Genomic DNA, 55,127 nt, shown 5'->3' on the forward strand with positions numbered 1-55,127 from the left:
CAAATGAGCAGGAGATAGCAACCATTTTAGACTTGTTGGTAATACATATGCACATCAGAGGATGGGAAATAAACACAACCAAATGTCTAGGGCCCTCTACCTCAGTGAAATTCTTAGGAGTCCAGGGGTGTGGGGCATGCAGAGATATTCCTTCTAAGGTGAAGGATAAGTTATTGCCTCTGGCCCCTCCCACCACCAAGAAAGAAGCACAGCAATTAGTGGGCCTGTTTGGATCCTGGAGACAGCACAGCACATTCCTCACTTGGGTGTGTGACTTCGGCCCATATACCATGCGACTTGGAAAGCTGCTGGCTTTGTGTGGGGCCTGGAACAAGAGAGACTCTTCAACAGGTCCAGGCTGCTGTGAAGGCTGTGCTACCACTTGGACCATATAATCCTGCAGACCCGATGGTGTTTGAGGTGTCACTGGCAGACAGGGATGTGGTTTTTAGCCTTTGGCAGGCCCCTGTAGGTGAACCGCAGAAGAGACCTCTGGGATTTTGGAGCAAGGTTCTATCATAATTGCTGACTATTCTCCCTTTGAGAGACAGCTCTTGGCCTGCTGTTGGGCCTTAGTGGAAACTGAATGTTTGACAATGGACCGCCAAGTTACCATGTGACCTAAGCTGCCCATCAGGAGCTGGGTGTTATCTGACCCACCAAGCCATAAAGTAGGATGTGCACAGCAGCAATCTATTATCTATTATTGAATAGAAGTGGTATATATGGGATCGGGTCTGAGCAGGTCCTGAAGAAACAAACAAGGTACACATAGAAGTTGCCCGGGTGCCTATGGTTTCTAGTCCTGGTACAACACTGTCTGCTGCCCAGTGTGCACCCATAGCCTCATGGGGTGTACCTTGTGGTTGGTTGACTGAGGAAGAGAAGACTAGAGCCTGGTTTACTGCTAGTTCTGCATGTATGTAGGCACCACCCAGAAGTGGACAGCTGCAGCATTACAACCCCTTTCTAGGAGAACCCTGAAAGATACCAGAGTAGGGAAATCTTCACGATGGGCAGAGCTTCGGACAGTACACATGGTCATACATTTTGTTTGGAAGGAGAAATGGCTAGAGATGTGATTGTTCACTGGTCCATGGGCTGTAGCCCATGGATTGACTGGATGGTCAAGGACTTGGAAAGAGCATGATTAGGAAATTGGTGAAAAAGACATCTGGGGAAAAGTATGTTAATGGATCTCTCCAAATGGACAAAGGATGCGAAGATACTTGTGTCCGGAGTAAATCCTCATCCAAAGGTGACTTCAGCTGAGGAAGAGTCTGATAATCAAGTAGATAGAATGACCCAGTCTGTGTACTGTCAATCTCTTTCCCCAGCCATCCCTGGCATTGCCCAAGGGGCCCATGAACAATGTGGTCAGAGCAGCAGAGGTGGGGGTTATGAATGGGCTTGATAACTTCAACTTCCACTCACCAAGGCTGACCTGACTACAGCTGTTGCTGAGTGCCATATCTGCCAACAGCATAAACCAACCCTGAGTCCCAGATGTGGCACCATTCCCCGGGGTGATCAGCCTGGTGGCAGATTGACTCTACTGAACCACTTCCTCCCTGGAAAGGACAACACTTTGTCCTTACTGGAGTAGATCCTTATTCTGGTTAGGGATTTGCCTTTCCTGAATGTAATCCTTCTGCCAAAACCACCATCCGTGGACTTACAGAATGTGTTATCCATCATCATGGTATTCCACGTGGTATTGCTTCTGACCAAGGAACTCACTTCACAGCCAGAGAAATGTGGCAGTGTACCCACAACCGTGGAATCCACTGGTCTTACCATGTTTCCCATCATCCTGAAGCAGCTGGCATGTTAGAAAAGTGGAATAGCCTTTGAAGACAAACTTACAGCACCAATAGCAGCAGCCTGGAGGGCTGGGGCAGAGTTCTCCACTAGGCAGCGTAGGCTTTGAATCAGCGTCCAATATTATGATACGGTTTCTCTCATAGCCAGGATCCATGGGTCCAGGAATCAAGGGGTGGAAAAGGGAATGGTTCTACTCACAATTGTAATGTGAATTCTAATTGGTCTTAATAATAAAAACCCAAAGCCAGATATAGGGGTAAATGCTCAAAGATCAGAGAGACAAGTGAGCAAACCACAGCTACTTCTTACCTCACCAGCTCCTCAGCCTGAAAGGGGGGCTGTAGCTGGAAGTTTCTTCGGTCCCACGCCCGCGGTCCTGCAGGTCCAGATGAATCTCTCCCACCCACGGTCCTGCAGCTACTTATAAAATAATTACTCAGAGGCTTAATATTAATTACAAATTGTATGGCCTATGGCTCAGGCTTCTTGCTAGCTAGCTCATAACTTAATTCAGCCTATTTCTATTAATATACATATTGCCATGTGTTCTATGGCTTTACCTGTGTCCTATTACATGTTGCTCCTTGGATGACATCCAATGGGAGCCACATATATTAACAGCATACAGAAAGACATCCCACAGCAGGGGGCCAAGCTCCTGTCTCTGCCCGCCTTATTTATCACTTCCTGTTTCCTCCTTCCTAGTGCTGGAATTAAAAGCATGTGCCTCCCAAGTACTGGGATCAAAAGCATGAGATCCCAAGTGCTGGGATTAAAGTGCCCTGCCTCTATGGTTAACTAGGGGCTAGCTCTGATCTCCAGGCAAGCTTTATTTATTAGAGCACAATCAAAATATCACCACATACTATCACTCCTAGTGACTCACGAGAGAAATTTTTGCTTTCTGTTCCAGTGACCTTAAGTTCTGCTGGCCTAGAAGTTTTGGTTCCAAAGTAGGGAGTGGTCTTGTCAGGAGACACAACACTCCATTAAACTGGAAGCTCATATGTCCCCATGGCCACTCTGGGCTTCTGATGCCCTTAAACCAAGAGGCTGAGAAAAGAAATGAAGCATTAGAAGGTGTGATTGATCCAGATTACCAAGGGGAAATTGGACTGCCTTTTCATAATGGAGGTAAGAGCGATTATGTCTAGAATGCAGGAGATCCTTTAGGGTGTCTCTTGTGTGCTACCGTGTCCTGTGATTGAAGTCAATGGGAAACTTCAACAGCCTAATCCAGGCAGGAAGACAAAGAGCACAGACTTTTTAGGAATGAAAGTATGGGTCACTCTTCCAAGAAAAGAGCCAAGACCTGATGAAGTGCATGCTGAGGGTCGAGGATATGCAGAATGGGTAATAGAGGATGATAGTTATAAATACCAGCTAAAGCCATGTGACCAGGCTGCAGAAATAAGGATTATAATTGACATGAGTTTTCTGTCTTATTTTGTTAAGAATATGCTTGTACAGATATTGGTTTTCTTTCCTCCATTTATCATGTAGTGTAACATCAACTAAGAGAATATCAGTGGTTATCATATTTAAGTTTTGAAATAACAAAAGAATGTCCCTCAAGGGATGTTGTCATCTATTCTAAAAAGTTTAATGTATTTTCAGTTATACAAGGAATAGTTATATCATGTTAGGCATAATTATGACCTGCTTATTGTTTTATTTGGAAATTAAGCATGACATAAGGAGATCTGATTGTCAGGTTGACAAGGTATAGACTTGTGATGGCTATTCTTAGTTGTCAACTTGACTACATCTGGAATTAACTAAAACCCAAGCAGCTGGGTACACCTGTGAGGGATTATTTCTTAATTAAATCATTTGAAGTGGGAAGACCCTCTTTTAATCCAGATCTTTTGAAGTGGGAAGATCCACCTTTAATCTGGGCCACACCTTTTGCTGGTACCTCTATTAAAAGACATGGAGGAAGGAAGCTTGTTCCCTTTGCCTGCTTGTTCTCATTTTCACTGGCAAGTCCATTCCTTTACCAGCATTAGGACCTACTTCAGGATTCCAGCACATACTGGCTACTGGACTCTTGGACCTTCCATTGGAAGACAGCTTCCATTGGACTAGCTGGATCATAGCCTGTAAGCCATTATAATAAATCATACACACACACACACACACACACACACACACACACACACACACACACACATTCATTCATTCATTCATTCAATCAATTCTGTTCCTCTAGAGAACCTTGACTAATACATATATACACTAATAATAGAAAAAGAACACATACTGTAGGGAATGGAGGAAGCCCTGAGTAAGTGAAATTCTGAGTGAGGGTGTATTTTGGTATGAGCAAGTCCTGTTGGCCATGGGAAATTGGTAAAGCCATTGTCTATGGACCAGGCTTAGAGGGATGGCAGAGTTTTCTTCAGGAGACTGGGTATGAGTGTTTATGAATGACTGACCAGTATGTGCAAAGACTAGCAACTGCAGCTTCCTCCTCCAGGATGCCGACCGCCTTAGACTGCTCGCCTACAGAGACCTCCTAGGAAGACTAAACTAGCCCTTCCCCCTGTGCTGTACCTAATAAACATGCTAAGGTTTCAGGTTGCAGTGATAGCAGTAGCGTTAAAAAAAAAATCATTGGGTGGTGCTGGCGCTCACCTCTAATTCCAGCACTTGGGAGGCAGAGACAGGTGGATCTCTGTGAGTTCAAGGCCAGCCTGGTCTACAGAGTGAGTTCCAGGACATCCAGGGCTACACAGAGAAACCCTGTCTCAAAAAACAAACAAACAACAACAACATCAAAAAAAACTCCAACCTGTTGTACAATATTTTAAGGTGTGTTACTTTTTTTATGTTGCATTTGTTTAATTCTGTGAAGCTGTGTTACTTTGCCTGTCTAAAACACTTGATGGTCCAATAAAGAGCTGAATGGCCAATAGCAAGGCAGGAGAAAGGATAGGTGGAGCTGGCAGGCAGAAAGGATTAATAGAAGGAGAAATCTGGAAGAGGAGAGATGAAGGAACGAGAGAACAAGGAGAGGAGGACATCAGGGACCAACCACCCAGCCACCCAGCCAGCCATGGAGTAAGAGTGAAAGTAAGATCACAGAAGTAAGAAAAGCAAAAAGCCCAGAGGCAAAAGGTAGACAGAGATAATTTAAAGTTAGGAAAAGCTGGCAAGAAACAAGCCAAGCTAAGGTCAGGCATTTATAATTAAGAATAAGCCTCTGTGTGTAATTTATTTGGGAGCTGGGTGATGGGCCCCCCCAAAGAGCAGAAACAAACAACACCACCAAACAAACAAACAAACAAACAAAAACCCCATCATCCAGCTTCATTGTATGTGTGTTTGTCTACTTCATTCCCTTGCTACCCTGAGCCGAGGTTCAAGGCCCAAGCTGTGAGGGACAGGGTACCATACAATATTGCGATCCCTCTTCCTCCCACATTACCCCTCTACCCTGATGCTTCTTTTATCTAAAGTGCTAAAGGTTTTCTATGTATGTTTTAGTTTTTAGCCCTTTCTTCTCCCACAGGAATATAAATTCAATACATTTATTTTTATTTTTTACTATATTAAAAACTCTTTAAATAGTCTCATATTAGGCACTCAACAGTCTGATGAGCAAATATTGTGAGCATCTTAAATATCCATGAATAACGCCTTTGAGCTTATTGTAGGAAAAAGGAGGAGTAGGGATCCTAGAGTGAGTCCCCAACACTTTCAAATGCTCAGCTGAGATTCAGTGTGATTTGTCCATGTCTTCCAGTCTCCTAGTTGTTAGAAGTGCCACCTGGAAATAACTGTGCTCTTTTTAAAACATCAGAAATACGTAGTGGACTGAAAAGAAAGTGACAGATTACACTCCGTTGGCTAAAATCAACATCATCTCATATCAGAGTCTAGCATGGACACGTAGTAGAAGTCACCAGAAGACTTTTTTAAAAGTAAACATTAATTGAGTGTTTAGTATATGGAAAGAGGACACAAAGATGATCAGATGCAGGCTTTCCTTGGAGATGCTCCCAGCCTAATGGGCAAAGCAGTCATGGAAGTGGACAACTATACAAAGTTACTGTCAGCTCAACTGTTTGTGCTAATAAGACCCATCACGGGCCTCAAGGCTCCCACAGGATAGGGGTAAGGAGGCAGAAGGGCCAGGACACTTGCCTGGAACACCTCTGTCGTCCTGTATCCCACCTCTGCGGGCAAACTGGTCTGCTCCTGAAGTGAGAGGCTATCTCGACGGCACAGAAAGACAGCCTACTCTGAAATCTGAGTGCCTGGGTTTCAAATCTTACTGTGTACCTTGTACTCAGTTTCGGGTGTGCTAGCTGCAGCCTACAGAGTGTTGTGGCACATGCAGCCTTTCCCCAGCTGACCCCTGAAGACTCCTCCAGGCTCACCCGCCCCACCCTCCCCTTATGCTGGGTGCCTTCACTGTCACAGCTCCCCTATGCTGACACTTTTGCTCAGCCTTCCCAACTTTGACAGTCCCTTTCCTGTTCCAATACTGGACTCTGCTGTCACCATCTCTGGGCCTTAAAGCGCCCGTTACCTTTCCTCCAGCGTCTGCTCTTGCCACGAGAAGCCGGAGGAATTTGTCTGCAATATGCAGGACTCACCATGATGCTTAAGCTAGCAGAAACAAAAAATAAAACTTCATTTCTGGATTTAAAGCCTGTAAATTTTTTTTTTTATTTTTTTTTTTTTACAGCTGGCCTGGAGCTATAGAGACCAGGTTGACTTCTAACTCAGAGATCTGCCTGCCTCTGTCCCCCAAATGCTGGGACTAAAGTCATTGGCTACCATGCCCAGCAAACCCATAAACTTTACTGTGGCCCACCAAGCTATGTGACACCCCCCACTCACCCCTACCCCATCGCCACCCCCTGGGTATTCTCTCCACTCCAGCCAAACCAGCCTTTCTTGCCCAGTGTATCATGTTTTGCTCTCCCTGGCGACCTTCGCACATGCTTCCTGCTTTTACTTCATATTGTCTACTCATTCGTCAGAGGTCATCAGTTCAAACCTCCTGTCGCTCCCCCACCCCACCCTCAGCTTTGCCATAACAGACGGTAGTTTTGAGTTAACTGTGAACTACTTAGTGCCCTATCTCCCTCTGAATAGGGACCACACATCTTGTTCATCACCATGGCACAAAAGGCGCCTAGAGCTGAACGTGGCACAGAACAGGTCCTCCAAGCGTATGTTAACTCATACTTAGTCACCAACAGATGTTCAGCCCTTCGTGGTTGTCATAGAGGTTTTCTGAGCCTGGGAAACACTGTAGTGTGCTGTCCAGTGTTTAGTCAACACTAAAGAGTTGAGATTCCGGCTGCTAGCCATGTTAGTGTTCACAAAAAGCCTTTAGCTGTCAGCTGCTCCAGATAAGGAGCCTTCTTGGCTCCTGTTGCGCCTCCTGCCAGGAGACACTATTCCAGTGATTGACAGGCGACAGTGTAAAAGGTCTGCTATCTTGGAGTCTGCTGGGTGAACCAATAGACTATCCCCAAACCTCCTGCCCTGCAGGAATCCCAACCGCTGCAGACTCAGGCTCCTTTGTCTTCTCTGACCTCTCCAACTGGGTAAAACACTACATTCGTTAACCTAAAGCTCGCACACATCGTCCGGCTATCACAGTGTTTTCCACCATTTTCCTGTTACAGTCCGGTACTCCCAATTCTATCCTGTGTATTCCCGTGAAGCAACTGAGGCTCAGAGTGGTAGAGCGATCCCCCCAAGGCCAAGCACTATCTAGAAGCTAATCTCACACACAGATTTTCTCCTCTCTTTCCCCATTAAGTCGCTGCATCCTGAGCATGAGCGAGCAAATTCATAGAAGCGAATTTTAGTCTCAGACTCAAGAAAACAGGATCCTTGGATGTTGAGCTGACCGGCGCAGAACAGCTAGGGAAACTGAGGTCCAGAGGCAGGACTCCGTGCCTGCAGAGGCGACCGCGAAGGGGGCGCGTCCTGCCCAGTGGGCCGCCTCCTTCCGCCCCCAACGCCGGGTCTCCCCTCCCGGTCTTTTCTCTCGCCAAGCCGCCACCTCGGAAGCGAGCCATGGTTGCAGCCGTGGCGGCGGCGTGGCTGCTCCTATGGGCCGCGGCCTGCGTGCAATCCGAGCAGGACTTCTACGACTTCAAGGCGGTCAACATCCGGGGCAAGCTGGTGTCGCTGGAGAAGTACCGCGGCTCGGTGAGTGACGGTCCCCTGCGGGCCTGGCTGGGCTGGGGGCAGGGCTTGATGGGGGCACCCGGGCCGGGGCTCTTCCGGGGATGCTCCCCTCGGGTGTGTCACAGCTCGGACACCACCCTGGGGATCCCAGCCCCGCGATCCATCCATTTGGCGCCCCCAGGCCCTTGCCTATTCAGGCCCGCGGCTACGTGGCACAGCTCAGGAGCCACATGAGCTGTCTGCGCGCTCTGGGGCTCATGATCTCGCCCAGAAGGTTAATGCCCTCCGCCCGGGCTTTGCCTCTCCTAAGAGTAAAAGTAACCTTAGCCTTTTGCCTCTCCAGTCCGGCTTTTGCGCCTAAAACAGTGGGTCCAATGAGAACAGGGAGAGACAGATGTGCAGCGGAGGGAGTGACCATCTAAGATGGACCCTTGCTTGAGTCTCAGAATGCACACTTAAGGCCCTGAGAACGAAGACGTGGGCAAAGGACCACACAACAGTAAAAAGCAGCCCATGCTGGAAGAGAACCCTACCTACACACTTCCCATCCTTGGTCCTCTCAGGGCCTAACCCTTAGAGGGCAGTTGTGATGGAATTGCTAGCCATCCAGGCGGACAGGCTCCTCCTTGCTAGACTGAATCACAGTAAGGAAGTGTATCAGGATTGGGTCTTTAAAAAAAAAAAGACTTGACCGAGACAAATCGGGACAAAGAGAGCTGGCCAAGTCCAGAAACAAGCAAAACTGTAAGAAGGGTGGGGAGGACCAGGGATTTCAACAGTGGTCCCTGAAGGATACAAACCCCTGCGCTAAATGGTGGTAGATGAGGCTGATGGGGCCCAGGAGAGCCCAGAGGGTCTCTGAACTTTAGTTCAGAGGTGCTAACATTGTTCGTGATGAAGAATCCTCTCAAGAGCGGGGTCTGGTGTTTCAGGCCTTTAATCCCAGCTCTGCCCTAGGGAGGAAGAGACAAGCTGATCCCTGTGGGCTCGAGGCCCTATCTCGAAAAAAAAAAAAAATTAATAATTAATTAAATTTAAAAAGTCTTTCAAAGAATCTTCTGCCTCTTGAGATGAAGACCCTGGTGTGAAGATGTGTGTGGCGTTGGACATAAATGGACCCGTGAGCCCATCATCCAGATTTGGATGAATCACGAAGGAATGGCTATCAGCATGCTTTTCTTGGGTGCAGGGCCATCTCTGGGATGAAACTAATTTTGATCGCCTTGAAATTCTCAGTTATGCTGGGAGTCCTTGCTCTGTCCAGTGCAGAGTTTCAAAGAGAGAGGTCCATATGGAAGTACTTGGTAAGCTTTACGCTGCTGTGTGTACTGTAGGTCTCGGTCAGTGACCTCATCCAAACTCCAGACAAAGAGTAGCAAAGAGCAGGGCCCGTTCCTCCCCTCTGCTATGGCTGGACAGAGACCCCAGATACACCCTGAGCAGCTCCTCCAGTCACTGAGTCATTGTTTATTACTCAGCACCTACTCGTTAGAAACCCAAGCTCTGAAGAGAATAGTAATGAGCAGAACAAGTTTATGCTTTAATCAAGCTTATGGGAGAAAAGACAATAAACGAGGCACTGAAAACTGAACCAGGTAATCTCAATTAATTAATTAATTATCAGCAATAAGAGATTTTTAAAAAAAAAGACAAGATATTTTTCAACTACTAAAGGGAATAGTGTATAGAGTTAGCCTGGAACAGTGATGCACTTTTTTTTTTTTTTTTTTTTTTTTTTGGTTTTTCGAGACAGGGTTTCTCTGTGTAGCTTTGGTGCCTGTCCTGGATCTCGCTCTGTAGACCAGGCTGTCCTCGAACTCACAGAGATCCGCCTGGCTCTGCCTCCTGAGTGCTGGGATTAAAGGCATGGGCCACCGCTGCCCGGCGAGTGATGCACACCTTTAATCCCAGCACTTGGGTAGCAGAAGCAGGCAGATCTCTGTGAGTTCAAAGCCAGTCTGGTCAATATAGGAAGTTCCAGGCCAGCCAAGGCTACAATTAGGTCATGAGATCCCGTCCCAAAAAAATTAAAATAAGGCTGGGCAGTGGTGCACAAGCCTTTAATCCCAGCACTCGGGAGGCAGAGCCAGGTGGATCTCTGTGAGTTCGAGGACAGCCTGGGCTACAGAGTGAGTTCCAGGACAGGCTCCAAAGCTACACAGAGAAACCCTGTCTCGAAAAACCAAAAAACAAAAAAGAACGGAAAAAAAAGAAAGAAAAAAAGAATAAAGAAAGAAAGAAAACCTTTTTTTATTATTACAGAGTGTGTGTGTGTGTGTGTGTGTGTGTGTGTGTGTGTGTGTGTGTGTGTGTGTGTATGCTTGCCTTTTAGGGTACCAGAGAACAACTCGGGGGAGTCATTTCTTTCCTTCTACTTTGTGGGGCCCTGGGATTAAACTCAGATTGTCAGGCGGGCCAGCAAAGTGCTCTCTCTCCAGTTTGTTTTGTTTTGAGACACAGTGTCTCGCTGTGCAGTAGCTAGCCTGGAAATTGCTATGTAGATCAGGTTGGCCTTGAACTCATAAAGATTCTCCTGCCTCTGTCTCTGCCTCCTAAGAGCAGAGATTAAAGGTATGCAGCATTATTTTTTATATTTTTTCATTTTATTTATTTATTTATGTGTTTATTTATTTATTTATTTTTAGCTAAGAGATGGTCTTACTATGAGGTTTAGGTTGGCCTCCAATTTGCAATTCTACTGCCTCAGTCTCCTTAGAGCTGGGATTACAAGTGTGTGGTAATATATTGTGTACCCTAATAAAATTTGCCTGAAGATCAGAGACAGAACAAGCCACTAGATTAAACATAGACGCCAGGCAGTGGTGGCACATACCTTTAATCCTAGCACGTGAGAGGCAGAGATCCGTCTGGATCTCTGTGAGTTCAAAGCTACCCTGGACTACATGGGATTGATTCAGTTTAGGAGAGAAACAGAGCCAGGCAGTGGTGGCACATACCTTTAATCCCAATACTTGGAGTCACATGCCTTTAATCCCAGTACTTGAGATCTCACACCTTTAATCCCAGCACTAGGAAGGAAGTGATATGGCTGGGCAGAGAAAGGTATATAAGGCGTGAGGAGACAGGAACTGAACCTTTTCAGGCTGAGGAGTCCTAGAGGTAAGAGGTGGCAGTGGCTTGTTCCTTTGTCTCTCTGATCTTTCAGCATTTACCCCAATATCTGGTTCTGGGTTTTTTATTATAAGATCATTTAGGGCTGGGTGGTGGTGGTGGTGGTGGTGGTGGTGGTGGTGGTGGTGGTGGTGCACGCCTTTAATCACAGCACTCGGGAGGCAGGCAGATCTCTGTGAGTTCAAGGCCAGCCTGGTCTGCAGAGCTAGTTCCAGGCTACACAGAGAAACCTTGTCTTGAAAAACCAACCCCCACCCCCACCCCCAAAAAAAAGACCATTTAGGAATTTGTGCAACAGGTCTGTGCCACAGAACCCATGGGGAAACGTTTTTTTTTGGTGGTCAAGCCTAGACATCTAGTGGGTACAGGCTAGGATGATGCCAAATAGTCTACAATAAACAGGACAGCTCCCCACAATGAAGACCTGTAATTTTAGTAGTGCTGAATTTGAGAATCCCATCTAGCTTCAGCAATCTGTGCCCAGTGTTCCAGACTGACCCTGGGAAATGGTCTTCTTTAGGTAGCCGGATGATATTATCCCAGCTTGTCTCAAAAGCAGTCATGGAGCTAGGGCGAGGGTGCCCAGGCAAAGGATTGTAATCTTTCAGTAATACATAGCTAGAAGCTGGAAATGTGGCATTATTGGTGCCAAAATTCGAATTACATTATAACTCAGTTCCATCAGCTAGCTTTGTATTTACTGTCTAAAGCCTTTAATAAAATTAGGGCTTAGCGATCAAAGTTTTTGTTTGCTGGAAGGGAGGAGATGAAAAGGATTGTCCTAGGGGTCATTCTGTCTATGTGCCCATGTACTGGCAGCCCCATCCAGGGGAAGGCACAGGGAGGCACACTGTTCTTCTGCTTCCTTTTTCTTTAGAGACTTCTGGGAAGGAGCTCGCCTGAATTCCTGGAAGTACCCAGCTGACTGAACCAAACTGAACCCAAGTGTGCCTTTCTCCTCCCTAGCATCACCTGCTGATATGTGCTCTCTGTGTGCATGCCTCTCTGGGAATGGGCTATATGCATTTGTGGATTCGTATCCTAGTAGCTAATGTAGGTTTGCATCTAGAGCATGTGCATATTAATTTAGGTGAATTGTGTGCCTACCGTCACAGATATTCCTGTATGTGTGTACATGTGTATAGGACCCTACATGCTTGATTTCATATGTGGGTATATTATGTGAGAGCATTATACACGTATTTACATATGTACGTAGCATTCTTGCATGTGAGATGGAATCACCTATGTGGACATATCAGAGCAGATACAAGTGCGTGCCTCTGTGCTGGGCTGTATATGGTTCTGAGCTTTCTTCTGTTTGTTTGTTTTGGTCATGCAGGTTTCCCTGGTGGTAAACGTAGCTAGCGAATGTGGCTTCACAGACCAGAACTACCGAGCCCTGCAGCAGCTGCAGCGGGACCTGGGTCCCTACCATTTTAACGTGCTTGCCTTCCCTTGCAACCAGTTTGGCCAGCAGGAACCAGACACCAACAGGGAGATCGAGAACTTTGCCCGCCACACCTACAGTGTCTCTTTTCCCATGTTCAGCAAGACCGCAGTCACCGGCTCTGGTGCCCACCCTATCTTCAAATACCTAACCCGTGAGTCCTGTCCCTTCTCCTCTTCCCTCCCTGGCTGTGGCCATGACTCCCTGGGCAGCAGAAGCTGCTAGCTGGCTGTGTCACCTTTCTCTTCCTAACCCTTGGAGGAAAGTGAAGGCAGGCGTGAGCAGAGGAGGAATCCTGCCCAAGTCTCTCCACGCCTGCTGTCTCACCCGAGGACTTCCCTGAAATCTTGTCTCTGGGTCATCACGCTTTTGTCAACATTCCTTAGCTGAGCTTGTAGACTGAGGAGAGAGAAACAAGACACAGCCATGAGACGCCACATGCCTGGAGAAGGGTGACCAGATGACGGAAAGTCACTGAGAGGGAAACCTTCTCTCTGAAAGATTAGCTTAATTGCCATGCCTGGAATACCAGTGACAGGCACGATGTGTGGGCTGTGAATGAAATCACCAAGGACAGAAAGGCAGTAGAGTTTGTTGGGTATCCTGTGGTCTAGCTGCAACAGACAAGGCAGTAGAGAAGCTGCAGAGATGGTGTAAGGGGGTGCTTTCATGTGTGTGGGGCGGGGGGGCTCTGTGGGCAGTCAGGCAGTGTTTTGATGGAACTGCGCTCTGATGGTTTAGGTCTTATCAGGTGGGACATCTACACAGTGTTGTCTCTCTGGAAGGTTGGGCAGGTATCGGATTATTTTGTGAGGAATAAGTTTTACGACGTAGGTTATCTCTTTGTGGGACTGGCTATCTGTGAAAGAGGCAGGCTTGCTTCTCCAAGGGTCAAACATTGGATGGTTTGAGTCTGCTCATTAAAAAGTGGGATTCTGGGATTAGAGAGATGGCTCAGAGGCTAAGAGTATTGGCTGCTTGTCCAGATTTGATTCCTAGTGCCCACATGGCAGCTCACAACCGTCTATAATTTCAGTCCCAGGGAATCCAATACCCTCTTCTGGCCTCCTCAGACACTGTACACATACGGTGTACAGACATACATGCAAGCAAAACACCTCTACTTATTCAAAAGAAAGAATGAGAAGTCATTCAGAATGCCCCAGTCTCAGTGGCAGAGCTTGTGAACTTTGGAATCTTGTGAGCTTTGTGTTTTTGTTAAGTCATACCTTCCCCCTTCCTATGTGTTTTGTTAGTTTTCTTCCAGTTCCTGCTGTAGATCAATCTGGGCCTTGCTTTGGAAGCACCTGGAAAGATCTTATAATTGTACAAGCCTGAACCTTACTCTAGCAGGGCCCAAGAATTTCTTTCAAGTCCCCACTCCCTGACAGTGATTTTGATTCAGCCAGTACATGGACTAAGCTCTAGAAGCCGCTAAGATTTCATGGGAAGCAGGGAATTGTACAGGCTTGCACTCGGGAGTTAGAAATGAGGATAAGGCCTTCTGGGACTTCCTCAGCTAGATAGCAAGACTAAGTAAGGTAGCCTGGGTTACACAGAATCCTGACTCAAAACAAAACAGACTTAGCGAACAGGGCTCGGCCATTTGGGGTGATTAGGGAAGATGATTGATAGTGTTCTATCGTGGACTTCCCAGCAGCCTAAAGTTGGCTCTCTCAATCGGGATCCCACATTGGAATCTCCTGGAGAGCTCTGGAAAAGTGTTGGGAGTTGGGTCTTGTTCTCAGTAGCTCTAATCTTAGTAGTCTGAGTGGGGCCTGGGTGTGAGAGTTACACCAACAGTGGGATCTCAGGAGGGCACAGAGAGGCACACCGTTCTACTGCTTCCTTTTTCTTTAGAGACTTCTGGGAAGGAGCCTACCTGGAACTTCTGGAAGTACCTCGTGGCCCCAGATGGAAAAGTGGTGGGGGCTTGGGATCCAACTGTGCCCATGCAGGAGATCAAACCCCGGATCACAGAGCTGGTGGCAAAGCTCATCCTTCAGAGACGGGAAGAGTTATGACCGGATTCCCGCTTCCCCTACCACTCCCATCCCCTCAGCAAACTCAAGTGGTGCTTCACAGGCAGAGAGCCTGGGCTTCTCGTCTCTTCACTCACAGAGAGGAAAAAGTCTGAGACTTGGATGATTTGAATCCAAGAGCAAGGAATAGGAACTCCTGGCCAATGAGAGTTCTGAACAGCCAGTCATCGGTCAGTAGGCCGCCAGCCAAAGGAAACACGGCCAGGCTGTGAGAAGCCCTGGAGAAGGGGATGAAGCAACCATCTCCTAGCCAGGTTCTGTAAAGGGGAGCCAAGTCTTCCCTCACAGGAAGGTTGTGAGGATTAGCATCTAATACCTGTGAACGTGCCTGGGGCAGTGCTGGCCAAAGAGGAAGCGTTCAGCACATGTTCTCTGTCTATAAACAAAGCATTACTTGTGATAATAAAACTTGAACTCAACACAAATTTCTAGCCAATGGAATTCTAGGCCAAATGTGTGTATTGTGTTTGTTCTCTGTTCCTGTGTGTATTATTATCTAATTACAAAAGATGCAAGTTCTTGGAGTGGAGTGGGAGAAGGGTAGAGTTCAGACACTTGCAAGACTCTGGGTTCCGTTGTTCCCAGAGAGGCAAAAAGAAAGGCACAGAAAGAGAGAGTGTACTAATAAAAACCCAAACAAGGGCTGAAGAGATGGCTCAGCACTTAGGAGCACTGGCTGCTCTTCCAGAAGATCCAGGTTCAATTCTCAGCACCCACAGGACAGCTCACCAGCGTCTATAATGCAGTTGCAAGAGACCAGATACCATCCGTCACACAGGCATCCATGCAGGCAAAACACCAATGCACACAAGATGAAAATAAATAAACCATTTTTTAAAAAACTCAAACAATACAGATTAATATAAAATAAAAGTAAACGTTAAAAGCTTCCAGCCCTTTTAATTTTTTTCACTCAAGCTAACATGAATGCTCATAAAAATGTTCTGACCAAACATACACTACAATAAAAAAATAAGTAAAAGGTATTATAATTTAAATGTGAGCTGTCCCCCACAGGCTATGTACCTGAACACTTGGCGCTCAGATAGTGACACTGTTTTGATTGAGGGTGGGCAGGTTGTGGAGCCAATTATATATGGGGCAGATGTGTGGCCACAGGGGCAGGACTTCCAGCAGGATTCCGGCTGGACCTCAGGCTCTTCTTCCAGACTGCTCTGGTCATATGATCCCAGCCACCCCACACACAGGAATCAATCCTACCACTATGCCTTCTTGGTTATGGTGGGCTGATTTTCCCTGAAACTGTGAGCCAGGAGAAATCTTTTCTCCCTTGAACTGCATTAGCCAGATCACGGCCGAGAGAAACGTAAACAATGCAGATATGAATTTGCAGACTACAGGTGATCGATCAGTAAGGATTCACATGGCAGCTCCTTTGGGCGGTATGTTCTCAGGGAAGGCATCTGGGGTCCCTGCCCACCCAACTGGGGCCAGACTAGACCAGGCCGTATTTCCTTGTCAAGCTGCACCTAGAGTTTTCAGAATTTTATTTTATTTTATTATTTTTTTTTAGACAGGGTGTCTATGTAGCCCTGACTATCCTGGAATTTTCTACGTAGACCAAGCTGGCTTCAAACTCACAGAGCTCCACCTGTCTTCCTTCCAAGCGTTGGGATTAAAGGGGTGTGCCACCACACTTGTCTCTAAGAACATTTAATAAGCAAGCTGGAGCCATGACTCAAGGTTTGCTTTTCTTCTCGTATCCCTGAGGCAGGAAAAAGTTGAATTGTTTAATCTACAAGTTTGTGGACTTTGCAATACTTACAGAACACAAAAATCTCTTATAGAAATCCGGGGCTTGTTGATTAAGCCAGGCTGGCCAGTGAGTGACCCTGGGGATCCTCCTGCCTCTGTCTTCCACGACTCATGCCTGACTTCCTATGTGTATGCTGGGGACCAAACTCAAGTCTTCATGTGTTTTATCAACTGAGCCATTTCCCTGGCCTCATCTTGTTCCAGTTAGAAATATGATCTCCTTATGGAGCCCTAGCTGGCCTTGAATTTAAAACTCCCTACCTCAGAGTCCCTGGGGCTAACTTCCCGAATTCCATACAAAATGCCTGCAGCGTTGAAAAACCAAGTTTTTAATTTTTTTTTTTCAAAATGTAGACTGTCAGAGGGATAACACAAATTTTCCTTTTGTCTTTTGAGGAGGCTTGTATTAGGGGTGTGATATGTTGAAGGCTGTTACGCTGTAGTGCCGAGTCGGTGTGAGGAATGGAGCAGACCTTGTCTCAGTAGCCTCACGGTGGGTCAAAGTTTATTCCGACGGTTTGAGTTCTGTTGCTTGTTTTTTTTTTGTTTTCGTTTTGGGGGTTTTTGTTTTGTTTTGTTTTTTTGTTTTGTTTGTTTGTTTTGCCTTTTCAAAGCAGAGACAGTCTGCACTAAGGAAAGTCTGTGGGCATGGATTTGACTCCAAAGGGCTAGTGCTCAAATTGAACCACTCTAGTGGGAGCGAAGATGTTCTAAAGAAAGACATCACGACTTTTGCCTACCAGACTCCTGAAACAATGGACTCCAAGAAATTGGAAGTCCCCGCAGTCGCATGCTAGTAGAAAGATAAGATGGGGACCCTCAGCTAGAGGGGAGTTTGTGCCTCAGAAAGAGATTTCACGTAGTATGACAACTTGTCAGACCACCTTTCAGGAGAGACTAGCGGCCAGGCAATGATGGATGGGTGATGGGTGGGACCACCCCGAGACTGGAACTGTTTAGTTATACCTACATCTTGCTTTCTATTTAAACCTAAATCTTGCATCAGGACCTTGAATGTGAACTTAGGGAAGGGTCACTGGACTTTGTTCCTTTTCCCAATGTGGCCATATTGAATATACATGGTCACCAAAGGAAAAAAAAAATTTCCTCAAAAGTTATGAGTCCCACTGACAACTCTATACTTCTCATTAGACACGTATTCCTATAGACTTTACTAGCTTCCGGCTGGCTCCAGTTCCTTCCAACATACATGAAACTCTTCTTAGGAAAATGCCATTTTAAATCTTTATTAACTCTCACCTTAGCCATTAATTAGCCATTATCTGCCAACATCGTGGTTTTCAATTAATCCCTTGCTTATCAATTAACACTAGAGTAGTTGATATATGATTATCTGCTAACAGTTTAATTATCTCCTAACACTGGCTTATCATCTAGATACTTATTCATTAGGCTGTATTACATGACAGTTCAGTTACATGCTAAGCCCTAATTATTAATCAATACTTTAGTAACTTGCTTTGAACATGTTACTGATACTTTAGCTGTCTGCCGTTAATTTAGAGTACAGTAGTCCTCCCCTATTACAGGAGCTTGGTAAGGCAGAACAGAAACACCAGGACAGCTGTGGAAACATGGGGAGAGGGAGAGAGTCCTCTCCTTCCAGCCTTGGCTGAAGCCTCTAGGCAGCTGACAATCTAGGACTCCAGCACAATCACACTTGATTAAGGTTTTACTTCTTCCCAGCTAGAAACCTGCAATGTTCTGGGAATCTCACCAGAAACTTTGTAGCAAAAGGGGATGACCCAACCCTTGTGCAATCCCAGTGGCTCCTGCTTTTACTTTATCAGATTGTAATCCATCCAAGCCACCTCCAGAGCCACCCTATAAATTCCATTTATCAAATCGAGAAAGGCTGGGAGATGGCAAAGTGGATAAAGGAACTTGGTACCAAGCCAGGCAGCCTTCGTTCAATCCCAGAAGGTGGAAAGAGAGAAATGACTTCCACAAGTAGTCCTTTGACTGCTACCCATGCGCTATGACACACATTTGAGTGAGTGCCTGCACATATCGACAGACACAGATACAGAGGGATCACTTTTCTTTTCTTTTTTTATGAGACAAGGTCTCACTATACGGTCCTAGCTGGCATGGAACTCAGTGTTTAGACAGACTGGTCTCAAACTCACAGAGATTCCCTCCTGAATGCTGGATTAAAGAGGTGTGCAATTTGCCATGCAGTGATGGCACACACGTTTAGTCCCAAAACTCGAGAGACAGAGGTAGGCAGATCTCTGAGTTTGAGGCCAGCCTGGTCTACAGAGAAAACTCCAGGAAAGTCAGGGCTACACAGAGAAACCCTGTCTTGGACACACACACACACACACACACACACACACACACACACACACACACAGAGAGAGAGAGAGAGAGAGAGAGAGAGAGAGAGAGAGAGAAAGATTGATTGATTTATGTACCACCATGCTCAGTTAGAGTTTCTTAGCAATCTTTGAGACGCCATGAAGATGGTATATGTAGCTGATGCCAGGACACCTAATTGCAACTCTCCCTTGAGAATGCCATGCCCGTGTGGGTAGATCTTATTCTTCTTCCATGCACCTCTTTCTCTTAACCCTTACTCTTAAAACCTATACTTAAATATCTTTAATAAACCTGGCTCCATACAGGCTAGTCCTGGAATTCCTTTCTGGGTCAAAGCCAAGGATCCGGTTTTACCCGAGTCAAGGTCTCCAAAAGGTTATGGGAATTTCTCAGGCTGCTTCTAGTAACAGTGTGGAGCTGTGTCTCCAGGTTCCTGTCACCACTGTCACTAATGACCACAGTGGATGCCTGAAATTACAGATAGTACCAACCCCTACATACTCCATGTTTTTCCTATATATACACACACCTAGATAAAGTTTAATTATAAGTTAAACACAGTAAGAGATTAACCTCAATAGCTACTAATAAGCCATCATAATATGCTGGAATAGAAGAGTTTTCTCCTTCTGTCTCCATCTCTCCCCGCCCCCCCTCTCTGCACCCCCCCTCTCCTATCACTAGACAAATAGAATGTATCATATTGATGCACTAGTCACAAGTTGGTTTCACTGTGGAGAGAATGGACCAGGATTTCATCATGTAATCACAACAGGAATTTAAAAATTATGAATCAGAGTTTAGCATGGTGGCATACGACTTTAATTCCAGTACTCAGAAGGTAGATGCAGGTGGATCTATGTGAGTTTGAGGCCAACATGGTCTACCATAACAAGTTCCAGGACAGCCAGAGTTCCATAGTGAGACTGTTCCAGAAAAAAAAAAAATTAAGAATTGGTTATTCCTGGAATTTTTCATTAACAATTTCAGACCACAGTTCACCATAGATCACTGAAGTTTTGGAACATGCAGCTATAGATAAGAGCACTACTGTAGATTACCAGCCATGGACTCTGGTTAGTAGTTTTTTTGAGTGAGGGGGTCATTGATGGCTGCAGCTATGATGAAGGCCTTTGTCTTTTGTTGAATTCTTCCAACGGTAGATAGTTTTCTTGCCACATCAACGCATCCTGTGTTCCATGCTCATTACTACCCGTGATTTTTGTCCTCAAGTTGGACAGATGGATGATGAAGGGAGTAAGAGTGGACAGTCAGGGGACTCCCTGGAGTGTTATAGTTAGGGGAGATACTCACTCGTCAACAAATATTTTTTGAGCTCTGCTTAGGTGTCAGGCTCTTGCTCTGTTCTTAGGGCACATCAGTGAACAAAACAGGCACATTTCCAGCTGCGCAGAACTTAGAGAACAGTGGTAAAGACAAACAATTACACCGATTATTTCACATTTTACAACTAGGATAAGCACCAAGAGCAGGGAGTCATGTGTATGTATACAAGTGTCACTTGACCTATTCTGGAGTTCAGAGAACACCTCTCTGAAAAATGACATTAAATCTGAGAACTCTAATTTACGAAAGAATTAGAGATTAAAGTATGGAAGTCCTAAGTGGATGGAGTAGCTTGGGCAAAAGCCCTTGGGAAGAAAGGTGTTGGCTTTGATGGAGCCAGTACTGCCCGCAGCTGAGTGATAAGAGCCTGGAAAGGTAGTCTGCCAGTTCAGGAAGGTCTCTGTGATCTAAGTGAGAACTGATAGTGAGCTGAGTCAGCATGGCGGAGCCTGTCTTCCACAAGAGTCCTAATCTAAACACAGGAAGTCAACTCTGGGACTCTGGGACGGAGGAAGATATCACTGGGGGAAGTAGAGCTACTCTGGGGGCCTCTTGGAGCGCAGGTAATCCTGGAAACACTGGAAGGAAGAACATCCAGCAGGACCAACCTAGGGATTGCTAGAGGAGACTGCTAACGCCTGAATCCTACAAATCACCTCCTTTCACAATTCTGGGTCCCACTGAAGTGATTCTTATATTAGACATGGTCCAAAGGCCACATTTTAAGAAAAACTGTCTAGGGTATAACGAAACAAACAAAAACAGTAGACCAGCTTCCGCTCTTCCCGTAGCTCCACAAGCTCCTGTGTTTTGGCTTCATTTATAGTTTCTATTACTTTGTGACAACACAGATTTACCTGCTCTAAGAGTTATTTCATCCTTTGTAAGAGCCAGACCTTTGCTCTGCTATGACTTCATCAAGGGTCCAGGCTGACTGACTCTGCCATCCCTAGGATATTGCCATCAACAGCATGGCCCAAGATGGCTGCCCATCTCCGCCATATTCCTCCCATGCTGTGTCTTATCATTTAAAATTCAGTCACCTAGCCACACCCAGCTCACTAGAATATCAAATGTTTATCCTGTGTGGTCATCGTGGCACAGACCTGTAGTTCCCAGCACTTGGGAGGTGTAGGTAGGAGGATCAGGGATCCCCTCAGCCTGGGATACATCAGAATGAAGGAACAGAAAATGGAAGGAAGGAAGGAGAGAGAGCCAGAACAAGTAAAAGAAAAACGCAAGGGTTTTATTAACGCAGAAGGTGAGAACAGACTTTGAGGAGGCAGGGACAAGAGTCATCTGTACTCCAAACCTTAACACCCTTCAGATCTCCTCCCCTTTTCTTCCTGAGCTGCCTGGTTTTAGTTGAGACTCTTTACTGCTCTCACAGCAGCTAAATCTGCATCCCAACCAAAGATAGAAGCCACAGAAGAGGCTGAAGGGGGAGGGACTAAGGGAGATGTGGGCATTCACCACCCCTGGGGCTCATCTCCTTGGTCTCTACTGCTCCTCCAACCTATCTTTCCTACCGCAAGGCGAATGATGTTCTAGAAAGCACAAGCATAGCCCCATCTCCTCCACTGGACTGTGACCCAGAATGCCTGCTGGGCTCTTTCCCAACTTCTTTCCATTGCTCAAGAGGAAATTCTCCTTCTTGCCTTAACATAGCTCTGTGTCTTATCTCTAAGGTACTCCAAGAACAGCAAACATCTGACTCATAGCAGGTATTCAAAACACACTGGGGGTTGGGGGAACGAGAGGGATCAGCAGGTAAACGTGCTTACCACCAAACACGATGACTGGATTCCATCTGGGACCCACACAGTGGAAGCACAGAGCCAACTCTAAACACGCACCATGGCATGTATGTTTCTTCCTCACACAATACATATAAATAAATGTAATTTTAAAGTTTATAAATGCCATCCCCCCCCCACACATGTGGGGTATGGAGGCTCATGCCAGTAGTCCTAGCATTCAGGAGGCTGAGGCAAAATAATTGCTTTGAGTTCAAGGCCTCCAGGGTTACATAAACCCTAGGCCAGCCTAGGCCATAGAATGAGACTGTCTCAAAACCAAAAAGCAAAGAGTATTTGTTTGGCCAACTGTCCTTGTTGTTATCCATGTTTCCAAACGTCCTTGTACCAGCCAGGTTTCCCTAAGACTTGAATCCTCCCACAGAAGGGTTGAGGGCTCTTGGTCAGAGGCCCTTTCCTCTTAGTACCTTAGACCCCAAGTATTCTCTGGGTTGGGGGTGTAGTTCAATGGTAGAGCAACTGCCTAGCATGTGCAGGCCCTGGGTTCGATCCTCATCATCACTAGAATACAAACAAAAGAGAACCTGAGTAGTCTCCTCTTATCCATGAGCAGTTGAGCCGGCTCACTGTTCTCTAGAGGGAGTCTCAGAAACACAAAAGACCTAGTATTAGTGTGCCGTTAAATTGCATGTGACATTAAAATGCATTCATAGGAGCCAGGTGGTGGTAGCACACGCCTTTAATCCCAGCACTGGGGAAGCAGAGCCAGGAGGATCTCTGTGAGTTCAAGACCAGCCTGGTCTACAGAGCAAGTTCCAGAGCAGCCAGGGCTACACAGAGAAACCTTGTCTCGAAGGGGAAAAAAGTATTCATAGGTTAATACTAGTTCTCAGGAGGCAGAGACAGGTGGATTGCTGAGTCTGAGGCCAGCCTGGTCTACAGAGTGAGCGCCAGCATATTTGCAAAGCAAACTAACTAACACTGAATCATCCCTCCAGCCCCAGAAGCCATTTTCCCAGAGTATTCACACTCGCCTGTGTCTCACCCTTAGGAAAAGTCCAAGATCACAGGAAGTCAGGTGCCAAGCAGCAATTAGAATCTGCACCGGTGTGATCCCAAATCCTTGCTTGTCCTCCTGTCTCCTGCTTTCTAGGTACTGGTGACATGGACAGAGTCAGAGGGGGCTGAGGACCAGAGACACTGATCCTAAGGGTCAGATGATCACCTTGGGGCCCAGAAGTCTTGGAGTAAGTTACAGAAGTGACTGCACTCAGGCTGAGAAAGAATCAAACTGCTTTGTAACCTGTAAAGTGCATCACTCAAGTCTAGACCAGGAAAGGAGAGAGAAACATACAGGACATACAGGACAAATTCCAGTTTCTGTGACTCCTGCCTGGGTCCTTCAGTGATGTCCCTCCATATATATATATATATATATATATATATATATATATATATATATATATATATATATAATCTTTATATATAAATGCCTGTTGGGCTGAGGAAAGGGCTTAGCAGTTAAGGGTGCACACTGCTCTGTGGAAGACCTGAGTTCAGTTCCTAGCACCCACATCAGGATGCTCACAACTGTTTATAACTCCAGCTCCAGTGGCCCCAGCAACCTCTTCTGGCTTCTCATGGCTACTTTCCAAGGTCATACTAGCTGACTCAGACAGAAGCATTTGCAGAAAACCCAGGATTAGAGGCATGAGAGATGATGGCCCAGCAGTTAAGAACATGCTCTTGACGGATCTGCTTTTCCAGAGGACCCAGGTTTGAGTGCAGCGCCCACATGGCGTCTCACAACCACCTGTAGTTCCATCTCCAGGGGAAGCCAGTGCCCTCTTGTGGCCTCTGTGGGCACCAGCTATGCAAGTGGTGCACAGACACACCTGCTTGCACAATGGCCGTCCTCATACAATTTAAAACATTTAAAAGAAAGAAAGATAACCAGGGCTCATCAGCAAATCTTGTTACAAAGATGGCTGGCTGATGCCGGGCAGTGGTGGCGCACACCTTTAATTCCAGTACTCGGGAGGCAGAGCCAGGCGGATCTCTGTGAGATCGAGGCCAGCCTGGGCTAAAAAGTGAGTTCCAGGGAAAGGCGCAAAAAAGCTACACAGGGAAACCCTGTCTCAAAAAAACAACAACAAAAAAAAAAAAAACAAAAAAAAAAAAGATGGCTGATCAAGAGGACACTGAACAGCCCTGGCTGATCAAGAGGACACTGAACAGCCCTGCAGAGCTTGGTGAGAGAAGGAGCGTTATGTGAAATCCGCAGAGGCATGAACTCTACATGTACCGGGACAGCTACAATGTGACATCCTGCCTCAAAAAAAAAAAAAAGTGATAGCCAGGTGTGGTGTTGCAAGCCTTTAATCCCAGCACTTGGGAGGCAGAAGCTAGCCTGGTCTACAGAGCAAGTTCCAGGACAGCAAGGGCTACACAGAGAAACCCTGTCTTGAAAAAAAAAAAAAAAGCAAATGGGATGACTAGAAAGTAAAGGCTTCTGCAACCTATCAAGGTAGTATACGGCTGTGACTCCAGAACTCAAGAGGCAGAGACAAGAGAGACTCCCAATGTTCAAGCTAGTTGGGTCTACATAGCAAATTCTGGGCCAGTCAGGGCTACATAGCAAGGACTTTGCCTCAAAAAATAAAAACCCAAACCAAGGAAAAACAAGTGTTGAGGATGAGAGGAGAGAGGAGCCCTTCTTCTCTGCCGGTGGGAATGTAAACGATTGCAGCTGCTATGGACATTGCTATGGGGTTTACAAACAAAAAAACAAAAAAAACTCAAAACAGAATTAGCCTGTGACCCAGCTAGACCACTCCCAGATATATGTACAAAGAGTTGTTAAGTCAGCACACCACAGTCATACTCACACAACCATATATATTGGCACACTATTCCTACTTGCCAAGATATGGAACTAGTCCAGACGTCCATCAAAAGCAAAATAGGCTGAGGACCTGGCTTAGCAGGTAAAAGGACACTTGTCACCAAGCCACACAATGACCTGAGTTCAGTTATCAGGACCCAAGTGGTGGCAGGAGAGACCTGCCTCCTGCAAGTTGTCCCCTGACCTCCACATGTAAGCCATGGCCCATATGCCCCCTAATTCCCATAAAACAAAAAATAAATGTAATTTTTAAAAAGGTCAATAGATAAAGGAAGTGTAAAATATACACACCACGGAGTTTTTGTTATTGTTATATTTATTTTGATACAGGGTCTCACTATGTAGCCCTGGCTGTCCTGGAATCTGATATGTGGACCAGGCTGGCCTTGAATTTTCAGAGAGCTACCTGCCTCTGCCTCCCAAGTACTAGGATTAAAGGCGTGTGCCGCCAGGCTTAGCTTGTTTTTAGACAGGTTTTTATGAATCTCAGGCTGGTTTCCAGTTCTTTATGTAGCCAAAGATGACCTTGAATTCCTCATTCTCCTGCCTCTACCTTCCAAATCTCAAGGCCTCAGAAAGACGGAAATTGTTACACATATAATAAACAGATTTCTTACTGTTTATTGCTGAGTTGTATTTTTTCTTTTTAAAAATAATTTTTTGGGGGGGTATTTTTCAAGACAGGGTTTCTCTGTGAAACAGTCCTGGCTGTCCTGGAACTCACTCTGTAGACCAGGCTGGCCTCGAACTCACAAAGATCTGCCTGGCTCTGCCTCCCAAGTGCTGGGATTAAAGGCGTGCACCACCACTGCCTGGCTAAAAATAATTTTTCAAATTTTTTTTTATTTTATTTGTACAAATGTTTTGCTTGAAGACATCAGAGTCCCTGGAACTGGAGTTATGAATGGCTGGTCTCCATGCCTAGCCCCACTAGAATTTTATTCAGTTGTAAAGAATGAAATTATAGGGGGAGGCTAGCGGGGAGCGGGAGGAGGGATGAGAAGGGGATCTGTGGTTGGTATGTAAAATGAATTTAAAATTTTTTTTAAATAAGAAAAAAAAGAATGAAATTACGTTATTTGCGGGAATACCGCTGGAACTGGACAGCATCATGTTAAACGCAATAATTCAGACTCGGCAAGACAAATATTAGGGTTGGAGAGATGGTTCAGTGGTTAGAGCACTGACTGCTCTTCCAGAGGACTCAGGTTCAGTTCCCAGCACCCACATGGTAGATCATAACCAGCCACAGCCGTCACAACTCTAGTTCCAGAGAACCCAATATCCTCTTCTGGCTCTGGCTGTTGTGGATGCAGACATATGCACAGACACTCACACATACACGTAAGAAAACGTAAGTAAATCTTTTTAAAATAATATTAATGAAAAAAGAATGGCTAAAACATACTGCAGAACTGTGGCTCTTTTTTGTTTGTTTGTTTTTCGAGACAGGGTTTCTCTGTGTATCTTTGCACCTTTCCTGGAACTCGCTTTGTAGACCAGGCTGGCCTCGAACTCACAGAGATCTGCCTGCCTCTGCCTCCTGAGTGCTGGGATTAAAGGCGTGCGCCACCATCCAGCGAACCGTGACTCTTAAGAACTATTGGTGAAAAGACAAAACTGTACAGCCATTCTGGAAAATAATTTGGCAATTAAAAAAAATTTTTTTTTTTGAGATAGGGTCTCACTATTAGCTCTGGCTGGCCTTGAACTCACAGAGATCTACCTGCCTCTGCCTTTGGAGTATTGGGGTTAAAGACCTGTGCCACCACATCCCACACTGGGCTTTAAAATGCATTAGTTAGGCGGGGCGGTGGTGGCACACACCTTTAATCCCAGCACTCAGGAGGCAGAGGCAGGTGGATCTCTATGAGTTCGAGGCCAGCCTGGTCTACAGAGTGAGTTCCAGGACAGCCAGGGCTGCACACAAAGAAACCCTGTCTCAAAAAAAAAAAAAAAAAATCAGTTAAAAAAAGAAAGAGTAAAGAAGGAAACATTTAGAAGAAACCTAAATGTCCAAGAACTAAATAAACCATCATGTGAGCACAGAACAGAAAACTAAACCACAGCAAAAATGAATCAACTAGATAGAGCAAAAGCTTCAGCACGAACAAGGTCCACAGACACAAGACTAGGTGGGAAACTGCCGCTGGACGAATTGTGTGGTTGCTGTGTTTAAATCTTAAACCACTGGCACCGTACTTCCACAGTTACTCAAAGATCCCAAACAGGTGGCAGCATCCATAGGTGCTCAGGAATTGTAAGCTCAGGAGAGTGGTTCCCCCTGGCTCTTTGTGGGGTGAGGTGGAAGGAGGGACTTTAAGATGAGGGAGGGGTCCATCTATGTACTAGTCTTTTTGTGTTTCGTGTGTCTCAAAGATTTCGGAGTAAAGCAAACAGCAAACCAAAATAACCTGAGAAAAGCTGGCTGGTTACTGGACCTGGACACTGAGGTCCCACCGTGGCCCTGTCACTTGTCTCAGGAGACAGTATCATTCTGGAAGCGAAGGGAAAGCTGCCTCGCTGAGGATTGCTTCACAGTCCCAGCCTTCCAGCCATGTGAACAGCATGCTGGTTCCCCTGCCTGGAGAGGGTGGACTTCTGCGTGCCAAAAGCTAGTCTGTCTGTCTGTCTGTCTGTCTGTCTGTCTGTCTCTCTCTCTCTCTCTCTCTCTCTCTCTCTCTCTGGTGCCAGACCTGGTGACCTTGGGGACCTTAGGATCTTCCACTCTCTGCACACACACACCAGACCTGGTAGCTTGGTTTTTTGTTTTTGTTTTTGTTTTGTTTTGTTTTGTTTTGGTTTTTCGAGACAGGGTTTCTCTGTGTAGCTTTGCGCCTTTCCTGGAACTCACTTGGTAGCCCAGGCTGGCCTTGAACTCACAGAGATCCACCTGGCTCTGCCTCCCGAGTGCTGGGATTAAAGGCGTGTGCCACCACCCCCTGACCAGACCTGGTAGTTTTAACAGCGGAACTGGTTTGCCCAGGGATTGTTAATCTCCCTTGATTGTGACTGTGGTCATCCCCAGCAACAACCAAGGGAAAGTGGCGGGGAGAAGGGTGAGAGGCTGGGGCGAAGGGTGAGAGACTGTTTCTTTCCCCTGCCATTCTTGGGAGAATTGGCCCCTGAGTCAGGTAGCCAAGGTCAGTAGCGCAATTTTGGGTATCTCACAGAAAGTCTCAGTTATCTTGGCCACTGCTCCAAAGCAGAGACAGAAAGTGGCCCAGCTATGTCACCGGAGTACCAGCAACTTATTACCTGTCTGTCCTTCAGCAACTTACTAGTCCTGTGCTGGGGAAGTCTTTCTGTATGCTGTGAATATGTCCGGCTTCCACTGAATAATAAATAAAGCTGTTTTGGCCTATGGCAAGAAAGCTTACAACCAGGAGGGAAATTCAAGCAGAGATACAGAGAGAAGACGGGCGGAGTCCAGGGAGACCACTGCCGCCGCCGCCTAAGTAGCAACAAGATGCCATCAGACCTGTAACGCCAAGGCCACGTGGCAACATATAGATTAATAGGGATGGATTAATTTAGATGAAAGAGTTAGCCAACCAGAAGCTGAAGCCATAGACCATACAGTTTGTAATTAATATAAGCCTCTGAGTAATTATTTTATAAGCAGCTGTGGGGCCTCAGGACCGAGCGGGATTTGGTTTTCCTATCCATAAAGTTGGTGCATGATTGGTGGGGGAAGGGGGGTGTCCCAAGATGTATGTGGGACAGAGAGAGAGAGAGAGAAAGAGAGAGAGAGAGAGAGAGAGAGAGAGAGAGAGAGAGAGGAGGCTATGGACCATTTTTCCCTTTTAATTATTGACATTTTATTTATTTATTTATTTATTTTTGGCTTTTCAAGACAGGATTTCTCTGTGTAGCTTTGCACCTTTCCTGGATCTTGCTCTGTAGACCAGGCTGGCCTTGAACTCACTAAGATCCACCTGGCTCTGCCTTCTGAGTGCTGGGATTAAAGGCGTGAGCCCCCAACGCCCAGCTTATTGACATTTTAAATGCATTATTTTATAACATATACATACATTTTTTTTGCTGTTGTTTGTTTGTTTTTTGTTGGGGAGTATTTTTGTTTTCTTTTTTTTTTTTTTTTTTTTTTTTTTTTTTTTTTGGTTTTTCGAGACAGGGTTTCTCTGTGTAGCTTTGCGCCTTTCCTGGAACTCACTTGGTAGCCCAGACTGGCCTCGAACTCACAGAGATCCGCCTGGCTCTGCCTCCCGAGTGCTGGGATTAAAGGCGTGCGCCACCACCGCCCGGCCGTATTTTTGTTTTCTAAGACAGATTTTCTCTGTGTAGCCCTGATTGTCCTGGAACATGTTCTGTAGACCAGGCTGGGCTTGAACTCAGAGATTTGCCTATGTCTGCCTCTCAAGTGCTGGGATTAAAGGCATGTTCCATCCCTACTACCTTATCCCCAGTTCCTTTTTTTTTTTTTTTTTTTTTAGATAAGGTCTTGCTATGTAACTCTAGCTGGCTTGGAATTTGCTGCAGCCCACCTACTTCTGCTTTCTAAGTGCTGGTATTACGGGTGTAAACCACTACACTAGCTAATTCTTTTTTGATGAAGAAAATGGCACTATACAGGTTGTTGTGAGGAGTAAAGGGACAACGGAAAGCAAGTTGGTTCACAGTTGGCTCTCAGTAGGTGTGAGATCCCCGCCCACCCTCTTCTCTGTATTCTCCTATACTCTTTTCCCTTCTGGCGATCAGAGACTTTGGTCCACAGACTTCAGCTTGGGAGGGAAAATGGTACAGAACTCTGATGTCCACATGGCTTTGGGAAAGTCATGTAGCCTTCCCAAATCTCAGTCACTTTGTCTGCAAAATGGGAAAATAAGCACCTAGCTTAAAAGATGTTTTCAACTGGCAAGATGGCTCAGAGGGGGTGTGGCAGTTTGAATGTAATTGGCCCCCAAACTCATAGGGAGTGGCACTATTAGGAGGTGTGGCTTTGTTGGCGTGGGTATGGCCTTGTTGGAGGAAGTGTGTCACTTTGGGGGCGGGCTTTGAGGTTTCCTATGCTCAGGATACCACCCAGTGTCTCAGTTGACTTCCTGTTGCCTGCAAGACGTAGGACTCTCAGCTACTATTCCAATACTACATCTTTCCTGCACACCGCCATGTGTAGTAATAATGGACTGAACCTTTGAAACTGTAAGCAATCTACCCCAATTTAAATTTTTTACTTTATAAGAGTTGCCATGGTTATGGTTTCTCTTCACAGCAATAAAAACCCTAACTAAAACAGAGGGTAAAGGTGCTTGCCACCAACATGCCTTTCATCTCTAGGACCCATATGATGAGAGGATAGAACAAGCCATGTGCACCATGTCACATGAGCATGCTTACACACACACACACACACACACATTCACACACACACACACACACATATACACACACACACACAAATATATACTTCCTGGCATACAGTAAGCAAGCAATTAATGACTTCAGAAAAATATTATGAAGAAATATAATGGGTGTAACTAAGAAACAAATATTAAAGAAGGAGGTAGACCAGAGAAAGATGATTTTAACCCAGGACCACAAGTGCACAGAATCTTTGGATGTAGTGAAAAAGGTCTGTGAACTTGGAGGGGGAGTACATCCTTGATAACACTCGCCTCCAACTGGACTCCAGCACGTCTAGAATCCAAATAAGCATCAAAACAAAAGCACAGCAGTGGAATCTACAACTCTGTCACTATAGAAATGACCTCAAAATTACAGTGTTTCGTCAACTCAGCAATCTCGTTGACATTTTAAACAGCAGGATTCAATGGCAATTCAATGCAACTGGCAGCCTTTATGACCCTAAATAATTTCTTCCTTGCAGTTAAAAACATCACTATTAATAGAGGCCCATATGCTTCATCAAGAATCCAAAGGAACTCTAGGCCAGTCACAGGACCACTCCTACCTGGGCCCCTGATGGATGGCTGTGTGACATTGTGCCTGTTTCTCTCGAGGGCAGAATCCTTCTCTGGGTTATTAGGAGAAAGAAATTGATTCTTGACTGGAAAAGGGTTTGGGGAATCCATGTCTTCCCAGTTTTGCCAGATGACCATGTCTCACAGGCCTCCCTCCTCCACAAGGGATTCTCCCTCCCCCAACCTCCTCTTCTGGTACACCCAGGTCAAAGTGCACCTTCTTCAGTCTCCCGTGATCCCAGCTCGGAGCAGCTTTTCTGGGAATAGTAACAATTCCTCTTGTTATCCTGGCGATAGACTCTGGGGCCTCATGCATGCTGGGTAGATGATCTACCATTCAGCTGTACTCCACGCCAAAGGTAAGTGTTTGTTCATTGTTGAGATGAGTTCTGTTTTGGCAGGCTGGCCTTAAACTCCTGGGCTCAAGCAATCCTCCTGCCTCAGGCTGCTGAATAGCTGAGACTACTGCCACGTGCCCTCAAATCTGGCTCCTTTTTTGTTTATTGTTTTTTGTTTTCTTCACAGTAACCCTCGAAGCCATCCCTCTCTCAAAATCCTTCCCTGTTCTCTTACATAGCGTTCCTTCATGTCTACAATCCCTGCATCCCCCTTTCCCTGCATCCCCTTTCCCTGCATCCCCTTTCCCTGCATCCCCCTTTCCCTGCCCAGTCCTGTGTTGATTCCTCCACTGACCCCTCAGTGATGATTCCTCTCTTATTCCTCCACCGAACTCTTTCTGAAGGGCAGGCCCAAATCTGAGCCTTCCAGGTACCCAGGTCAGAGGTTTGGGACCCAACAGCCTCCGGGGAGCTGCCTTAGAGGACAAAGGAAAGGAAGTACAGGGGGAAGCAGAGAAGGAGTCAGCTGAGCTTATATACCCAGCCCCCTTCAGATCCGTGATACACACACACAAACACACACACGCACACGCACGCACGCCCGCCCGCCCGCGCACGGGAGCAAAGGGGAAGCATCACATTGACTATTTCCTACTGTCCACTTCTGTGAAAACACACAGCTGAGGCTCTGAGTAACTGGATAAAAGATCTTCTGTCTACCCTCTCAGGGTACATTGGGGAAACCGAGGGTCTGGGTGCTCCTTCAGACAGGAATGAAAATATTGCCCTTGTAGTCTGGAACAAATTGTGGAGGCTGGCAGCCCCTAATTGAGGGAGGGAAAAGGCTTGTTCCTGGGACAATTGCCCTATTGTCCTTGGCCAAACAGCAGGGAGTGCTAACTCGGGTGTGTGTGTGTGTGTGTGTGTGTGTGTGTGTGTGTGTGTGTGTGTGTGTGTGTGTGTGTTTGTGTGTGTGTGTGTGTGTGTGTGTGTCAGCATTGCGGGTGAAAGAGGGACCAGGAGAGGAAAGGAAATGACAGGTAGAAATGAGCAGGGTGTGGTGGCACGCACCCGGAATCGCAGCATTTGGGAGTTGGAGGCAGGGTCATCAAGACGGCAAGGCCAGTGTGGACTACTGGAGGCCCACTGGAAAAAGGTTTGCTGAGAGCCAGCAAGACAGCAGGGTTGAAACCCCATGGGCTCAGGAGCCTGGGGAAATAAATGACCTGTCTCTGATCCTCAGCTGCCGTCGATACAATGAAAATCCCTGGTCCTCAGGTTGCTTTGCCAGTTAAATGAATGGAGTAGTGTATTCATCATCCCAGAGGACCTCACTCTGTCTGTCTCCTGCGTAGCCCACAACCTCCCAGACAGAGAAGGGTCCTGGCACCCGGGCACGGTGTTACCTCGCTCAGGCGAGGTCCTCAAATATCCACCTTGCCTCCCTAGCCCTGGAGTGCTGCCTGGGCTGCTAGGGGCCGGTCACGCCTAGGACTGGGGCCCCGCGCGCTCCCCTGCCTCCGCGCCCGCGCACCTGGCCGCCGGGTCCCCGGGCGCCCCGTCCTCCCCGCGCGCCTCCGCGCCTGTCGCCGTGCCTTTCTCCGCGCGCCTCTGCCTGCGCGCCTCCCTGCCTGCCCGACCCCCCGTCTCTTCCCCAGGCTCCGCTGGGTCTCCCGCAGTCCCTCGCTCGCCTGCCGCCGTCCGTCTGGTGGCCCAAGGAGGCGCGATGAGCGGCGCCTGCTCGAGCTACGTCAGCGCGGAGCAGGAGGTGGTGCGCGGCTTCAGCTGCCCGCTGCCGGGGGGCGAGGCGGCCGCCGTCTTCTGCTGCGGCTTCCGAGACCACAAATACTGCTGCGACGACCCGCACAGCTTCTTCCCCTACGAGCACAGCTACATGTGGTGGCTCAGGTACAGGCCCTGGCCCTAACCTCGCCTCGAACCCTTCTCCCGTCTTAACCCCCTCTCCCACCCGCAGACTAGCCTCTAGTTAAGCCTTGGCTTTCACCTAAGCGCCCATCCCGCAAATCATCCTTTCTCCTCATTGCCAATACTGACCCTATGCTCACTTTATCACTAACCCATCGCTCTCTTGAAGCGCCACCTCAACCCTTCCTTCATCCTGACCCCAGCCATTATTTGGAACCATGCTTGAACCTGACCAGCACTACCCCAAACGCTCACTCTGCCCCTTCTGTGAACCTCATTCTTCCATCGCCCTCAACCCAATCCCAAATCACAAGCCAACCCTTGCCCTAACAGCAAATGCTATCCCGGACTTACAGAGGAATCTCAAACTCTACCCTTAGTCCTCACACAGATGCACCCATCTGGGGGCTGTTCCAGATGCCGGCCCCATCCCCATCCCCAGCTTTATGAACTCCCTGTGACTACCCCAGTCCTGACTGTCACCTGCCCCATCTTCCTCCTCAAACCTGCCTGGGCACCCTCCTCAGCTGTTTTCTCACATATTGACTTCAGGAAACTCTCTAGTCTAGACCTACATCCAAACCACGACCTCAAACCTTTATCCTTACCTGATGCTGCATGCCAACTCCATCTCAGTCCAGCCTCGGCTTTTTTCTTCCCTCTGACTCTCTCTACTGGGCACCCATGTGAGTCCTGGAGATGTACCCTACGCTTGCAGTCAGGGCTTCCTGCAAGTCCAGTGTGACACGGTGGCATAATGTCACAGCAGAGGCCAGCTCTAGCCATTTTAATATAAAGTGTGGTCTGGTTGAAAACACTTTGGTTCCCCTGGCTGTTCAGGGACGGGGTTGCTCGGACCAGCTCTGACAATTCTGAAACCTAAGTATGGAGTTGAGCGGCGGTAGGTCTTAATCCCTCTGAGTCCCCAAAGGCTTCACCCAGAAAGTAGAGCCTGATCCTCAACCTGCTCTGGGAAAGGGGTAACAGCAAAATTGGAATGGTCCATGGAGAGTTTTCTGTCCCTAACAGTGTAGGCGCAGACTGTGTGATTTCTGGATGGGAAAAGAGCATCATTAGCTGCTGGAATGTCTCTGAATCTTTCTGTCTCTTTATCTACCAATGGGGAAAATGACCTATCGCTGTCCCGATTTCTGACTAAGGCAGAGGCAAGAACCAAAAGAGAGAAGAAAACAACTTGATATATACCATTTACAATTACAAAGATCGCCTTTTCTAAGGTGTTCAGTCTGTAATTCTAAAACATTTTCTGATGACCAGGATGATATCATATCCTGCACATTTGTCTGCTGTCTAAAAACCCAAGGAATCATAGTAATTCATTTTCTGTTCCCATGTATTCATCCATTCACTATGATCTTTGCTATAGGGTCTTTGTGCGAGGCGACGAGGGTACAAAAGCCAATTATTCCTTGCAAAGAGGACCATCCATTCTTGTTGTGAGAGCAAACCCAGGGCCTTGGGCATATCATAGACAAGTACTCTAATACTGAGCACGTCACCAACCCTCCCAGTCTATTTAGAGCCGTGGTTCTCAACCTTCCTAATGCTGTGACCCTTTAATACAGTTCCTCATGCTGTGGTGGCCCCCCAACCATAAAATTCTTTTCATTGCTCCTTCATAACTGTAATTTTGCTACTGTTATGAATCATAACGCAAATATGTGTGGGTCTTAGGCGACCCCTGTGAAAGGGTCAGGACCCACGGGTTGAGAACCACTGACTTCGAGAGGCAGCGCCTGCACCTGTCTGAAACAGTACAGGACCTGTTGAAGTCTCACTGTGTGCTTAGCACAGAGCTGAGAGCTGAAGGGGGTGATTGCCTTTGAAGTGCAGGAGTGGTGTGGAGCTTTGCCTCTGTTCAGAGCCTGGTGCAAACCTCGGCTCTATCATGCCAGCTTGTGAATCGGAAAAGTTGTTTAATCTCGTGGACTCTTCTTGCTTAACTCTAAATGATGGTTCACCCTTGTCATCCCAGCACCTGTGAGGCTTGAGGCAGAGAGACTATGGGTGATGATGTGGCCAGTTAGGGATATGGAGTGAGCTCCAGGCCAGCCTTGAGTACCCAGTGAGATCCTGTCTCAACAAGTTAATATAAAATTTAGAGCAGTAGTCATGCCTGCCTCATGGAAGACAGAATGTAAGGAGGGAGTGAAGTGTGTGTATTGCAAGTTTAGGTGCCCAGTGCATGGAGCAGGCACTCAGTAGGAAAGAGTTTCTTTCACACCTGTAAGCGTGGGACGCAGAGCTCAGAGTCTGACAGTGAACCTGCTCTTCCTTCGCTATCACAGCAGAGGACATGGCTTAGGATGGGTTCCGCACTCCCACACATACGTAGCCCCTAAGACAGCTCTCCATTTTATAGATGGAGAGACTTAAGAGGGGTTGTTACTGGGAGTACCCCAGTGAGAAGTGGCAGAGCTGAGATGACCCCAAACCCGAGACTTGTCCTGTTCGACGACTATCAGGGCCCTCTCTGGTCTCTCACAGCTGACACACTCGGCTCTCTCCAGAACATACACTGAGAGCTGTCTTCTGTCTTCTGTGCTATCTTAGATGCAGAGATGAGTGGCCCCTGAGCCCCTGGCTGGCAGTCCCTTCCTCTTCCATCACTTCCCGATCTACTCACATCGTTTGACCTTTCCTGTTGTCTTGGAAACTCTCTCCCGGTAGAATGCTTTTGTCACTAAAGTGTAGTAGCTTAGACGGGTTTCAGTGGAGAATTGGATAGGGAGATCTCTAAGGTCAGGTCCTGTGTCAGTGTGACCCCAAAAGCAGCTGAAAGGTTCCAGGATGTTAAGTGACTTCCTGGGTTCTTTTGTGTGTGGCCGTGCTTGGGTGTGGGTGTTTTCCATGTTTATATATACCTGTGCACTATGTGCAGAGGGTGCCTGCGGAGGTCAGAAGAGGGCATCAGATCCTGAGACTGGAGTTACAGATGGTTGTAAGCTGTCATGTGAGCGCTGGAGATGGAATGCTGGTCTCTGGAAGAACAACCAGTACTCTTAACTGCTGACCCCACTTCCTGGATTCTAACACATGGTTCATAAACATCAAGACAGTTGCTAAGCATAGAGCTTGAGAGTCCTCAGGATGAATAGTGTGCCCTGAGCTCTAAAACAATTCCCTGCGTGCTTCTGACAGAGCCCCATCACTGCGGCATGGAGACTTTGTTTTGTTCCAAATTTCATTTGACCCTTTTCATGACATTTCTTTCTTGCAAGCGTAAAAATCTCCAGGTAAGCACTGTATCCTTTGAGAGAGTTTGAAGGGTGGAAAAAAAGCCATCTTTAAAAGCTAACCATCTCAGAAAGAAAAGACATCCCATGGAGAAGCAGCTGGTATAACTACACCATCTGGCCCAGTTACCAAAACCTCCTTCCATCTTCTTTCTGCCAGACTGTGGCAGAAGGCGAGCTGAAGGGCAGAGTTGGTGGCCAGGTCGTGCCAACTCCATGTCACCACACTTAGGGCCACCTGGTAAGACAGGAATGGTCACAAATGAAGATCAGAAAAGCAAAGCGGTATTTATGGCAGGATCAGGATTCAAACCTTGAAAAGTACCTGATCTCGAAGCCTGCTAGTGAGTCCAGAGGCCTCTAGTTGAGTTTCTGGATGCTGACTTCATGGGAAGGCAGCTCAGTCTGTCCTGTGCATCTCTCTTCTCAGGAGGAACTCACCCCCCTCTGGAGGTAGGGCCTTCCCCACTAGACAGCTCTGATCCCTTTAAGCTCATCTGGTACTGACACCAGCTTTCTCTCTCAGAGCTGTCTCTCTTGTCCCCTTCTCTGTATCCTCAGGCCCCAGACAGAACACCGAGGACAATGCGTTTCAGAGGCAGCATCTGCTTCCTAACTCACCTCCACTTAGGGAGGCATCCTCCAGTCTTCTCATCCATTCCACAAAGGTTCTCTTTTAGAGGCTACTTTCCCGTCCTGGTGCTCATAGATGTCACCCATAAACAGTGAGCTCCTCATCTGCACACAGGTCCACCAGCCGGTAGTCCCGTGAACAATAAGTGTATCTCAAAAGAGAAAACTACTGGATGTCTTTTTAATGCATGCAGGTACACAAGCATACATGCATGTGTGGAGGCCAGCAGGCAACCTCAGATGTGATTCTCAGGAACGCCATCCCCCTCCTTTGAGGCAATGTCTCTTGTTAGCCTTGAGCTCACCAGTTAAGCTAGACTGGCTGGCCAGTGGGCCCCAGGGATGCTCCCGATTCCATCTTCGCAGTGCTTGGATTACAAGTATGCACACCACATGGATTCTCAGTATTGCACTTGAGTTCTCATGCCTGCAAGTCAAGCAAGCACTTCACCTAGTGAGTGTAGAGGACCAGCCCCCACACTTATTTACCCCGGGGACTCTTGAGGAATGAGGGATAATGAGGAGACTTAGAAATAAAGAGGGGAGAGAAACAGAGAGAAAGCACGGGATAGACTCGGGTGGCCCTGGATCCTTATCCACCGGCCCAGAACTTTATTCCAAAGGTCTATTTATAACAATGCCAAGGGCTGGAGCAAAAGACCTCCCCCTTGCTAGTTACAGTCACCTGGTACCCAGGCCCATGGTCCAATCAACCTCTTATGCAGTCCTGTTGAGTACAGCCACTAGGAAGCCTAGTGGGCTCCAACAAGTAAGCTATCTCCCTGGCCCAAGATAACTGTTTAAAGTATCAACAAGAACTAAAAAAAACCCACATAACCAACATGGGAAATGTGGGAAAAGGCACAACAAAAAGATACAAAAGAAGGGAGCTGGCGTGTGCTGGTTTGTGCTTAAAGCTGAAGAGTTGATGGCAAAGAGGTTTGGTTGCTCGTTTGGTTTGGTTTTTGAGACAAAGTCTCTCTACACAGCCCTAGTTATCATAGAACTCACTCTGTAGCCCAGGCTGGCCTGAACTCACAGAGATCCGCCTTCCTCTGCCTCCCAAGTGCTGGGATTAAAGTAGTGTGCTACCACCCCCAGCTACGTAGTTTTTTATGGAAAGTGATCCCAGAAAACACTGATAGAGGGTGGAAAAATGAGACAGAGAGAAAACACTACGAATAGGTTATGCTATCAACAGGTCGCCCTTCGCCTCTGCCAGTCAGCATGTGATGTATTCCTCAGAGTTATGGAGGACATAGGAGCTGGGGATGTATACACCACTGTGGTTGAGGGCAGGTCAAGGGAGCGAAGCGTTAATTATCCTGGACTCCTGACTTATTCAATGAGCAGAGTTTTGTTCTGGGTCTAAGAAGTCCTCAAGCAAAGAGCTAGAGATGCTGGCGATTGAAACTGTACGGATATTCCACAATGATAGGACCCAAGGGGATATGGCCAGGACATCTACAGCCTGCATTATACCTAGAGACAGCTCGATAGTAGTTTGATATATTTCCCGCCAATCTTATGTTTATATATATTTATTTAGTTAAGTTTGACCTAAGCTTTGTGTCTGGTATTGTCTTGCTATTTTCACTTTATATCATCTTGTAAGAATATGTGTGTATGTGTTAGTACATGCACATGTAATTGAACGGGGAGCACACACGTGTAGAAACCAGAACAAGACCCCCGCTGATATCCCTCAGATACTAGCTGGAGAGTTGAAGCTGATTCTACTGCTCACTCTTCTGCCTTCCCAGGCCCCAGCTCTCAGCCCCCTGTGGTCTTCTCTCCCCAGCATCGGAGCTCTTGTGGGACTCTCCACAGCAGCAGTGGTCCTTCTGTCCTTCATTGTCACTGTTTGTGTGCTCTGCTATCTGTTCATCAGCTCAAAGCCCCACACAAAGCTGGACCCAGGCTTAAGCCTACAGACAACAGGTAAGAAAGAAGCTACATGGTGTCCTTGTGGCAGGGGAGGGGGTCGGGGTGCGGGAGTGGTACTTTTTGTTGTTGGTTTTTTTGTTGTTTGGTTGTTTTTTTTTGTTTTTGTTTTTGTTTTGAGACAGGGTTTCTCTGTGTAGCTTTGGAACCTTTCCTGGAACTAACTCTATAGCCCAGGCTGGGCTCGGAACTCACAGAGATCCGCCTGGCTCTGCCTCCCGAGTGCTGGGATTAAAGGGGTGCGCCACCACCACCCGGCGTGAGAGCATCCTTTTTTTTTTTTGGTTTTTCGAGACAGGGTTTCTCTGTGTAGCTTTGCGCCTTTCCTGGAGCTCGCGCTGTAGACCAGGCTGGCCTCGAACTCACAGAGATCCGCCTGCCTCTGCCTCCCGAGTGCTGGGATTAAAGGCGTGCGCCACCACGAGAGCATCCTTTTAATCCCAGCATTTAGGAGGCAGAAGCAGGCAGATCTCTGAGAATGAGCCAGCCTGGTCTACAGAGTGAGACCTGTCTCAAAGGTGGGGGAGGAGAAGATAAAGGAGGAAAGGAAAGGGAGAAATGAGATCTAGAACACTCAAAGGAAAGGAAAGGGAGAAATGAGATCTAGAACACTCACCTTCTGACTGTTCTGGAACACCGCATTCCTCAGGAGGTCTGTGAACTGAGCATTTTGGACCCAGACTTGTGTGCTCAGTCCTCAGGAGTCTCTCCTGCCATCAGCTCTCCATTCTCAGAGTTTACGCGAGGATGGATTTTTCTAAGCTGGTGTTTTCATTCTAGCCTTAGGGGATGCAAACTGATTTCCATATTCTCCCAAACAAAACAGAGCTACTAAGACAAACTTGCCATTTCTTAAAAATCAACATTTAATCAGAAACCGAATACAGGATTTTATTTTTCATAATCTGCTGTTCTGACTACCCATTCCTTCATGAGCCCTGGCCATTGAGAACCTCAAAGGAGACAACCAAGAAAGTGTTGTCTTTTCCTAAGTCCATACAGCACATTTTATAGCCTCTGACGAGGAACTGTGAAAGATCCTAGCCCGTGCTGGCCAAGTTCTCAGTACAGTTCTCAGGACAGTTGAGTGAGCAGCGGCCAAGGTGGGTGTTGTCTCACTTCACAGACTCAAAAATCAGGGTGGAGAGAAGGCTGGAGACTTACTCAAGGAGTCCTGACTGACAAACGAAATCAGGTCCAGCCCATGCCTTACCTCCCAGAGTCACGCTCTTCTGCTCACTAAACACAGGCTGTGCAAATGTGTAAATACATTACTGCCTGATACCAACTTTATCAACTGTAAGAAGTGTTAAGAGAATGATGAGGTGAAATAGAGGCAGGAAGCCAGGATGGGTGGACAGTGGGTACAGGTGTGGGCAGGACTCACTGAGACCTGTGTAGTAGTGGGGTCACCCCTGGGGGTGCCACAGGACTAGGGCCAGCGAGGTCGGGGAGGAACTCAAGCAGCAGAGACAGGCGGCGAGCCTCAGGCAGGTAGAAGGGCAGGTGGGTAATTCCTCGGTCTCAGAGGAAGATGGAGAGCACTGAATGCTACCATTTGTAAGAGATTAATTTTCTAACTTAAAAAGGCAACAAGCAACAGCCCTAAACCCTTCCAGGATCCTGAGGATGGCTGAGAGTGGAAGGGTTCCTCTGGCTCCCTGTGGAGTCAGGAATAGGGAAAAACCTGAGCCGAAGACAAGCTGACCGATGTACCTAAATCAAAGTCAAATAATAAGATATCATAGGTAAAGTTAAAAAAACAATGATGGGCTGCAAAGATTTTGTGTGTGTGCACAAGCATCTGTCCTCACAGCAATCCTATTCTCAGACTGTATATTTTTGAACTTGCTTACTTACTAAAATGTATTTGTAACCTCGAAATCAATACTTGAGGCACTTATGAGGTTATTACAGATGTGGGTATGTACAGAGTAGCAAATATTGGAGGTGCACATGTCCCAGATAACGTCAATCAAGGCTACACTCTGTAAGCATGTATCCTCTTTGTGTCTGTCTGGAGCCATTTTATTCCATGTTTGTGATGTTCACTAATGGGCACCCTGTTGAAATGCCTCTGGACACAGTTCTGAAGTGCCGTCTAGTGCCCTCGAGCATAAGAAGACTGTACACTTTGTGAAGAATCCAGGGTGCTAAATGTCTGACATGAGGATTTGAGTTAAATGTTAATAAATCAAAAATACATATTAAATCATGGGACTAGAGAGATGGTTCAGCATTAAGAGTACTGGCTGCTCTTTCAGAGGACCTGGGCTAGATTTCCCAGCACCCAGATGGCAGCTCACAACTGTTTATAACTTCAGTTCCAGGGGAATCAATACCCTCTTCTGGTCTTCTAGAACACCTGGCATGCACATGGTTCATAGACATACATTCAGGCAAAACACCCATACACATAAGGATAAAATAAACTTTTTTTTTTTTTTTTTTTTTTTTTGGTTTTTGGTTTTTCTGAGACAGGGTTTCTCTGTGTAGCTTTGGAGCCTGTCCTGGAACTCACTCTAGCCCAGACTGGCCTCGAACTCACAGAGATTCGGCTGGCTCTGCCTCCCGAGTGCTGGGATTAAAGGTGTGCGCCACCACCGCCCGGCTAAAATAAACATTTTTAAAAGAAACACATATTAAATCAGGTGTCTTTAATCAACGGCACATGAAAGTTAAGTATTGATCGTTTGTCAAAAATGTCATGGCCAAAGACACACAGAAACCTCATCTTAGAATGATGTTCTCCCTAGAAGACAGAGTCTCATACGGCCCAGGCTAGCCTGGAACTCACTATGTAGCCAAGGATGACCTTGACCTCCTGATCCTCCTCCCTCCAACCCCAAGTTGCCACCAAGCCTGGCTTAGTAGTGTTTTTAGTATTTGCTAACTCGGTGTTTGTGGAGACTTTATAATACATAAAATATACTACATAACTCCTGTGGATAATCGGGACTCACTGCATGTAAAATAAGACAGGGCTGACATCCAGAACATAGAAACACATCTTTAAACAAATGAGAAAAGTGTAATCATAATTAAGAATAAAAGTCCAGGCCGGGCGGTGGTGGCACACGCCTTTAATCCCAGCACTCGGGAGGCAGAGCCAGCCGGATCTCTGTGAGTTCGAGGCCAGCCTGGGCTACCAAGTGAGTCCCAGGAAAGGCGCAAAGCTACACAGAGAAACCCTGTCTCGAAAAACCAAAAAAAAAAAAAAAAAAAAAAAAAGAATAAAAGTCCAATATAAGCCTGGTGTGGTGGCACCTGCCTGTAAAACAGCCCTTTGGGAGGTTTTGCTGGGTGGTGGTGGCGCACACCTTTGGTCCCAGCACTCCAAGCAGAAGCAAGCTTGGTCTGTGAGTTCAAGGCCAGCCTGGTCTACAGAACAAGTTCCAGGACAGCGAGAGCTACACAGAGAAGTCTTGTCTTGAAAAATAAATAAATAAATAAAAATAAAAAATAGATTAAAAAAAAAAAAAAGACATAGGACGACCAGTAGTTCACTGTTGCCCTTGATTACATATCAAGTTTGAGGCCAGCCTGGTATCCTGAGACTATCTCACACAAACAAACAACCACCACAACAACAAAATTCACAATCCACACGGAGAGATTATCAGTGTAATAATAAGGAGAATGCAATTTAAGAATGATAGACTAGCCGGGCGGTGGTGGCGCACACCTTTAATCCCAGCACTCCGGAGACAGAAGCAGGTGGATCTTTGTGAGTTCGAGGCCAGCCTGCTCTACAGAGCGAGTCCAGGACAGGCTCCAAAGCTGCACAGAGAAACCCTGTCTCGAAAAACCCGGAAAAAAAAAAAATGATAGACCTTTTGAACTGCTGAGATGGTTCAGCAGGTAAAGCCACGGGCTGACAAGCCTGACAACTGATTTCAGTCCCTGAAACTTGTGCAAAGGTAGGAGAGAACTGACTCCGTAGAGTTGTTATCTGACCTACACACACACACACACACACACACACACACACACACACACACACACACAAATAATTTTAAAGAAAGTAATGATATACTTGAAAAGGATCTCCAGGAGATGTGATACCCTCTGAGGGTACTGTGCACACATGGTGTACCTATACATGTACAAGCAAACTAACAAACACATGAAATAAAAAGAAATAAAAAACTGACGGAAGTTCAGAGATGGGCCATGTTAACAGTGAGAGAGTTGGAGGGAAAATGGGCAATATAACATGATTGGCCATGGCTGGCAGGAATATAAATTGGTTCAATGACTTGGCAATACCTTCTTACGCTAAAAACATGGATGCCCTGTAACTCAGCAGTGACGTCTAATGGTCCATCCTTGTGAAATAATTCCTTTAGGCGAAGACAAGTACAATAGATATCAAGACACGTACAATAGATATCAGGACAGCCTGGTTTCCTGTCACAGAGGAAACCAACTAAAAGCTCATCAGTGCAAAAAAAAAGTATCGTTGAGGAGCTCCAGGGCTGAATCCTCCCTGAAGGGACTATCAGGTTTCTTCTGCGTGGTCACTGGGCAGGGTCAGCTATGACCACTTCTGTTACGCAGGTGAGGACACTGAGGTTCAAAGTCTCCTAGTGAGGGAGTGACTGACCAGCTCTCTCTCCACCTCCCTTTACCCCTGTTGCTGAGAAAGGGAAGCCCCTTTTGTGTGCCAGATACTACTCTTTGAACCTGCACAGGTACCCTCTCATCTGATCTCCTCCACTGCCCAGTGAGATGAGCGTCACTCACGTACAGCTGTGACAGCCAGGTCTCAGAGATGCTGGATGAACTGCCCAAGAGCTCACAGCTTGTAAATTGTGGTCCTGGGATTCTAAAGTGTCTCTCTGCCTCTCAAGCCCTGTTCTCTTTCATGTCTCCATGCCCGGACTGTGGCTGCTCAGGGTTTTTCTATCCCTCCCTGCTCCCACCAAAGCCTTTCTGGCTTAGAGGTCATATAGTTCATTCTTGACAGTATAGATGGAGATCGCCTTCCTGCTTCTCAGTGTTCAGTGACCAGTCAGGTTATTTAGTCACCAAGGTTTGGGACAGCACATGCTCTTTCTTTTTGTTTCTCACTTTTTGAAGATGGAAAGTGCATCCACTGACTTTTTACTAACTGATCGCTTTCGCCTCTCTGTCGTTTGCACAAGTCCCTAGGTCTATCGTGTTGCCCTCCCCTTCCCTCCGTACCCACAGCACCAAGCCGGAAGCATCTGAAATGGGGTACAAATCCACTGTTTGTATTTACCAGATCTTCTCCCCTTCAGAGACTCCCGCTTCTACGTGCTTGCTGTCTTGCTCTTCAGTGAGACAGGAGATCATGGCTCCCATTTTACAGGAGAAAAAGAGCAAGATTTAGCAAGTGACCAAGTCCTCAGATAGACCTGTGTGTTTGGGATGCCAGCCAGATCTCACAGGCTTTAGAGTACAATAACTGTACTGTACGTGTGTGTGTGTGTGTGTGTGTGTGTGTGTGTGTGTGTGTGTGTGTGTGTGTATGCGTGTTTACCTCTCTGATGGGGCAAGAGTGGTGTGACAGGTTCTTGGCAAGTGGCCATGAAAAGGCCACTTCTGACACAGCTTCCTTCCCATAACTAGGGTTTTGCCATCACCCCTGTCCCATACCATCTCCCAAACCTGACATGAACTAGAGATAGGAACTTTTCCTCTCTCCCTCCCTCCCTTCCTTCTTTCCATTCCTCTTGTGCTGGGGGTCTAATGCAAGGCCTCACACATGCAAAGCACATGTAACTTCCTTAGTGGAGTTCTTTGTGAGGAACCAGCTAGATCAGAAGGGTGACTGCAGCCCTGCTGTGGTGTTCTGCCCCGGGATGGGGACTTCAAACACATCACACTTAACTAGCTCCACTTCTCTGGCAGGTGGTTGTTAGTGACTCTGTTTTGAGACCAGACAGGTGGAGTGAGGACGGAGATGATGTCCCAACCCAAGCCCATTTAATGAGCCCAGGAAAATCGGAAGAAAAAAAAAAATTAAACAAGCATTTTGCTTTCATTTTCTTCTGGAAAGGTCATTAATCAGCCATTCTCCCTGAACCCCCACGGATCCAGAAACCAGTTCTGACGCTCGCTCCCGTCACACAGGAGGGACGCTGGAACCCTGAGAGGGGCAGTCCTGCACTTGAGTCCCCAGACTAGCTTGTGGTCAGGCCTTGGCCTTTCAGGCCACAGACGGTTCTCTACGACAGCGGCCCCACACTTCATGGTGGCTTCCCCCACCACTGTCCTCCCATCCACCCCCTCCTCTCTGAGGCCTCAGTCACTCCAGATCCCACTGCTGTTTGATTAGGCATACTTGGAGTGACACCCGTGAGTCACAACATGAGTCACAGGTGTCAGTGATAAGTTAGTCTTGACTCATCTCCAAGCAGGAAAGAACCTTTCCAACCCCGACTGGGCTGACCACCACAGGCATATCCTAAGTTCAAACTGAGGACTTCAGGGAATAGGGTCGATGACAGAGGTCTTTGGAGAAAGTTGGACATGTGCCCTGGATCTAATACTGGTTTTCTACTCTCATGGCATTGTTCCTCTGTTTTTCTTTCCTTCTCTCTCTTTCTTTTTTTTTTAATCAAGCCAGGGTTTTATTAAACCAATCCAAGTGACACATCTTTACAGCGTACAAAAAAATTATTCCACAACAACTCAACCTGGGGCTTGCTGCCATTTGTTTTTAAAGCTAAGTTGGCTGGGACTTATGGTCCCTTCTGTCTCCACCTCCAACAACTTAGGATGCAAATAGGGGCACATATCTGGCCACACACAGCTTTTTTTTTTTTTTACATGGATTCTGGGGATCCAAACTTAGCTCCAAGGCTTGCACAGCAAGTATTTTAGGGGCTGGAATCATGAATCAGCAGTTAAGAGCACTGGCTCCTCTTCCTGAGGACCCTGGTTCAACTCTCCGACACCATCATGGCAGCTCACAACCATCTGTAACTCCAATTCCAAGGATCCAACACCCTTTTCTGAACTCCTATTTATAAACCAAGCAACCAACATGCCTTAAATCTCAGCACTCAGGAGGCAGAGACCAGAGAATCTCTGAGTTCAAGGCCAACCTAGTCTACAAAGTGAGTTCCAGGACATACAGGGCTACACAGAGAAACCTTGACTGGGGGGGGGCACAAAAAAGGGGGCAGAGGTGGCACACGCCTTTAATCCCAGCACTTGGGAGGCAGAGACAGACGGATCTCTGTGAGGACGAGGTCAGCCTGGTCTTCAGAGTGATATCCAGGACAGCCAGGGCAGTTACATAGAGAAACCCCATCTCGAAAACAAAAACAAAAACATGACCCTAGGATGTAGTGACAGGAAAGAATGGCCAAGTGAGCTTCCTTCCTGACTCAGGAAGAGGAGAAAGAAGGCAAGTCAAGGGGGAGAATGTGATGAGAATCTTTTGTTTGTTTGGTTTTTTTTTTTTTGGTTTTTTTTTTTTTTTTTTTTTTGGTTTTTTGAGACAGGGTTTCTCTGTGCAGCTTTGCGCCTTTCCTGGAACTCACTTGGTAGCCCAGGCTGGCCTCGAACTCACAGAGATCCGCCTGGCTCTGCCTCCCGAGTGCTGGGATTAAAGGCGTGCGCCACCACCGCCCGGCGTTTGGTTTGTTTTTTGAGTCAAGATCTCACTCTGTAGCCCAGGCTAGTCTCAACTTTTGGGGATCCTCTAGCTTATGCTCCCCAAATGCTGGGATTACAGAAGTGTGCATCACACAAGTCTACAATCTGCTCTTTTTTAGATTTATCTAATTTATTTTATGTGTATAGTGTTTTGTCTGCATGTTTATCTGTTTACCTCATGCATGCCTGGTGCCACAGAGGTCAGAAGAAAGCATTGGATCCCCTGGAACTGGAGTTACAGACAGCTCTGAGCCACACCATATACATGCTGGGAATCAAACCCAGGTCCTCTGCGAGAGCATCAAGTGCTCTTAGCTGCTGAGCCATCTCTCCAGCTCCTAGACCAAGAGTTGAGACCCCTCAACTCTTTTGGGGGTCAAATAATCCTCTCACAGGGGTCACTGAAGACCATCAGAAAACACAGATATTTACATTACTATTCATAATAGTAACGAAATTACAATTATAAAGCAGCCATGAAATAATTTTATGGTTGGGGGTCACCACAACATGAGGAACTATATTAAAGGGTCACAGCATTAGGAAGGTTGAGAACTGCTGTTCTAGACTCTGTTCTTTTTGTTTGTTTGTTTTCGAGACAGGGTCTCTCTGAGTAGCCTTAACTGTCCTGGAACTTGCTCTGAGGACAAGGCTGAGCTTGAACTCAAAGATCTGCCTGCCTCTGTCTCCCAAGTGCTGGGATTAAAGGCATGTGCCACCACCGCCTGGCCCAGCTAGACTCTGTTCTTAAAGCAGAGAACAACAGATGTTTTTACAAACAGCCAGGACTCTACTGCATGCTGACTGTGTAACATCTAGAAAATGGACTTGTAATTTTTAAATGGCTTTTAGCCTTTCAAGGTTATGGTGAAGGCCAGCTCTTTCTCTCCTAGAAATGGCGTCCCTTACTAAAGAGAAACGTGGGCAGTTCCTACTGTGTGATGTGTTGTAGTGTTAAATATTTGTTGTATGAATGGTACAGTGAGGTGCTCAGGTCATCAGCAGAGAAACTGGCCAGGAGTGTGACACTGATAGGTAGAAGGGACTGCAGGAAGACAGCACCTCATATTGCTGTTTTTCAGGCTCTAAGAAGATGTCACCTGACCATCACGGTTTGAACACAGCGATCACAATGGAGGGATCACACTCTCCCAGGCAGAGTTACTCTTTGAACTCACAACTGGAAAACAATGAAAGGCAGGCCATGGACCCCAGAAGTCTCCTCCAGCACCACTTCACGGCCATGGTGACCGCTAGCAACATTCCAGGCAGCCCTGAAGAGGACTCTGTCCCGACCCCTGACCCATGTGGACCAGTTCCTTAAACATCCAATAAATGTCTCTACATCATCCCATCTGAAGTCTTTTTTTATGAAAAGATGGGAAATGGCTGAGAAGACATTGGAGCCTAGTGGATTAAAGCAGGACTTTTCCCAACAAAAGCACCTAGGTCTTGTAATGGACCCAGCTGTCTTGCTTGGCCTGACCAACTTAGGACCAACAGAAATTGGATGTGAGTCATCTCTTGGGAGCGGGGTAGTAGCAATACCACACAATCCAAAAACCTGAGTTTGTGGAGACTCAGAGAGCCCTTCTGAGAAGTCCTGACCTTTATGTGGTTCCTCTGCCCTAGAGTAGGTGTACGTAAAAGTCCCTGGAATGGAGATCCATGCTTAGAGGGGAAATCTACCTGTCCATCACTCCGCCTGCCCTGGAGTGAGCTACTTGATGAGGTACAGAAAGAGAGGGAGTATAGTACAGGGCTCCACCATCAGAGTTTCTCAGCTGGATAGAAGAATGAATGAGGGAGGGCTGGTGAGATGGCTCAGCAAGTCAAGGGACTTGCACTCAAGCCTGAAGACCTGAGTTCGGTCCCTGGAACCCACATGATCAAAGGAGAGGATAGACTCCTCCAAATCGTCCTCTGACCTCCACACTTGCACTGTGGCCTGTACACACACACACACACACACACACACACACACACACACACACACACTATAATATTTAAAGTAAATGAGCGAGGAAAAGAATGGTTATGACACCAAATAGAGGCCCCACAGGGTGGACTGAGCCACTCAACCCAAGTGAGCAACAGTCCTTAAATCTCCCTGTGCCTCTAGACTGTCATCCAAGCTACTTGGGATGCCCAGACAGGAGGATCACAAGTTCAAAGCCAGATGAGACCCTGTCTCAAAAGGAAAAGTGGAAAATAAAAAAAGGCTCAGTGGGGGGGGGGGGGGCGAGGGCCAGGCCGGGGGGCGGGGGGAGGGGGATCAGGGAAGATGGCTCAGTTCCTAAAGCGCTTGCTGTACAAGCACGAGGCCCTGAGTTCACACCAGAACCCACAGGAAAAGGCAGATGGTGGCTCGAACTTGTAACCCCAGTGTTGGGGAAGCAGAGACAGGTGATCCCAGGAGCTTGCTGGCCGGACAGCCTAGCCTACTGAGTTCTAGGTCCAGGCCAAGAGAGACACCTTGTCTCCAAACAAACAGACAAGGGGCTCCATGGTTAAGAGTTCTGGCTGTTCTTCCAGAGGACCCAAGTTTGATTCCTCAAGCCTACATTGAGTGGCTTTCCTGTAACTCCAGCTTCAGGGAAGTCAACACCTTCTTCTGGCTTCCATGTGCACCGCACAAACACATGGGGAAAAAAATTTTACAATTATTATTATTGTCTTAAAAAAAAAAAAAAAAAAAACCAAGACGGGGAGTGATGGCGCACGCCTTTAATCCCAGCACTTGGGAGGCAGAGGCAGGTGGATCTCTGTGAGTTTGAGGCCAGCCTGGTCTACATAGTGAGTTCCAGGACAGACAGAGCTATGTACAGACCCTGTCCAAAAAAAGAAAGAAAAAACTTTAACTACAAAATAAAACAAAACAGAACAGACTTGGAGAAATAGCTCAGCAGTTAAGAGTACTCCATGCTTTTTCCAAGGACTTGAGTTCCACTTCCAGTAGCCACATCCATAAGCAGCCTATTCCTGCAGTTCCAGAGGATCTGACACCCTCTTTTGGCCTCCTCAGGCTCCTGTACATACATACATACACATAAACACAAATAAACCTTTAAAAATATATACATATGTATAAAATGAATAAAATTCCAAATGAATATGCTTCAATGTAACATGGTCATTATAAACAGGTATGATGTGTTGGATGGTGGTGGCGCATGCCTTTAATCCCAGCACTGGGGAGGCAGAGGCAGGCGGATCTCTGTGAGTTCAAGACCAGCCTGGTCTACAGAGCGAGTTCCAGAACAGCCAGAGCTACACAAGAAACCCTGTCTTGAAAAACAAACAACAGGGCTGGAGAGATGGCTCAGAGGTTAAGAGCACCGACTGCTCTTCCAGAGGTCCTGAGTTCAATTCCCAGCACCCACATGATGGCTCACAACCATTTGTAATGAGATCTGGCACCCTCTTCTGTACACATAATAAATAAATAAATCTTTAAAAAAAAAAAAGTGGCTGGGCAGTGGTGGTGCATGCCTTTAATCCCAGCACTCGGAAGGCAGAGCCAGAAGGATCTCTGTGAGTTTGAGGCCAGCCTGGGCTACCAAGTGAGTTCCAGGAGAGGCGCAAAGCTACACAGAGAAACCCTGTCTTGAAAAAGGAGGAAAAAAAAAAAAAAAAACAGTGACAATAGAGTCAAATATCTGGTTACAATCCTGACTCTGCCACTTGCTAGGTAATCTGTGCCTCAGTTTCTCTCATTAGCAAATAGTAATAGCTAGTTCCTCATAGGGGAAGATATGTACTCCAGGAAATACTAAATGTTGGAAAAAGGGAAAGTGCCCTACATTAAGCATTATTATTGTTTATTTGCCTCTAACGTTTTGCTTTTATTACTAGCTAGACGGCAGAGGAGCGGGCAAGCCGGAAGGAAGTTCACTGCCACCCCTCTCTCCTGGGGCTTTTGCTTTGCTTGGGAGTTTGAGGCAGACCAGAGAAATCCTGTAGCCGCTGAAAGCTCCTCTTGACATTTCACCGTGGCACGACCTGGTGCTGGGATTGGCAACAGTGAGACAGCCATTCTTAGACATCTGTGCACAGGTCCCTGGCCAGCCAACAAAATGCACATGATGAAGTGGGAAGTACTCAAGACTGGGTTTGTCTGCACACCCACTGCCCCCCCTGCACACCCCTCCTCCCCTTTAGGGGGTGTGGTATTTTCAGCACAATGAATACACCTTTGTCCACTAAACATGTACACCATGATGTCTATACCAAACCAGGACCTGTGCAGTTGCTAAAAACAAAGGGCAATCCTGCTGTTTAGGGGCTCAGATGGCATCTGAGGTAGACACCAAAAAAAAAAAAGGCAATGGGCCTTCTGGAGGTCCCCATGCTGCGGGAGGGAGCAGAGATGTCAAAGCTCACTCATCTTTGATGAGTCGGCTCCAGGTCAGAGCGAATCAGAAGACAATATGGACAGAGTTCAGTCTGTTCAAAAGCAGCGAGAAAAGCCCAGTGTGGCCCAGGAATTGTAAGTTATTAAAGAGGACGCCATAGTGTGTGTGTGTGTGTGTGTGTGTGTGTGTGTGTGTGTGTGTGTGAGGGTGAGTGCCAGTTGCAGTTTAGTCACTGACTCTGGGTTAAGACATTATTTACAGGACAGATTTTCTGTCCTGATCACCCCATCAGTAAACTTTTGTGTTCTTTTGGGTTTTTGTTTTTTTTTTCCTCCCTCTCTCTGAGTATTTTCTATAGTGGAACAATCTGCTAATGCCTGTCTGGCTGTTTACGGAGAGGGAGAGACAGTTGCAAATCAGAAGAATGCAGGGGGTGGGGGTCTCCTCGCCAGTCTGAGGCAACTGGTCTCAAGTTTCTGGTTGCATCAGAGTCAGCTTTGGCTTGGGGTTTGGTTTTGGTGCTGGAGCGGGGAACACAGGGCCTCACACATGCTACGACTCCAACTGTCTTTTGTACTCCCTTCTGAGACAGGGACTCTCTCCATTTTCCAGACAAGCCTTGAATTTGTGACCCTCCTTCCACGACTTCCTGAGGAGCTAGAATTACAGGCCCGTACCCGGACCCGGTGCGAGGGCATATAAACAAAGAGCAGTTTGCTGGTCCTCACGCCTCACCCCAGCCTAAGTCTGCAGGGCTGAAGTGAGTCCCCTAGATTTGCATTTTTAACAAGTTCCAGCTGCTGCTGCTGCTGCTGCTGCTGCTGCTGCTGCTGCTGCTGCTACCCTGGGACCTCCCTCACCACACAAGTGGCCCTGAAGAACAAAGACAAGCTTTGTGGGCTCTGGTCACAGAGGTCAGGGACCCCACACAGAGCAGAGCCCAGGAAACTGGTATGATCTGCTCCCCAGGACCCCATGGGGTGGACACGGGAGGAACAGAATGAGCTGCCACCGCCTGTCTATCACAGGCGACATAAAGATCCCGCCCCCACCCGAGTTCAGCCTTTCTGGTTTGAATTTGCTCACCCTGAGCAGGTTTTCACTGGAGTTGGCTGGTCAAAGTCCAGCTTTAGAAACTAACAACCCACCGTGTGAGAGAAGATCCCCCCCACCCCCACCCCTCACCCCCACCGGCAAGGCGGAAGCCTTGTGAGCTGACGCACAAATACAAATACCCTGAGCTCACTGGGGCTGCCAGGCTCACATCGACCAGCAATTATTTCTTGTAAATTGCTTTCCGGGTTATGTTCAGAACATGTACGTGTGACTCCCTGAGAACAAACACTCAGGGGACACAGGACCGGAAGTAACTAGCTGGGAATGGGCTGTCTATGAAGGGGGCCTTAGTCTTCATCTTCAGCCACAGTGCAGAGAGTGTTGAATATTGGAACTTAGAAACACTAGAATCTTCCACTCCCCTTTCTAGGGAGGTGGTGGTCCAGCCTCTCTGTTCAAACATCCACTTCTCTCCATTCAACACTGGTCGACAATGATTCTTTGCCAGACTCGAGGAGGTCCATACACTGTCTTAAAGAAGCTGGGAGCGCCTGGCTGTGGTGGCACACGCCTTTAATCCCAGCATTCGGGAGGCAGAGGCAGGTGGATCTCTGAGTTTGAGGCCAGCCTGGTCTACAGAGCGAGTTCCAGGACAGCCAGGGCTGTTACACAGAGAAATCCACAGAGAAACCCAGTCTCGGAAAAAAACAACAACAAACAAACAAAAAACAAAAACAAACAAAAAAAAAACAAAAAGGAAAGAAGCTGGTAGCCAGGCTGGAGAGGTGGCTAAGCCATTATGAACACTGCTCTTTCAGAGGACACAGGTTCCCAGCCCCCACATGATGGCTCACAACTGTCTATAACCCCAGCCCCAGGGGATCCAATGCCCTCTTCCAGCATCTCAGACATGCATTTGGTGCACAGATACACAATCAGGAAAAACAACCACACACATAAATCTTTAAAAAAAAAAAATAGGCGGTAGCAGCTCGTGGGTATAGGCATACTATAGGTGTCTGCAGGAGGTGGCTAGCCTGACGGGGACTTCGGGAAGGAAATGGTGTCTGAATCAGGTCCCGAGGGCACTGACATGTGACAGGAGTTGCGTGGTGCGAGTTGAACAGTGTGCAAGGCAAGGGGAACGTGGCATGGGAAGACCCACAGGTGAGGAGAGGGGATGGGTGATTGCTAGTTCTGGCTGGGTAACAAGGTGAGAGATGGCAGGAGATGAAGCCGTGCTTAGAAGCAGGTCTTGAAGCCTCTGCCCTCTTAAGAGGTTGGGACTTCAACTTGACGGCAATGGGGGACATAGAACAGCTATTTATGGGAGAACGTGGTCTCCTGACTTTCGTGACACCTAAGTCTGCAAAGATCTCTACTTGGGGGAGGGGGGCACTATTGAATGCCTGCCCTGGGGGAATCGGGATAGCTCAGAAGGTCTGTAGGACAGCGGTGGCTTACCGTGCACACCAAAGTGACTCAGGCCCCAAATAGTTCCTCATCTTGGAGGAGGTCACTACGCTGTCTGCTATGTGCCCAGGGGCAACTGAAACCAAGCTGTAGGCAAGCATCCAGGAGAGCCACATACATGGACAGCTCAGGTGGAGCACCCCTAGCGATGGGCATAGCACGCCTTGCCATGCCTCACAGACCACCGCAGTGGATGGATGGTCTGCTGGGAGTGTTGGCTGAGCTCCTGCTGGGAGCCTCCTTGGAAAGGATCCTGTCCACAGGGGCTCACGAGGATGTAGACAAGTTTGCCGAGTGACACCTCTAAAAGTCAGAGTTGTTGGGTAAATGTAGCGTATAGGGTAAGGGCCATCAGAGTGCAGATTCTAATACCACTGATAACAAATAACCCAGAATCCTTTGTTAAGGACGTCTGGTTGAATTTGGCCTTGGTGGAACATGAGATTATTTGAAGGTCTCAAACAGATAGAGCAAAGTGTCTTTGTTCCTTTGTTCCTTCTGAGTAACCCCAGCTAGCCTCAGAATGAACACCCTCCTGTTTGTGCATACCAAGTGTTAGGATTACAGGTGGGAACCATCGCATCTGGCTTTGACTTCGAATTTTAAAGAATGGGACCTTCCAGGATGGAGGCTACGGCTAGACGGCTCAGCGGTTAAGGGCACGGGCTGCTCTTCCAGAGGACCCATATGGTGGCTCACAACCATCTGTAATTACAGACCCAGGGGATCTGATCCCCTTCACGGGAATCATACACATGAGGGGTATATACATGTTGGCAAACACTCATACACCTGAAATAAAATTTTTTTAAAAGACTAAAAGCAAAGATGGGACCATTCCTGGCCCCACCCCTTATCACAGACACCAACACACATTCTAATCCTTTGCCCTGAGTTCTGGGAACAAATAAATAATTTTAATCCCTGTCCTCCAGACACCTCTCAACCTACTGGGCCAGACTGGTAAATTAAATAGACGGTGACATTATAGTACGAAGAGCAATAGGATTTCGTCCTTCTCAAGTTCACGGCAAGATCACCGCGTGGTGCAGCGAGGACTCCATCTCCAAGTGCCTTTCTCTTCGGCTGCGGAGCTCTCTTTGTGAAACCATTTTCCCGGCCTCCCTCCGGGTTCCTTCACCCCACCTCTCTCCGGTGCGTTTCCATGGAGACCGCAAGCCCCTCGCAGCTTCCTGCGTTTCCGCACCCCTCCCCCCCTCGCCATCTCTCTTGGCTGCAGATTCCCTCTAGGGTTGATAATATCCAGAACTTTCCCCAGGCAGGAATTATTATCCGCATTCGGTATCAGTGAAAGCTGAGACCCGGACATTAAGCGATTTGCTCCTGGCCCCGCCTACCGCCAATCTCAAGCTCCGACTCTCTCCGCCTTGCACACTCCCGCCTTCCGCGTGCAGCTCACTGGCCCTCCTAGCCCTATTTCTCTTTCTCTCTCTCTCTCTTTTTTTTTTCCTTCCCTATCTTTGGTAGTTCAATTTTTGTCTTAGAAGAAAATCACAACATGTTCTGACTAGAAAGACAAATGATGTGGAGTTCAATCCTTACATTAGTGACTATTCTTGGATTCGCTGTTTCAAGTCCTTTGTGAACTGAAAATAGTGCCGGATGATAAAGACCTGCCAAAAAGCCGTCTCAGAATGTACCAGCCCCGATTCTGCTCAGGCAACAGGGATAATCATATTTTTGAGCCTCACACTATGCTGGAGTGCATTAAGAAAAACCATGTATGACCCTGGCAAACTTACACAACACGCGGAATTTAGATACAAGGTACCAAGTAGTGAAACCATAGCTCCAGAAGACCAGAACAACACCACC

The 55,127-nt window shown here is 47.1% G+C and overlaps 2 protein-coding genes across 4 annotated transcripts; both read left to right on the forward strand.

The window, feature by feature from the left end:
- Positions 1 to 2,766: 2,766 nt before the first annotated feature.
- On the forward strand, positions 2,767 to 15,053 carry Gpx7 (glutathione peroxidase 7). Of its 3 annotated transcripts, XM_052717836.1 has the most exons (4): positions 2,767 to 2,958; positions 7,849 to 8,004; positions 12,584 to 12,719; positions 14,426 to 15,053. In XM_052717836.1, exons 1-4 carry the CDS (start codon positions 2,953 to 2,955, stop codon positions 14,587 to 14,589), a joined length of 462 nt encoding a protein of 153 aa, XP_052573796.1. In that variant the 5' UTR covers positions 2,767 to 2,952; the 3' UTR covers positions 14,590 to 15,053. The 3 variants fall into 3 exon arrangements, with proteins under 3 accessions (XP_052573796.1, XP_052573794.1, XP_052573795.1); XM_052717834.1 differs by lacking the exon at positions 2,767 to 2,958 and having other exon boundaries at positions 6,714 to 8,004; positions 12,458 to 12,719; XM_052717835.1 differs by lacking the exons at positions 2,767 to 2,958; positions 7,849 to 8,004 and adding an exon at positions 12,062 to 12,168 and having other exon boundaries at positions 12,458 to 12,719.
- A 17,485-nt stretch (positions 15,054 to 32,538) lies between these two features.
- On the forward strand, positions 32,539 to 48,611 carry Shisal2a (shisa like 2A). Its single transcript, XM_052718194.1, has 3 exons — positions 32,539 to 32,923; positions 38,633 to 38,772; positions 47,490 to 48,611. The coding sequence occupies exons 1-3, from the start codon at positions 32,742 to 32,744 to the stop codon at positions 47,729 to 47,731; spliced, it is 564 nt and encodes a 187-aa protein (XP_052574154.1). The 5' UTR covers positions 32,539 to 32,741; the 3' UTR covers positions 47,732 to 48,611.
- The last annotated feature ends 6,516 nt before the right edge of the window (positions 48,612 to 55,127 follow it).

Source organism: Peromyscus californicus, unplaced genomic scaffold (genome assembly GCF_007827085.1).
Source record: "Peromyscus californicus insignis strain IS unplaced genomic scaffold, ASM782708v3 Scaffold_5__1_contigs__length_169319896, whole genome shotgun sequence".
Lineage (NCBI taxonomy): Eukaryota > Metazoa > Chordata > Mammalia > Rodentia > Cricetidae > Peromyscus > Peromyscus californicus.

Bases quoted from the DNA above. Each gene is read 5' to 3' on its own strand.
- Gpx7 (XM_052717834.1), top strand. From the start codon at position 7,870: ATGGTTGCAGCCGTGGCGGCGGCGTGGCTGCTCCTATGGGCCGCGGCC. The intron at 8,005-12,457 runs GTGAGTGACGGT...TTGGTCATGCAG, and splicing joins TGGAGAAGTACCGCGGCTCG to GTTTCCCTGGTGGTAAACGT. The intron at 12,720-14,425 runs GTGAGTCCTGTC...CTTTTTCTTTAG, and splicing joins TATCTTCAAATACCTAACCC to AGACTTCTGGGAAGGAGCCT.
- Shisal2a (XM_052718194.1), top strand. From the start codon at position 32,742: ATGAGCGGCGCCTGCTCGAGCTACGTCAGCGCGGAGCAGGAGGTGGTG. The intron at 32,924-38,632 runs GTACAGGCCCTG...TTCTCTCCCCAG, and splicing joins AGCTACATGTGGTGGCTCAG to CATCGGAGCTCTTGTGGGAC. The intron at 38,773-47,489 runs GTAAGAAAGAAG...GCTGTTTTTCAG, and splicing joins CTTAAGCCTACAGACAACAG to GCTCTAAGAAGATGTCACCT.